The sequence below is a fragment of the Cryptomeria japonica genome, chromosome 1 (genome assembly GCF_030272615.1).
Source record: "Cryptomeria japonica chromosome 1, Sugi_1.0, whole genome shotgun sequence".
Lineage (NCBI taxonomy): Eukaryota > Viridiplantae > Streptophyta > Pinopsida > Cupressales > Cupressaceae > Cryptomeria > Cryptomeria japonica.
Window position 1 is genome coordinate 129,957,302 of NC_081405.1, and position 72,089 is coordinate 130,029,390.

Consider the following 72,089-nt stretch of genomic DNA (forward strand, 5'->3'; position numbering starts at 1 on the left):
GGCTAACCAATCTTAGGTAGATCAATAACAAGCCATGATGGGAATGGGTAAGTTTATTATGGATGAATAGGTTGTGAGTGTGTGCAAAGTGAAGGATGAAAGAGAATCCTGAAGGAGAGAGGAGAAAAGTCTCTACGCATGGCGCTGGTGACCCAGTTTTCACTATGGTACTTGCCCAGGGCGCCACCGAAGTGGTTTTCACCGTTGGACGAAATTATTTCTCTTTACTTTTTTCGATTTTTCATTTTTTTTGTGTCACAAGGCGCCTGTTTGCCAGGTTTTCACTAAGTAACGATTTTTTTGTTTTATAATTTTTTTTGTATTTTTGAAATTAGGATACTCTGATGAGCTATGTGTAGAACCTGCGAAGGTGCATGCTGTTGATAGGATCCTCCAAAGGTTCACCTTCTGTAGTAGAGAGTTGATATGCCCCAGATCCATATACTGCTGTGATGATGTAAGGACCAAGCCAGTTTGGTTCGAACTTGCCCTTCTTATCTCTGTCTTGCTGATTCTTGGGGTTTTCTCTGAGGACTAAGTCACCTACCTCAAATGTGCGAGGCTTGACTTTGTGACTGTAGCTGCGACTCATTCGCTGTTGGTAAGCCTTAAGATGATTAAAAGCAATTTGTCTCCGTTCATCCAACAGTTCTAGTTCTTGTAAGCGAGAGACCCTGTAATCTTCATCGTTGATGATGTTTCGCAAAGAGACCCGTAAAGAAGGTAACTCGACCTCAATAGGCAAGATGGCTTTAGCGCTGTAGACAAGTGAGTAGGGTGTAGCTCCTGTAGGTGTGCGGACACTTGTGCGATAGGCCCAAAGTGCTGGATTGAGTTGGATATGCCAGTTACGGCCAGCGTCGTAGACTGTCTTTTTGAGGATTTTAAGAATTGTTTTATTAGACGCCTCAGCTTGGCCATTACCTTGGGGGTAATATGGTGTGGAGAAATGATGGGAGATATGGAAGCGCTCACAGAGTTCACGAACATCCTGATTTTTGAAGGGACGCTCGTTATCAGTGATAATGGAATTGGGAATACCATATCGGCAAATGATGTAGTTCAGGATGAAGGTAGCAATTTGTTTCCCAGTGACTTGTGTGAGAGGCACGACTTCAATCCATTTTGTGAAATACTCTGTGGCTGTGATAATGAATTTATGACCATTGGAAGAAGGAGGGTGAATCTTGCCTATGAGATCGAGTCCCCACTGACAAAAGGGCCAAGGAGACGCAAGTGGTTGTAGTTCTTGTGTTGGTGCATGTATGAGATCTCCATGAATTTGACATTGCTTACATTTCTTGACAAACTGATATGAGTCTTTTTCCATATTGGGCCAGTAATATCCAGTCCTAATGAGTTTCTTGGCCAAGGTAGGACCACTAGCATGTGGACCACATATCCCTTCATGCACTTCACGTAACGCAATCTGAGCTTCGTCGCTTTCTAAACATCTAAGAAGAGTGCCATCTAGACCTCGTTGGTATAGGATATCAGCTAGAATGACATATCGAGAGGATTGGCGAATGAAAGTGCGGCGTTGGTTGTTTGATAGATTAGGAGGTAAGGTATTGTCGCGAAGATATGTGAATATGGAACCATATAACTGGGATTCGAGACTAACAACGCATATCATCTCAGTAGGAATTATCTCATATGAAGGAACCAGCAGGTTGTCTACCAGGAACTCATAGCAGGTTTCGTTTGGAGGTAAATCAATCAATGAAGCAATTGTAGCCATGGCATCTGCGACGCGATTCTGCTCTCTTGGTATCTGCTCAAAGTCTATCTTTGTAATGTGCTTTTTCAGATCATCCACCATTTGCTTGTAAGGCAATAATTTTTCATCTTTTGTTTGGTAATCATCAGTTGCTTGACGGATGACAACTTGAGAATCCCCAAAAACACGAAGTTCTTGGATCTTCCACTGAACTGCAATTCGTAATCCTGTTGTTAATGCCTCATATTCCGCTATATTGTTAGTGCAAGAAAATGATAAGCGGTATGATTTTGGTATAGAATCGCCTTGAGGAGTTATAAAGAGAATACTAGCTCCTGCCCCATGCTGTGTGTATGAGTTGTCAAAGTATAATTGCCATGGCTTTGCATGTGATATTGTTAGAATGGATTCATCTGGAAATTCTGAATTTAGAGGAGCATCATCTATCATGGGAGCATCTTCTAATTGATCCGCAATTGCTTGTCCTTTTATTGCTTTTCTGTCCACATACTCGATGTCAAACTCACTCAGGCTCATTACCCATTTGGCCAGTCGCCCAGTAAGTGTAGCTTTGTTGAGAAGATATTTTAGTGGATCAATTCTTGCAATCAACTTAGTCTTGTGAGTGAGCATATAATGGCGTAATTTCTGTGAAGCAAAGACCACATCGAGACATGCACGCTCGATTGGTGTGTAGTTTAGCTCATATCCCACCAATGTGTGACTGATATAGTATACTACTTTTTCCTTGCCGTCAGCTATTTGTTGTGCTAGGAGTGCCCCCAGTGTTGTTGGAGTAGCTGATATGTATAGTAACAAAGGCTGATCTGGAATTGGTGGCATCAAAACTGACGGATTCAAAAGATAATCTTTGAGCATCTGAAAGGCTTGTTGACAGTTCTCATCCCATTTGAACTTGATGTTTTTATGTAGCAGGTGCTGGAAAGGATTACACTTATCTGCAAGTTGTGCTATGAATCTTCGTATAGACTGGAGTCTCCCTTGTAAGGATCGAAGTTGACTGATATTTCTGGGTGGCGGCATGTCCAAGATAGCCTTGACTTTTGCTGGATCGGCTTCGATTCCTCTTTTGGACATAATGAATCCTAGGAGCTTCCCGGAGGTTACTCCAAAGACACATTTCTTAGGGTTTAATCTTACTTTGTACTTTTCCAACCGATCAAAGGCAACTGAAAGTATGTCCAAATGTGTATTTCTGTCTATTGATTTGACCAAGAGATCGTCAACATAATCTTCCACCGTTACATGCATGAGATCATGAAAAATAGTGGTCATTGCTCTTTGATATGTAGCACCTGCATTTTTCAGCCCAAAGGGCATGACATTCCAACAGAAAGTTCCCCATGGACAAGTGAATGATGTTTTGTGTTGATCTTCGGGTGCAATCCTGATTTGATTATAACCAGAAAACCCATCCATTAAAGATAACATTTCATGACCTGCTGTGAGATCAACGATCAAGTCGATATTTGGTAATGGGAAGTCATCTTTTGGACAAGCTTTGTTGATGTCTCTGAAATCTGTACATATTCTGATGCTGCGATCTAGTTTACTGACAGGTACTAAATTGGAGATCCATTTGGGGTAATCAATTGGGCGTATGAATCCGACATCCAATAATTTCTCCAGCTCTGCTTTGACTAGTAATGCCACTTGTGGATGCATTTTCCTTAATTTCTGTTTCACTGGCTTTGCCCCCGGTTTGACTGTCAAATGATGCATTACCAAATCCGGATCCAGTCCAGGCATATTAGCGTATGACCATGCAAAGTTGATTTGTCATTCTTTGAAGAAGCTTATGAATTTTGATCTTTCGGACTCTGTTAATGATTGAGCCAGGAATATGTTGTGTGGAACCTCTTCTGTACCAATGTTTGTTTTGATAGTCTCCTCTACCAACATGGATGACTTTTCCTCATATGATGATGGGAGGATGTCGAGCCTTCCATCTTCGGGTGCCTCAGAGAGGTTTTCACCCTCAGATACGTCCTTTCTTTTTACTTTTTTGGGGTCAGATAGCGCCACAGTGTGGTTTTCGCCATAAGACCCTTGATTTGTTCTTATTTTCACATTTTTGCGACTGGAAGGTCCGACACCCTCACCAAAATATGCCATGTTGTTGAGTTCTATGGTGTATCCTGCTTTGTGGTCCCCAGGGGGAAGATCATCTCGTATGCCAAGATAGTCAATAATAGCTTCGTCATTCTGAAATGTGTCAAATTGTGCTGGTCTTTCATAATCCCAGTCAATGAGTTGGTGGTGAACAAGGGGAAGGCCTTTAATGTTTTCGGAGTTTGTGGGGCTAAGAGTGAAGATGTGGTTATATTCGGGTATATCGAGGCAATCGTCGAGGTCATCGATGGCACTCTCCTCGTCATTTTCGATCGCAAGCGAATCCAAATTGTCGTTACTAGTAGCGCCTTCCGGGACAGGTGTCCTCATCCTATGTGATTTCGACCTAGAACCTTGAGACGAAGACTGTGCGGAATCCTTATGGGTTGTTTCTTGACCAACTCTGAACTTTTTATAAAATTCCTCTTCTTCTGTGGGTTCATCTGGCTCTCTGAATGTCTCGGTGAGCTCGTAGTCACTGGAGGATTTGTCTGAACCCCATTCCCATTCGTTGGAATCTGTGGAATAGCAATCTTCTTGTTGAACTTTGGCAACTTTGATTTGTGATGCCTCTTCTGTCCTTTTTGTGTGGATCTTGGAAGTCAGAAAACCAAGTCCCTTTGAGCGTTCTCTTCTTACAGTCAATTCAGGTTGTAGGGGTTCCATGACGCCTTCTTTGCGTAACCCAAGAGGGCTTTTTCCATCATACCCGAATTTTTGTAGAATCTTGAAGCCTTTGCCATATTTCTCACAAGGTATATTGATCTGATCATGTGTGTCATCTTCAATGTCTTTATAGAGCATTTTGTATAAATCTTCCTCTTCCAATTCGCCCCATCTTTGAAAGGTAGTAGGATCCCATTTGAGCGTCATGATGAATGTTTGCTTGTTAGGATGTGGCCTTCCAAATTCTTTTGGAGAGCTCATGACTTGTCGTAAATACATGGTCTGATTTAAAGTGTATTCTCCCATGCCTTTGTCCTGAAATCTGCCTTTGAGTTCACCTTGTTTTGATGTCGATGGTTTTAATGACTCAGGGTCAATGTATGCCGAAGAAGGAATAGCTTCACGATTACTGGGAATGATGGTCTCCGTATGTGATCTCAGGTTATTGCAATATATGAATGGATTAGGATCACCGTTAACTGTTACCTCGACTCCATTATGAGGAAACTTAATGCATTGGTGATATGTCGATGGGACTGCCCTCATTTCATGAATCCAAGGACGTCCTAGCAATATATTATAAGTGAGATCTAAATCCAGGACTTGACAAACCACATCCTTTGTAACTGGCCCAATTCTTAGAGGTAAGGTGACTGTGCCTTTGGACGAGCGCTCTTCATCATCATAGGCCTTGATGGTGATTTGATTTGTAGAATTCATAGCTTTGTCAGAATATCCCAATTGTTTAATGGTGCTCAATGTACAAATGTTTAGACCAGCTCCTCCATCTATCAGGACTCGCTTTATTTGATGCTTGTGTATGAAGGCTTCAATATGTAATGGTGCATTATGTGGCTAACTTATGGAGGCGTCATCAGCTTCTGTGAATGTAAGGGAATGTGGAATGGATAGGTATCCCACCATGGCTTGAAACTGGTCCACGTTCAGATCAGTAGGAACGGCGGTGTCTCTCAAGATTTTGTCAAGAATAGCCTTATGAGCAGGGGATATGCGTAAGAGCTCAAGGATGGAGATGAGCACGGGTGTCTTTCCTAATTGTTCTACAAGGTCATACTCAGGTTTGGTTGATGAAGAAGCGGTGTTTTTAGTGGAGGCACCTGGCAACGTAATCTTGCCTTGACGGGTTGTAACATGACATTCAGAGGTAGACTCGAACGAAGATCCCACACCTCTTAGAAAAATCTTAGGTCTCTGAGGAGGATTCTCAGGATTTTTGTTCTTGATAGTAATAGTAGAGATATGATTGTCCATTGAGATGTGATTGATAGTTGAGTCATAGTTGTAAGGTGCTCTAGTATAGTTGGCCTGATCATCTGTGACTTGGGCTTTTCCTTTGTCATGCTTTGGGAATGGTTCCTTAAACATCTCATGTTCTTGATTAGACGAATGTCCCTCAATCTCAATGTCACCTCTATCAATGAGATCTTGCACGATATTCTTCAGTCGATGGCAATTTCCTGTCTTATGACCCTTGCTCTTATGAAACTCACAATACTCATCATCATTCCACCAATTTGGTTTGACCTTTGGTTCATATGGAGGAAAATCTGGAACTATGATCACTTTGTTTGCCACAAGCTTTTTGAAGACTGATTCAAGTGGTTCTCCCAATGGAGTGTACTTCCTTCGTGGTCTAGAAGTTGTTTGAGTATTCACTTGATTGTTTGTACAACTCGATCCAGAAAAGATGAATTTGGGTCTCACCGTATTGGCATCAACAACACCATCATTAACTGTATTCTTGTTCTTATTCCAAAATCTTGGCTTGTCTTTTCCTTTAAAGTCATCTTTGTTTTCCTTGAATAGCTTGATGATTCCTTGTTCGATTAGGACCTTTTCTGTTGCTAAGCCCTTTTCAATAACATCCTTGAAGGTGGACAAACAAGCTTTCCTTAGATCATAGCCAATATCCTTCTAACGTTTTGAGTGAACATTTCTACCATTTGTTTCTGTGGAATTTCACAAGAGCATCTGCTAGCTAGATTTCTCCATCTTTGTAAAAATGACGCAAAAGATTCTCCCTCCTTTTGCTTAGTATTGCACAAAGTAGTGACTGAGATATCTGTTTCTATGTTGTAGGAGAAATGCTGAATAAATGCCTCTGCTAAGTCACCCCATGACTTAATACCAGGAGGTAATTGAGAGAACCATTCCATAGCTTTATTGCCTAAGCTTTGCGGGAATAACCTCATCAAATATGTTTCTTCTGCCGCTACCTCTATGCAAGCTGTGAAAAATTGTCGTATGTGTGCCTTGGGGTCTCCTTTTCCTCTATACTTGTCAAATTTTGGCATCACAAAGTGTGCCGGAAATGGAGGTATTGGAATGCTCTTATCAAATGGATAAGGACATATGTCTCTCATAGTGTATGTTGGTTTTGGTGTACTCATGTCCTCCATTTTCTTTTGTAAATCTCTGATTTGTTGCTCCAAATTATTCTTAGGTGGCGATCGATTTCTTGTAGCATACCCCATGTTTGGGACACCAATTTGAGGAGGAGCTTGTTGCATGTATGGATGATATTGATCATAGACATGTTCATATGGAGGAGGTCTATATTGATGCGGCATATAGGGAGCACTTGGTATAGCTTCATGTTGAGGAACCCCATATCTATTTTGTGCATATATACCATATTCTATAGGGACGTCGGGTTCTATTGTGTTGCCCCCAAATTTGACATGAGGTTTCCTTGTGTCCAAATTTTGAGCATGCCTTTGGGTGTCCACTTGTTTTGATTGATCCATAGCTTGAGCATGTGATTGAGCATATCTATCTGCATAAGGCTTCCATAATGGTCTTCAAAGGTAAGTATCATATGTTTGACCATGTGTATGTGAGACTTCTGGTTTTTGAAGAAAAGCTGATGGTGATTCAGGTACCATATGTGGTCCTCTATTTCCTCCACTATTAGGTCTCCTTTGATCCATGTTGGAGTGAGTTTGTTGCGAGGGTCGGTTTTCCATAAGTTGAGACATGTCAAAGTCATGAGGTATTTTAGCTCCACTTTGTGCCATCATGTGTAAGAAGTATTGTCTATCCCTCTTCATTATCTCTTCAACCAATCTATTGAAATGAGGATTCATTATGGATTCTTCTATATCTGCTGATTGTATTGAAAAGTTGTCCACATTGTCATTGTGTGTAGCCTTGTTGTTTGTAGTGTCTACATTTTCCACATTTGGAATGTGTCTATAAACATCCATGTCAGGCAGTGTAGTGTGATCAGTATTGAAAAATAAACCATTGTCATACTCATAAGAACTCATGTTTGCGGACTCTTGAGCTTCTTTAGCTTTTCTCCTAGATTTTTGAAGACGGGTTTCAACCATGAACTAGGTGTTTGACCAAGATGTGAGAGACTAGATGAAAAAATGGAAAGAGTATGGAAGACCAAGAGTTGTATGGAGTGCAAATGAATCTGAGGTTTACTTGCAATGTCCAAAGTGTAAGACCAAGTATGCAAGTAGTAGAGTAGGTGTGACTTCCAAAGAGAGGATAGTTTCTCTTGATGAGGTAAGCTGACCTTGACCCTAAGTAAGACCAAATGAGACCCAAAGGTAAGAAACCTTGATGAGGGACCACTTAGCAAAGTGTAGTTGTATGTAGTATGTTGACAAAGTATGATGAGGACAAGCAAGTGACCTTTTGACTCAAGTTTAGACAAGTATGAATGTAAAATGAGATGTGAAGCAATGATGGACTATATGAGACCCAGAGACAGGTTGAATGCTAGATGAAACCTGAAGAAACAACCTAGGAAGCTCAAGTATGCCGAAACTGATTTCTCTTTGTTTGCTGGACTGTAAAATTTTTCAATTCCTGACACAGACGCTTCTGTATACTTCACAGACGCGATTCCTAGACACAGATGCTTCTCTGTTTAACACAGACGTTGTTATAAACACAGACGCTATTCTGCCCTTCACAAACGCGCTTAGACAACACAGACGCGGTTAAAACAGACACAGACGTGTTTCTATAAACTTCGTGCAATTTTTCCAATCTGTGAGGTTGTTTTGTTGTGACTAAATCCGACTGTTTGATTGTTTTTCGTGACAAGAGGACACAATGTTGATGAGGACTCAATGTTTGCAAGTGTTTAGACTCCAAAATGACTCCAAGAAAAGTGTGTTGTTTGATGTAAAATTGTTTTTGCATACACTTGAAGACACAAAAGACACAATGTTTTGCTGTTTGGTCTTGAATGTTTGAATGTTTAACATAAGTCAAGCACAATTCTTATGGCTGGCCAAGACAATAGTTGTTGATCCCACATAGGGTTTTACCCCCGAGGCTACGCTATTCAGAGTGGATACTTAGATGCTTGACCTCACTGGCTCCACCCTCGGCACTCACTTCTCGGGTCAGCCAAGCATCAGTCCCCATGAAAACTCCCCATGGCGAACTTTGTATCTCTACTAAGAACCGTATGTGTGTGGGCCGCTACCAGAGGTCCGACCTCCTGCCCCAACAACTAGAAGGATTTGGGCCTCTAAAACAAAATGGTGCTAGTAAGGGCATTCGCTCGTGTGGCCATACATGCGGCACTTTCAGCTCTGTAAATACAGAAGGCTCCCAGCCGGTAGGGGTTACGCCCTACAAATGATCAAATAAATTTGATCAAACGGGTTTATGGGGAGACATAGTGTCGGTATGAACTAATCAGCACACGTTATCCATAGTTTTCACCATGAATACATTTGATTATAGTGGTTCGGATGAGGTGGGTTTTCCTCGCTACCACTTGGGTCGTCCTCTTCTCACTAGTAGTCCTAATGACCACACGGGAAGACAGGCCCTCTAAAGATTAAACAAAAAGAGCCTATTGCTCAAGACACAAAAGACAATGATTCAATTTTAGTGCACCAATGGAAGTGTTTGCTAATCTATGAAAACAAGGCACACAACAAAATTATAAAACCCTAGCCAAGGCCCTGCAACAAAATTTGTTAGTAGTTTGGGTTGTTTCAAATGATCACCCCTTCCTGCAAGCACACAAGTTAGGTAAATTTTAGAAAAACCCAAAACGACTTTGTGAAAAAAGGGGCCTTCAACAAAAACGTTTTTGCTTCCAAAACAAGCTGCACAAACTTGGTTAGCTAGATCTGCAAGGGTTAGTCCAAAAATAAACCAGATCTGAAACCCTAAGTACGAAATCCGAAAAATTGAATCAAAGAAAAAAAATTGAAAATTTCAAAATAGTAAAACACAGACGCTGCTATACCAGACACAGACGCGTCTGTGTCATACAGACGCGGTTCTGTGATGCACAGACGCGCTCAGAACACACAGACGCCCTTCCAGGACACAGACGCGATCAGATGTAACACAGACGCGTTTCGGAAACGCAGACGCCCCTTTCAGAAACTTGCAAAATAAAATTTGGCAAAAACACAGGCACGATTCCCGATCCCGCAGACGCTTCTGAAACTCAGAGACGCGATCCGAACGCTTGCAGACGCGAAAATACCTAAAATGCCGTCGAAAAATGTCCGATCTGCAACTTCAAAAATGCAAAATCTACAACAAAAAGGTTAAATGCAAAGGGACAAGAGTCCCACCGGGCGTGCCAAAATGTATATGGTGATTTATTTAATTAATTCATTTATCCTCTTCTAGCCTTATTTCTCATTTAAATATCTCTGTACTTTTCAACACATCTTTCCAAGATCCTATATCTCAAAATTAAGCTCTTCCAAAGTTCATAGAAATATTATTTGCACACGCTACCTCAATCATTCAGATTATCTAAATATCTTTCAATTTTCTTTCCTATAGGCAAGTTCTCATCCCAAGCAACATTCTCCTTTAATGGTAGTGATTTTAAAAAGTAGAAAGCTAAGCATACAACCAATGATCTGAAACAAAAGGGATAACCATCATTCTTAGTCAATTCAATATTTCTCAACACTTGCTATCTCGATAACTCACACAAATCATTGTTCATTCCTATCTTAGCCATATGATAAGCAACATATACAACAATAAACAATGTATAACCTTCTCTATTTCAAAAGTAAATCTTACAAGTAATTCCCATAGCAACATTGTTGGGAAAATGGTGTTGTACACCTTGCATAATAATGTTTCATTGTTGTAATATTTTATTATTGTATGAGGTGGACATGAAATTATATCGTAATATCATATTGTATTGTTACACCTAGGACCACCTAGATGGATGTGCAACATGTAGAGACTCTTTTGGAATATTCTTGCAACCACTTTATGAGTTGTATTGACACATTGGTATTATTATATTGTATTTATTTCATATTGGAGAATTTAATTGTGATGAAGTACCCAATATTAAATGTGGGTCAAGGGTAGGTAGGAAAATATTATATTTTATTGTCACATGGTTTTGGGCACATGGTTTTGATGTAATACCATTTGGTGCTTTTGTGGTTGCTTGTCTCTATAAAAACACCACAAGGGTAGTTGTTTGGGTTAGCTATGTTAGCATTTGTAAAGGAGGACGCATGACATGGGATGTGTGGATTCATGCTTGGTCACATGGAGTGCTTGGTTAGGGTTGGGTTTTCGAAGGCTTTCCATAGTTGTATTGTAATAGACGCATTACTGATAATACATGGCGGATGATGCTTTTGGAGGTTGGGTTTTTCCCTCATGAGGGTTTTTCCAGGATATATCTTGTGTCATATTTTCATGGGTATGTTTTCTATTCTTTGCATATGGCTTCTATGTGTTGATTTGATTGAAATCTTAAATGGGTTATGTAGAAATTGTCATAAAAATGGCTACAAGTTTCCTTACAAACATATCTTATCAGAGGGTCTGCAATGGTTTCAATTAGTAGAGCTCTTTTATCTCCAATTACACCTATCAAATCTTCAACCTCTTTGTTTCTTACTGATTTCTTCGCATGTATGGTTCCATCTAAATAAAGACCAGTAACAACCTTCAAAGCTTCCTTTGTAATTTGATATGATCCGTCCAGCCAAATATAGCCATCATAAATTTTGCTTAATACAACCTTGACTAATTCTTCATCAATTATTATCTAAAATTCACTCAAATATCCAAACCCTTGTGCCCTAATTTGGTGATTGACTGTAAATTTTTCCTAAAATTCTTTATTTTCACATTATCATATTCCTCAATTTGTACATCAATAAACTGGTAAATATCTTCAAGACATACCAACCTATCCGGAAGTGACGGAAATACACCAACCAAAGAATCTCTTATCGGTTCTTTCATAAATTTCTTGAATCCAGGTTGAGATTCATCTTCATAACTAACAAACTTGCTAGAAACCATGAGATATAATTTGCAAATACCTAAGCAATGCTAATAGAAATTTCTCTTTAATACTTCTTTCCGCTCCTCAAACTATCAATTCGCTGATAACAAAATGATCAAAAAATAAATTTAAGTACTTTGTCAAAAGACCTAGGGTTTTACCGCCAAAATCATCATATCATCAAAAAGTTACTAGACAACTCTACCTATGTGAACAATCACTTTCCAAACCTTCACATTCTACTGCATAACAATATTTTTTGCTGCAATATTCACCAAGAGTTTAAGTACATCATCTTACTCAACATATCAATTTGATGTGACAACAACATCAACTTCTTTGGTAGGGGAAAATGATCTTCATTATAATCCCCCTAAGACAAAGCTTCTTGACTAATATCGAGAGGAGATTTATGCACTAGAGCCACCAAATATTTTTTATTTCACTCCCCACTTCTTATACATCAATCTTCTTTACTAGTTCATTACTTTTTACTGAATTGTTTCTCTTCATATTTCTGCTTCTACACACTTTAGTGACGTGTCCAACTTTCTTGCAACTAAAACACATGATATTCCTCTATTATGAGTTTCTTGTAGTCATTCTAGATCTGCATTGATTATCCTTGTGCCTAAAACCATTACATAATTGATAATAACCATAACATAATCTATTTCTTTCATCCAAAATTTGATTTTTGTAATTACTAGATTTATGACCAAATTTCTTACATGTAAAACACTTAACATTCTGATTCATTTTGTTTCTACATTCTAAATCCTTATGTCCAAATTTATTATAGGAGAAACAATAAGCATTAAATAAAGAGTACCTTTGAGCATTAGGTTATCTAATCGAAGGTTTCCTTGCAGAGCTTCTTTGATTCTGAGGCTGTCTTTCTTTGTCTACTTCTTTAGTGCACTATTTAGATTCACCCTTCTTCATCTTTCCTTTATCTTCATTTCTTTGATTTGAACATTCACTAGCTTCAAAACCTAATCCACTTTTATCTTTAGGAGAATTCTACATAGCCATCATTTCATCAAGTTTCTTAGTACTTTCCTTGAATTTGTCTTCAGATCTTAGGGTTACAACTTTTTGTTCCAATCTTGCACATTCTTCAATCTTTTGTTTGATTAAGTCACTTAGACATTCCTTAGTTTTCTTACTTTTCTCAACTTGCAACTTTAGATTGACAGTTGTTTCATTTGCTTGTTTCAATTCCTTGTTGAACTCTTTATATCTTTCTTTGAATTTCTTGATATGTTCCCTCAGTTTTTTGATGCACTCATTTGCTTCTTTGATATTTTATTCTGAATATTTGTTTTCACTTTCCATGTTCTCAAGATCTTCAAGAGAAATCTACAATTCTCCATCCATAAGAATTTATTTTGCACTTAACTCAGGAGGCATCTGTTCAACTGACAATATCTCTCTCAAGCTGCTAGGCTAAAAACAAGGGACCAAAGCTCTGATACCAATTGTTGAACAACTAGAATAATTGAGAGGGGGGGAGGGGGGGGATGAATCACTATTCCCTGCATCTTGAAACAATCTTATTATTACTTTGCATATTCACTTCAATTAGAATGCAACATAAAGGAATGAGTGATTAAATGAACAACAAAAGTATAGATACCATCCATATCGACATACACAAGAGAACACCACATTTTTGCATGGAAAACCATTAGGGAAAAACCATGGAGAGGGTTAACTCAATGTAATACAACTAGTTATATAATATTATAAGTGCTCATTGCAAGGCTTACTTCCCAAGGATCGCTACCAAAAATGAAGGCTCACTGCCAAAAGGGCTTACTCCCTAAAGAGAACAATTAAAATGAACTTCTAAAGTTGCATCTTACATATGTATGAAATATAGTTCCAATTAAGCTTAGTAGACATACTTCTCACACTTCATTATCTCTTCAGCTATCTGCTTTAATCACATTTTATCACTATGTCGTACTTCTATCTTTGTGTCTCTATTTCTCATCTCTTATGTATTTTTCCCTATCTCTCTATATTATCAAAGGAATAAATCACAAACACACACACACACACACACATCGATTCATATCTCAAGTCGGCCATACATGCCTTACAAAGAAAATACCTTACACACTGTAGACACCTAAAATTGTCATGTCTAATTAAATAAATATTTTATTTTATTTAATTATCTAATTTTAATTCTTCTATTAATTAAATAAATCCTTATTTATTTATTTAATTCATTTATCCTCTTCTAGCCTTATTTCTCATTTAAATAAATACATTTATTTATTTAAATTATCCTTTTCCTAAATTAAATAAATATTTTATTTATTTAATTGATCCCACTTCTTCTATTAATTAAATAAATCTTTATTTATTTAATTAATTCATTAACCTTTTCTACCCATGACACATGTCATTCATCTCTTAATTCATACATTACCTACCCCTTTCATTATTTTATTATTTCTTTTACCTACCCTCTAATCATAGCCGACCTCCTTTTACACCTCTCAATCTTATCCCTCCATTTCGTATAGTGTCTTCTATATAAGGAGATGCTTCCCTCATTATCAAACCCTAACTAATGAATCAATTTATGCTATTGACTACACTACGATCCTACTTGCAACCACATTCCGTTCTTTGTTGAGCTCTTGTGCACATAAAATCTGAGAGCAAATATATCAAGCAAGATCAATGGAGATAGGAAGAATGGAGATTCAAAACCCTATTGGACATGTGATGGTATGATCTTTGTGATTTCGTTTGATTTGCATTGTCTTAGGTAATCTTCATATGTTATGGTGGATCTTTGTTGTTGTTAGGCTAGGGTTTTTGTGGTTGAATCTATTTAGCCTTTCAATGTCGTTATTATTGTTATCCATTTTCACCATATACACACACTATTACAATATGCTTCATACATTTCATTTACATAATCCAGCCAAGGATATAACAAAATTTAATGCTAAATAGAATACACATGTTATTCATAATGCTTAACCATGTCCGAAAACTGCAAGATAAAAAACAATCAATTAAAGAAATGCAGATGTCTAGAAAAATTGTTCTATTCTAGAGGAATAGAGAAACTAAGAGATTGAACTGCCAAACCATGTATCTCACCTTCTCAAGATCCAAAACACATACAATCTAGTATATAGGTACGCCTGATATTCACAAGTGTACTACCCAAACTGTAAACCCATATCTGCAACTGCGGAGCAACATGAAGCAAAACATGATGGGCAAAATCACCAAAATATTGGAGCAACAACACTTTAAGTCAACAAAAGTATGTTGGCATCAATGACAACTGATACTCAACACAATATTCTCCTTCATCAATGACAAAATTCCAACACTAAACTGTAACACAATTTGCAACATCTTTGGAGGGTACCAAAGGCTTCTGGGACCATTATGATAAACACACTTCCTACCAGAGAACATAGATAACTATCCAAAACAAATTTTCATAGTCAAAACCAAAAATATTAAACTCAATCTCCAACACAAAGCACAACTGCAACAACAAAGAGCATATCTAGAGCAACATCCATCTAGATATCTAGGTTTGACATCAATGACAACCATACATGCTCATGCTTCCAACATCTCATTTGCCTCCAAAACATTTTAATTAAAAGATTATCCCAGACATTTCTTTCAATTTAAAAAAATATTTTAATTTTCACTCACACAAGGGTTATTATTCTCATTTTGTATTTTTATAGTTTCAAAATTCCGATTAATCTCAATATTGGAATAACTATCTTCTTTGAAATAACTAATATTAATATCATCAAAATGTGGGTTTGTAGATGTGCAAGGATTTGTTTCTATAGTCACATATTCCATATTGTTGAACTCTTCCATATTCACTATTTCTACATTTGCATCATCTTCATTCAACCCATCAATTATGGTCTCTTAAATGTTGTTTTCTTCAATAGTAATCAAACTATATGTATCAATATTCTTTGTTTCTCAAATATTTTCTCTTTTATCTCTTTTAAAATTTTCCTCCTTTCAATTTTCTTCAATTTATTCAGGTGTCATGAGCTTCCTTTGTTTTCTTTTTTGATGTTGATATAATCACATGATTACCAAACTCTCTTAATAAAAATAACAACTGATATTTAATCTATTTTTAAATTGATACATCTTTATAATTTTTGAAGTACAAACAAATGTAGATGTTTTTTTTCAAGTTGATGTAAATAACAAAAACCCTCTTGATTTCTCTTGAAAATATCCCGTGTAGATTATATCAAACATCCTAATTTTGTTGTGGGAGTGGGAATGACACAAGGGTTGAAACACAAGGGGATGTTGCAGACGATGAAGGAGATTCAGAGGATATAGAGGATGATGGGGAGGCAATTCACATGTCTGCTACAGTGGCCATTGTTGGCCTCTTCCCTTTCCTTTTTCGACATGAATCTTGCAAGCTTTGGCAGGGGTTTTTTTTGTTTGGCTTCTTCCCGTGTTCGTAGTCTCTATTCTTTCCATGATGTTTGTTGTTTGTGGTGGATCTCCTTTAGTGGAGTAGGCCATGGTGTGGAGGGTCTGCCTTTTGCTAGTTCTGTGGACCTTGTGCTTCTTTGTTCCCATTCTTTTCATGTGGGTTTTTGTTCTTGCTCTGGCTCTCATCTTTTTTTTCATTTTTTTGTTTGAGAGCCTACTAATGGGCTTGGTTAGAGTTTGGTTCTCCTTCCCTCTTTTCTCCTTCTCTGCTAGTTCTATTGAGGTGATGGGCTCTTCTATTGAGGTGCAAAGTGGTTGGATGGAGTCTTTTGGGGCTTTTGTTGCCTTATTTCTTAAGGTTCTAGGAGCCTTTCTAAAACCCAATATTCTAGTAAACTGGTGTTGTTTTGATCTTTTGTTGCTGAATCTAATGGGGTTGAATGATGTTTGGCTTATATAGATGAGGGGTTGTTTCTCTTTAGTTCCTATTGTGGTGGTGAGGAGCTGTGTTGGTAGGGAGTTGACTTTCAGATGGATTGTCTTTGCTAGTTTCAACTTGATGGTTGTGGGAGCTAATTCAAAATCCAATATGAAGGTTTGGGGAGCCTTTCCAAACCCTCTGGTTTAGGTTTGGGGATCCTTTCAAAACCCATGGTTCAGTTGGTGGTCTGTTTCTCTTTAGTTCCTATTGAGGTGGGTCTTCTTCCTATTAAGGTGGATATGAGTTGTGTTGGAAGGGAGCTAACTTTCAGATGGATTGTCTTTGCTAGTTTCAACTTGATGGTTTTGGGAGCCAAGTCAAAACCCATTTTGAAGCTTGAGGATAATTTCAAAACCCTCTGGTTCCAGATTGTTCCTTTATGCTTCTCTTCAAGACTCTAGCTCTTATGGTTTTGGGATCCTTGCTAAAACCCAATGTTCAGGTTATGGTTGCCTGGAAAAACTCTTGGCACTTGGTGCAGGTTAAGGGAGCCTTGATAAAACCCTTGGTTTTTCTTGTATTAACATCTTTTAGTGTTGTCTAAGTTTTCTAGTGGATGGCTTCAACCTCCTTTTTCCAGCTAGTTCTTCAATGATTATTCTGTAATGTTAGGTTGAGGTTGGGTTGTTGGTAGTCTATGTTGTATCTTTGGCAACATTCTTCTTTGGGTTTCGAATTTGTGCAAAATATGAGGGTTTCAAGTCCCTTCAAAACTTGTTGTATGGGGTTTTGGGTCCCCTCAAAACTTATTTGATCCCTAATCAAAAACATTATAATTATGTACAAGGACTATTTTGAAGAGAAATCAAGTACAAGGGCTATTTTCATCCCTACTAAATCAATTAAGATGGTTTTTGTTATTCACATCTATAGGTACATACATATTAAATATGGAGTTGCAGAGATGTGGTCGATAGTATGTTTTACTAAAAAAATAAAAATAAAAATAAAAGATATATATGAAACAAGTACACCTATTCTATTTTTAGAATGGGTGCTCTCTTTATAATGAGCACTCATCCATGTTTTTTAGAAGGGGTGCCCATTTAAAAACAATGAAATGGTGACATGTCTTTTAAGTTTGGTTTTAGGTTCAGTAAAGGAATAAGAACTCAACCCTTAGCCTTGGACCTACAAGTATGCCATGTCAATACCAAGAGAGAAAACTGACTTTGGCAGTATGACTAACAACTTTTTTTTCAACTTTTTTAAGAATCAAAACCCATTATAATGTTGCATATGTTTTCATTAATGTCAATTGCATGGTGATGTGCAATGATGGTGGAAGAATACTTGAGTAAGTATCACTTCTACACCTTATCTTTTGAAGTTCACATTTGCAAGTAGTTTGAATTGTTTCAGTTAAGGTCAAATCAGGAAAGGTGTCATAAGCTCTTGAGAATGTACTACATTTATCCACATTTGAAGATATGGCTTCAATATTTGGAAATATGATAAAGGATGATGTGAAGTATTTATGTTTCTCACTTCAACTCACAAACAACTAATATATAAGTTTCTAGGATTTGCAGAGTGAAATTGGTATCATTTCCTATCAAGATTGGTCAGAGGAATGCTCCACATCTCTCCACATTTCTTTACTTGTTCCCGTGGATTATAGGAATTGTTCACATTGTCTATATACTTTCTTATCACATGTTTTAGGTGTTGAGATGTACCACACACATGTTTTTAATGTTCTATCTCAAGACTATTTTTTTTGGTTTTCCTATGATAGTAGGTTCAGTATCTGTTTGCTGCAACTCAAATTTATGTGATAGTGTAAAAGGGGTGTATGGGAATTTTGTTAAATTTCATATAATAATGGTAAATACTCCACATATTAATTCCTTATCTCTTTGGTAATGTTCGTGGTCTAGAGTAAATGCATAAAAGGTTGTGTTTTCTAGGCCAACATTAGATATTTGTGCCAATTATTTGATGTATACGCTCATGTGAATATGAGTGCTAAGGATAATTTGGTCTTATTTATCTCCTTATTTGGATTATAGTTATTTCCCTTCCTTTGGGTAAGTTTTTGGACTAAACATTTTGGACAATGCACGATTCATATCTACATGTTTCATCTTGGCCAACTAGGAGAATGGTTGTTGATGTTTGGGGAAGACATAAATGAAAGATAAGATTTGTTACAAGATGTGTAGAGATGAGAATATGTGAAGAAATATGTTAAAATGCATCAAAGACAACGAGTCGAAGGTAGCATTATTCATATGAGTGAGGAAGTGTTGGAAGCAGTGAGACAAAGGTAGTTGATATTGTTATGTAGAGGAGTTACGGAGGAAGTGAATCAACAATTCATATTATTCTAAGGTTGTAGATTTCTTTTGTAAGTGTTGTAACTTGTAGAGAGTAGTGAACCTCCTTTGGTTGTAGCCATAAAATTGTGTTTCAAGGAGTTGCATCTTCCTTTGGGTTGTAGCTCGTAAAATCTAATGTAATCTTGTTTTACTTGTGACACTGGATTTGGATAGTAGCTCCAACCAACTTCCTCACCATGATTTTCCCCTTGTTGGATTTTCCACATAAATTTGGTGTCTACTTGTGTAATTGTGATGAATGTTTTGATTCATTATTGTTGATCTATTTTGAGTAGGGTTTGGATTAACATTTGTGCTGAAGGGTTTGAGTTTTACTTAAATACTGAGTCACTCGTCCTCCTCTCAGTATTCTGGTGTGTATGACATATAGATGATGATGTCTAGTTCTCAAATATATATTTTTTATGTTTATTTGTTTTTTCTATTTTTTAGTTAATTTTAAAAGAAATTGTCCCATAAACTTAAAATGTTAGGTGTTTATTTTTTTTAAAATTTAATTTAAAAAAAATTATGTCATAAATCTACACAATTCTTTTGTACTGTGCTTATTGGACACAAGGGGTTTTTAGAAATAGCAATTATGGCTAGTAAAAAATCAATAAAAATATTTGGCAAAAAATTATACAAAATATCCTCATCAATCTTCAGTGTAATAAACATCTTTCTCCAAAAGGAACTATAACTAGAAATTTCATCTTGGTGTGCAATGGGTATGTTGAAGAGGTATGACAGGTCAATTAGGGAATATTTTGGCCTATTTTTTTCAATAATAAGGAGAGAGGGAGAGATAGTGGAGGTAAGGAGATGAAGATAAAAAGGAAGATAGAAATAAAAATGGAGAAGAAGGAGAGATATATGGTGAGGAGAGAGAGATAAATAGATAGGAGAGAGGGATAGATAGAGATGAAGGAGATAAATATATAGAGTGAGAGAGAGGGAGAGAATAATGGATGAAGAGATATATAGAGAGATGTGGAGAGAGGAATACATATATGGGTAGAGAGACATGGAGAGATAACAAGATAGAGATAGAGGGATAGATGGAGAGGAAAAGAGAGGTCTATAAAGAGGTATGAGATAGAGGGAGACTTGTCTAAATATTGGAGGGGTAGAGAAGAAACTAGAGGTATAGAGTAGGATAGAGTAAGAGAGGAAGAGGAAGATAAATAAATGGGGTGATAGAGACAGAGGGATAGATAGAGATAGGGAGATAGGGAGGAAGAGATAGAGAGACATAGAGGAAAAGAGAGATGGAGAGATAGAGATATAAGAAGATATAGAAAGAAGGGGGAGGGAGGTAGAGATAGAAAGATGGATAAACATAGAGAAGTAGAGATAGACAAATAGAGAGGGAGTGAGACAAAGAGAAAGAGGGAAGATGGAGAGAGGGAAATATTGAGATATATGAGAAGAGAAAAAGAGAGATAGAGATATATGGGAAGAGAAAGACAAAGATAGAGATATATGGCAAGAGAAATGGAGAGAGATGGAGAGAAAGGGAGAGATAGGAAGAGAAGGTAGGCACAACTCCACAAGTACACTGTTATCTATGGATTGTTTGCTTGAATCAACTAATAAAAAATTAGTTTCACTTTCTTTCTCTTTTTCATGTTTCAACTTTTAATTTAGATTTTAAGTTTGGAATTTACTTTATTATATAAATAAAAATAAAAATAAAAATTCAAAATAAAATTATTCAGCAATGATTAATATTTTAATAAAATAGATATTTATAAACTAAATTAATTCTTGTAACCTTCAATTATTATATGTAATTTCATAAAAATACATAAATAATCAAAATAAATTTTAAATTTAAATCTAAGCTATTAAAAATTAAAATAAGAAAACCAAATACAAAAATAAAAATCTATCAAAATCCAAATATTAATAAAAACTAATAATTAAAAATAAAATAATTTATTTATTAAGTTAATAAATAATTAAAAGAAAAAAACTATTTTTCTAAAGCTAATAATAATATTGACATATAGAACAAACTTAATATAAATGCACAAAAAATATAAAGTTAATGAAAAATGTATTTAAAACATATAGTTATAAACAATGAGAATTTAAATATATATGAGTTGTTAAACAAATAGTAACATTATCTTGTGTCCAAAACCTTAGCTATCACGACAAAAACATCTACAGTGAAATTAGCATGAAATGAGTAGTCCAAAGAAGCCATCAAAATGACTTGAACATAACCTTTTAAAATGTTTTTGTTGTTGTGAAAACCGCCACGGGACGATTAAAGAACGGAAAAATGGAAATAAAATCGTTAACTAAAAAGAGAAAAATAGTGAAAAAAACAAACAGAAACGATCTGATAGATACAGACGTTGTAATCGTCTTGCATGTCTGTTTGTGGATGTGGACAGTCGATTGTGAAAGTCAGCTACTAGTGTGTTTTACATAATGGAACACTTTTGACATAAAAAATACTTTTATTTAGGTCAAATTTTTCTTGTTGAACACGTGCATGGTATGGTCATAAAAAAAGGACTTTTAAAAAGTGGTTTTTGTACAAGCCTATACGAAATTAATTTGTGTCATCTGGGTATTAAAATAATTTTCATATTTAAAAATTAGACTCAAAATCCTATATTTCATATTACTAAACATTTTAAAGATTATTTATGCAAGTGCTTCAAATTTTTAGTCCAATTATGACAACCTTTGATTTTTAGGAAAAAAAATTCCCAAAAAGTGGACCCAACTTCTTGCACCTATCCTATGTGTTATTATATAAGCTTTATATCAATTAGAGACACTGCATAGGTCCATGTGTATTAATCGTTGTAATTTTTTGGGAGACCCTAAAGGTCTATGCCTATATAAATATTAATATATTGTGTAAGACCATATAAGGTCTTTATTCTTTGAGCACAACTAGATGCTAATCTTGTGGGACTAATGCTAAGCATTTAAAATGACTATTTTTTTTCATTATTCTAGGAAATAAATCATTTTAATTTTTATTGACCATTCTCTTAAATGAGATTAGTACTGATATTCTTGATAAATGACCTATCTAGGTCTGTGTTCATTGAGCTTTCTAGTAAGTTTGTGTAGAGATCTATTTAGGTCTAAGCTCTTTAAAGAACCTTTCAAACAATATCAAACATCATAATTTTGTGTAGTGATCCTTGTTCAAAATATCGAGGATAATACCGCTTACCCAATCTTAGGAAGTTAGTTACCGAGGACACATAGATCCTCTTAAACATTCTATAAAAATTGACTATGGTTATGTATTTGGAAAGGTTTATGTCTATATCTGGACCCTTATTGAGTTATTGACAATGATTTTGTTCTAAATTATCTACATGTTTAAAACCTTAACCATCAACTATTGTAATGACAATGGCTATATCTTGTAATGACAATGGCTATATCTTGAAATGTCTATGTTATATAATAAGCAAAAATGCATTGATTGTGGATGTTTTTATAAATTTGTATAATATAATGATACTATCATAAGAATACTATAATGTTAAAATCAAATGACCTAGAAGTGGGTTGTATTCATTAAGAATAATGATAGTCTTGATTGTCCTTTTGTCATATTGAATGTCTTTAGTTATTAGTTATTAGACCATGATCAGGTCTATATTATTTTGAGAAATTATGAAAAATGTTAATGATAAAAACACATCAAAGACTAGAGGTCTATTTTAGTTACTATTAATTAATAAAGAAATGATTCGAGTCTATAATGTGCCTTATCTTTTATATTTATATTTATATGTAAACATATTATAAGAAGTAATATATGTACTTACATATGTACAAATGCATGTAGAATGCATACATATGTACAAATGCAATTATATATATAGATATTATAGTATGGTGACATGAATGTATAAATATATGTTTATATGTGTATAAATATATATCTATATATGTGTTTTGTAAACACACACACACACACACACACACACACACACACACACACACCTACCTACACACATACACACATACACACATACACACATACACACACACACATACATACATACATACATACATACATACATACATACATACACACACACACATACATACATACATACATACATACATACACACACACACACACATACACACACATACATACATACATACATACATACATACATACATACATACATACATACATACATACACACAAATGTATATAAGTATATATGTTGTATATGTTGGTTCTTTTCTTGCTACCCTTATTTATACTTTAGAAGATACAATGCCTAAACTAAGGCATGAAAAGGTTAAGACACATATTTTCTCTATAATCAAAATGAAGACAAGAAAATCCAATGAACAAGGCTATAACTAGCCTTATACACTTTGATCTCCATAAGGACTAGGAGGGTACTCCAATCAATAGGTCTCAAAAGATGATAAATCATTTTCTAAACAATACTATAGATCCTTAAAATATGAATAAATAACATGTTCTCAGATGTATGGATGAAGGGTGTTTTATATTTCATCAAATTCACGCATGATCCCTTCCATTTTGAAGAATATTGAGAACTAATAATTTACACAACATGTCTTCATCCCAAGAAGATGAAGGATTGATAAATGAACAATTTAAATGCATATACCTTATATTATTTAGATTCCACGAAGACATACAAACCCTAATAAGTTAAACATAAAAAGGATACATTATTTAGATTTATAGATTTTAAAACCATTTTGAAAGAAGTTGAACAAGACTAATTGGTGCTAAAGTATGGGCTACAAAGTCATGCATCCTACATCTTATGCCACAATGTTAAACATGTTTTGAGGATATTTTACTAAATTAAAACCTTATGATAATAAGATCTCTAAAGCATCATACATAGCCATTCTTGAGATCTACCAGATATCATAATATTCTTACTATTTTCAAAAAATATTTAATTTATTCCTTATACTTGAAATAGTCATAAAAATAGTTCGTTTCAACAAATGTCTAAGAAGAAGGCAACAACCCTTAATTTTTTTCAATCAAAGAACATTACATTTATGCTCGGAGACAACTAAATAACAATATGATATTTATATAACCCCATTCCAAAACATAGGAACATCATGAACTGATGACTAATAATTATAGATCTTCACCTAGCTAAGACCACCCTACATTCCTATACAAAGATTCTATTCTTCTTGAAAACTTGTAGAATTTAGAACCCCTACAAAATGAAGAAGAAAATACATTATTTTATGGAGAAGAGATTCCCTAGATTAAAACAAAACATGACACCTAACACTCGTTGAACCCTCAGATTTGCAACAATTTTATACGAAGAAATATACCGTTATCTGATCTCTTATACACCCTTTTATTGTAACTTAAATTATCTTCTCACTTTATTTGTAAATATCGTGCAACTTTATCATTTGGGTGTAAAATCCCATTTACCGAATTATTTTTACCTTTGTAGGCAACAAAAAATCACCTGAAGGTAAAACCTCACTTAACTAGCACTTAAAATTTCCCTTTAACCCTACTTTTTAATCCTCCAAGCATCTCTATTTTCTTATGCAACTAATTTTAGCACTTTACCAAGTTTCATTCTTCACAAAACCCTCATCATCCTTCTTTGTAGTTAGTTTGACACTTTATCATACTTTAACTAGGGTCATTTTTCTTTATATCAACAATTTTAATATGGGTCCTTCTTTTTCTTGTTAAGTTAATCACGCTTGCAAACATATGTCCTCCCATCATTGGATATTTTGAGTTGTTCTCATTGTCCACAAAAATTGTACATGTCTGATGTAGTGTTGTAGGATTATTGTTTTTAAATAGATAACTCATTTTCTTATTGAATGCACCAATATAAACAATCAAACACATTGCATCATTTGGTCTTATGCTTTATGGGATATCTCTAATTGCTTTTGTAAATCCCAAATTGAAAGATGAAACTAATTCATCTTTCTCTTTCTAAGTATCCATGAACTTGTTGATCAATGAAGAACTACATCAACCTTCTCACCAAATTGATGCATGAATGCAACTTGGAATCCATACCATGAAGAAATGGACCATATTAGTAAATATAAGAGCCAATCTCTAGTATCACTTCTCAAATAATGAAGAAATACATTTATTACCACATCCTTAGAATTAACCCTGTAATCTCCAACTAGATAATTGAAATCTTGCAAATGTTTGCTTGTTGACTTGAAGCTAACATCAAATACTCCCTAATCTCATCAGGAACAAGGTTTAGAGATCCTTGAATAGCACTAAAATTCAATGGTTTGTATCTTCCCATAAAATTCAATGGTTAATATCGTCCCATAAAATTCAATGGTTTACATACCATATGAATTTGTATTAGCACACACATATCATTGTCATATGAAAATTAGTGCTATTTACATAGGCTCCATTTCATCCATTATAAACACATATGCATCAAATGAATAATATACTTCACAGTAAAAATTATGATTGACCTCCATATAAAAAAATATTATCCTTCATGAAGTTTCAAAATATGAAATACTTGGAAATCTATAGCAACCTTGTCCAATATTCTTCTCATGATTGAAAATTTTATAGGTTTACGTAATTTTCTTGTATAAACAGGTGTAATTTTTCACTAAAAGATCAATTTCTTTTGTAGAGTCATCACCTCTCTTTGGAGGATAGGATTTTCAAGTAGTTGGAACTTCTTCATAAGACAAATTTCTTTCTGATCTCTCCTCACCAATAGAGCACCATCATTTGATGAAACTTTCAAATGAGTTGCAACAATTTCTTTCTCTAGGCATGAAGGCTTTCAATATTCTGAACCAAATGTTTATATTATTTAAGTTTTGTGACGCTTTCCCATACAAATAACTCTAAATTATTCCATAACAAAGTCTCTAATCTATTGGTTATTTTTTAATCCAACTAATTTCCTAAAATTTCTTAAAGAGTAGCCATGTCCTATAATTGAAGACTTTAGGTCAGTGGCCACTAAATAGGTGACAATTACACAACTACCCTTCTTTGCACTGTAGGTTATGCAAGACCTTGGGGGTATCCCTTTGATAATATCAATTTATTTTACCAAGCATTAATTAGGATATTATTTGATAGAGATGTTCTCATAAAATACATCAAGAAGATATTTAATCTACTTAGAATTGGCTTAATTATTTGAAATTATTCATTTAGCAATCCTCTATCTATTTGGGATGAAGAGATGGTGTGTAATTTATTAGTTCTCGTAGCATCCTAAATTGTACTCCCTTATAATTTTGTCCTCATTTGGGTCCCCACCTTGGCATTCCTATCTCGAGGCCTAATTAGAGCCCTGATTTTGCTCACACCATGCAATAAGTTCATCTTTTTCAACATGCACACTTTAAAGCCCCCATTTCTTGGTCCCTGATTGGTCTGGACCAGGGCGATAGCGCTCTAGTTCTCCCAATCAGGGCCCATTTTGGGGCCCCTTAACGGTAACATCATTTTGCCAGGGACCTAGATCATGTATTGGCTAATATTGTAAAATTAAATTATTTTTCAACAAGCATGTGTAAAATGAGGTCTCCCCCTCTCATTTTGATAACCATCTAAGATATTCATGCAATCAACTCAAGCAATCAAGCATTGAAATTCAAGTGAGAAATAATTAGTCTTCTTTCAAGCACTGGAGTAGAAGTAAGGTCAAGATTCAAGCATTGGAGTTGACATTTGTGTTCTACGTTTATGAAGACTTCATGAAACCCTAATTCCTTGTGGAGACAAACACAACTCTATTAAAAGGTATTTCATTAGTGTTTCAGACATTACTCAACATTTCCATTACAACAATTGAACAATTACATTTCATTTCTATTTCATGGTTAATTCGAAAATCGGGGTTTGATCCAAGGCAAACCCCTAATCCTAACCATTTCCCCTTATCTACTGTGCGTAGGAACAAGTATGAAGCTACGATATTTAGAATTGGCTTTATTTATATAGACGAACATGTTCCCCTTTAGACAACAAAAAATGCGGAGGACTAGAGCGACGGGCATTCTGGTTCTGACTTTTTAGGAGCTCATTCTGGGAACAAATCTGAACATTCTTACATTGTTTAGGTTTGAGGCTTGATCCAACGACTGTAGCTCACTTTTTATGTGTTTTTACTTCAATTCAAGCACATTTACCCTAATTTCAACATTTTTTATAATTTAAATTAAAAGAGGGTATCAATTTCCAATCTAGTGAATCCAATAGAATTCTCAACCCTATTCTTGTTGATTTGTGTCTAGATCTATTAGGTTAATCCCTCTTTAATGTGGTGGTCTCTAAGGAAAATATTAGCAATTTTACATCATTAGGTGAAACCCTAATAATTTCACCATAACAATTCTTAGTATTGTTCAAAATACAAGGGATCATGCTTGAATTTGATGAAGTGTAAAATACCCTTCATCTATATATTTGAGAACATGTTATCCATAATTTAAGGGTCTATAGTATTGTTTACAAAATGATTTATCATCTTTTAAGACCCGTTTATAAGATTACCCTCTTGATTCTTGTGGAGCTCAAAGTGTAGAAGGTTGGTTATAGCCTTATTCATTGGCTTTTCTTGTCCTCATTTTGATTATAATAAAAATTTGTGTATTAAATTATTGATTCCTTAATTTAGGCATTATATCTTTTCTTACAACCAAGGGTGGCAAGAAAAAGAACCAATAGATTGGCGACTTTGCTAGGTAGGAAATTTTAGGAAAATCTTGCTATTGGAAACATTCAAGGAAGAAGGCCTATGCAATTAGAAAGGTGCAAACAATTGAATTTCAATGGAATACCAGGATATCCTAGTATTATAACTAAATTTTCTAGTAATGATGCATTATTTGGAGAAGACCACTTAAAAACCTTCATGAACCCAAATGATGATTTTGAGATTAAAGGAGATGATGCAGTCATAAAATTGTTTATTCAATCACTAACGAATGAGGCTAGCAATTGGTACAAAAATCTTCCTAATGCAAGCGTTAGTTCATGGAAAGAATTTAAGAGGATGTTCAAAAAGCAGTATGGGGATACAATTGGCCCTAGATTTGTTATAAATGAATTTACTAGCATTCATAAAGGTATTAACAAATCAATTTCATATGTCAATGCTAGATTCAATAGGGACCATACATGAGGCCAAATGAGTCCACATGCTTGGTACTATACAATGCCTACGATGCAAAAATGGGCAATCAATTGAGACATAAAAATTCACATTCTCTCAAAGACACTTTCAAACTTACATTGCATATAGAGAATGATAAGGAGGCATTAGCTAAAATAAATAAGAGGGATGGTGTCAACATCATGCAAAACCCTAGAGGATATCGACCCAAGCCCTATAGCAGAGGATAAGATTGATAAGGTCATGAATGCACTAAAGGACCTTAGCTGCAAGGTAGATAAGAATGAAAAAAGCCTATCCTGTGATAGGTCTAATTACTCAAAGCCAGAAAGAATGCCAAAGATCATGGTAGTATCATTAGTACACATGCAATTATGTATATAGATATTATAGTATACACATATAAATGTATATTTTTACATTCATGTCATGTCATACTATAATATCTATATGTGTGTGTGTGTGTGTAAACATACATACATATACACACACATGTACACAAATGTATATAAGTATAGATGTTGTGTTCACATAAAAGAGATGGATAGATTATTACTTGAAATCAAAAGCAATGAAATTATTAATGATTTTTGAAAAGATGATAAGATATTTATCTTTAATCTGAATATGTTCTTTTGTTTATCTATAATTTTGTTTATCCATACCATTATATGAAATTGAATATAAAATTAAATTGATGATAAATAGTTTGAGAAAGAGGTGTGTGAAGATACGACATACATTACAATTATGGAGCATGATTAGTTTATTATTGATTTTTTGTTAAAGTAATGCAAAATCGCTACTTGCATTATTGGTTCACGATATTTATTTATTATAAATTAGATAAATAATTCATACTTAGCTATAGAGTATCTAGAGTTGTACAATAGATTGTTTGAATTTAGAACACAACACTAGCTCTTGGATTACAGGGTGATCATGGTGATTCACTTGATTTGCTACCATCGTGAAGGGTAGGACCACTTCTTGATGGAAGGTATGCAAGATAGCATTGGTCATTGGTTGAAGGTAAAGTACTCAAGGGATGCTCCCCCTCTTGCAATTGAGAAATGTTGAAGACTTGGTTCATTAGAGACAATGTCTTCATTTCACGTATTAAAATGTATTATTGTTGGTTGTACATGATGTTATTCCCTATTTCCTAACGTACATTAATTGTCCGTATAACCAAAACTTGCATAATTGGCCGTACATTATTAGAGACAATGTCTTCATTTCACGTATTAAAATGTAGACACCTAAAAATGGTCAACGCTTGTGGGATCATACTTTAACATTTGCGCATTGCCTCATTTTAGGTTTTTGCGTCGCATTAACATTTCTTCCATGTTTCGCATTTGGTCTTTATCATTTGCGAGCATCGAGTCATTCTTCTACATTCTTCATTTGTCTCACTTTCTAATTTGGTCTTGTCGACAACAATCTTCAGTCATGATTTTGGTCGATCTTTGTCCTTGTCAATCTTGTCATATTGCAATCGATTCGTCATCGATCGTTGTCCTTTTCAATCATGTCAATTTGGTCAATTTGTCATTGATTTTTGTCAACCAATCTCAATCAAATCATTTATCAACACTGGTCATTTATCAATTCGAAATCATGATCGAATCGATATCAATTATCTTTTGTCAAGACCTAATTGTCATCCTTGCATTGCTAATTCATCTTCTAGGGTTTCGTGATTTAATCATTTAACCTTGTTTGTCATTTCTCCCTTTGGGATTAATAAATTATTTATTTATCCTAAGTCTTCTCATCACAATTAAATGTTCATTTAATTGGCTAATTATTCCTCTTTTTGTGAATTAATTGATAAATGACAAATTATTAATTAATTCACCTAATTTATCTTAATTTCCTAATTTCCTCTTTTTCACTAATTTTCCTATTTTCCTAATTTTCTATTTTTCTAATTTCTAATTTCAATTTCCTCCTATTTCTCTCCTAAATTCATGGAAATGACATAGAAATTTGTCATAAATTTGTCATAATTGACAATCAATCAATTTTGACATAGAAATTGTCATAATTTGTCATAAATCATCAATCAATCAAATTTTGCATAGAAGGTGCATAATTTGTCATAATTGTCATAATTGACATAATTGATTTGCAATTTCCATTCGAATCACTATCATGCTAATTTGATCTTTTTCTCCAATTTGTCTATAAATTGGATGAATTTCTTCAATCAACCCCTTAATTCTTAATCCTTAATCAGACTATCGAATTTACGCTTCTAGTACTCTTGTGCCAATATCAATCTTGCTTTCACATTAGGTTTATGCACTTGAAGGTGAGATCCACAAACAAAGGCTATTTGGAGAAGAAAGAAGAACAATGGAGCTGCATGAAGGAGCATTCAAATCACATCTTTGGTTTGCATAATCTTTGCTTTTGAATGTTTTTATTCCATGTCTCTATTGAATGTGTGTAGGATAGATCATTGCATTTAAGTTTTTGTGATTGAGCTAATGATTAGTACGTTTATCTTGTTTGTGATGATTCCCGAATTCCTATCTACATTAATTGGTGAACCCGACGTGAACACTAACCTTCTAACCTCTTTATGGTGTTTTGAGTGCTCTCAAGTTGATTTGCAGGCCAAAAAAAAACCCAAAAACAGGGTCGTGCAGGGTTTTCTGGAGACTTCTGCGCCTGTGTCCTGCATCCTGCCCCTGTGTTGAGCATTCTGCGCCTGTGTAGAAGACATTCTGTGCTTGTGTCCTGCATTCTGTGCCTGTGTCATGGGTTCTGCGCCTGTGTAAAGTCCAGAACAGAGGTAAAAAATGCAGTGTTTACTTGAAATTTGTTGTGTTTTTGCATTCTGTTTTCTGTGCTTTGGATTTTGGTACTAATTATCTATGCAGAATCTTGGCATACGCATGGCAAAGACAATAAACCAAACTACTAACACGCTTTGTGCAGATTCGAAAGTCAAAGAACAAGCGTATCAAACTTCTAACTTGGGTTTTTGCAGGTTACCTTGGAGAAACAATCAAACTTTGTGTTTGTATTTAATTTTTAGGCACCTAGTGATTTCTAAATAGGTTGGAATGAACATTTGTTTGCTTTGATTATTGAGTATTACATTGGATTAGGAGAGTATGCTCTCATCCTTCTTAGGGTGATCAAAAATCCAGATCTTCGATACCATGCTTGTGTTGTTGATTGTTTGTCTCCTTTAGAGGGCCTGCCTTCCTGACCACTTTGCTTTTGCAAGCAAGTGATAATCGTGAGAAGGGAACGACCCAAAGTGAGTACGGCTAGAATTCCTTGGCATTCTAACTCACTATAAAAAAATACCCGATGAGCGAAAGCTTTGAAGGAAGTATTATGTGGGAATTGCAGTTACTTGGGAAGTGATGACCCTTGAACTCTTTCTCATATCAACATCTAAGTAGGGCCTCTTGGTCTAAATCGTGCTTGAGCGACTACATTTGTTTGGTATCTTGATGGGCTTAATGTCTCAATCACGCTTGCGTGACATCAAGGAGTAATGCTTAACAGAAATCCTTACTAAACACCTTGGTTTTAGAGGCCAAAAACCCTTCTAGTTGCTTGAGAAGGACAAATTCAGATACTTGGAAGAGATACTAAGTTCGCCATGGGGAGATTTCCATGGGGACTAATGCTTGGCTGCCCTGAGAAGTGAGTGCCGTGGAGGGGAGCCCATGGGGTCAAGAATCTATGTATTCTCCTTGAATCTCATAATGAGTCTACCTCTCAAGTACCTAATGTCTTTGCCTACCATAAGAAATGTGGAAATGAGCATGATTGTCTTGAGTCTAAGTTGCAATATCTTGTATTCTTTGCTTGTCAAAAGTTGAATTGCATCCCATTTCAAAAGCAAAAAAAAACAAATTGATTCAAAACATAAGATTAAACACAAGAGACATTCATCCAACAAAGGTCCAACAAATCTTCAAAACACTTTCAAACATGGTTGTCAAATATAGTTCAAGATCTTGTCTCAACAAGCATGTTACTTACATTTAGGTTCATCCTAGGTTGCATTTTGCAAAAGTCATTGTCAAGTACCAAGGTTAGGTTTCACCTAAGTCATATTCCTTTGCATATCAATAAGAGTCATCCATTTGCATATGTCCTCTTGCATTAAAGTCATACATTCATACTTTGCATACCCTAGGTTTCTTCATTAAGCTTAGGTCATTATCATATCATATTAGGGTTATTTGCATAGTAATTGTCCCTTAGCATATAGTGTCAAAACTAGGTTTTGTCATACTTGGGTAATCCAAATATTTGATGCAACCCTAAGTCATTGTTAAGAAGTCTAGACCTTGTCAACCTTTTGTCCTTTTGTCATCAATATCATTTGGTCAAACCTAGCTTAGTATCCAAGCATATAGGGGAGACTTTGTCATTTGTCCTTTTGTCACTTAAGTCCTTTTGTCCTTTGAGGTCTAGACATCATTCCAATTTCCTAAGGGTCTCTTTTCAGATTTGCATTTCAAAAGTTTGTCAAAATCTTCAAAACAACCAAAAACATAGATTGCATGCTCGTCTATCTAGTTTGCATTTAGTTGCATATCATACATTATCCTTGAAAATTCCAAAAACATTGCATTGGCATAAGTGACATGCCTGTTGAGACAAGATCTAAATCTAAAAAGATGGGCGAACCAATGTATCAACCCATGGACAACACAACAAATTCGCAGTTTCAAACCAGTCAAACAGTACAAATTGAAGGTTCATTAAACACATCCCTACCACCATATGGAACGGTTCAACTTGGACCACCTCCATTATATGAACCATTGTTTGTACCTATGAAACCAGGACATGGGAGTGTTCCACCAACTCCAAGAGGAAGTGCGCCTTTCAATTGGAACCAACCAAACTTGCAACATGACATTCAAACTCAAACATTATATGAAGAACAAACCCTCTCACAAGGATTTGGTTCAGATCAAGGCATTCAACAAGAAACGAATCCAAATGTCCAACCAGATTCTTCATCTGATTCCGATGCTTCGGATGATGTTGACATATTCCTTCAAGATCCAAAGGTAACAAAAAAGATGGATAAGTTCTTGAACAAGGTCTTTAAGATGTTTCCACAAAAGTATCTTAACATGATGAGTAATGTGACCTCTTCAAGTGACCAAATCAATGTGCAAGAACAACAAAGCGGTGAGTTGTTAAGTTTTTCCCCGCATCCAAATGAAGAAAATACACATCAAGCAAATCAACCTACATTGATGAGCAAACGTGCTTCAAAGGCATTGATAGTGACTATTCATCAAAAGTCACCATTTGAGACAATAAATAATCCACTATTCAATACAACACCTGTAACACAAGATCAAATGAAGAATACGCAAGTATTCACAGCTGTCCCTCAACAAGAAGTGGTTCCTTACTTGCATAAAATTGGATCAAAATCTAAGATGCAGGAAAGCTTCACAACTGGAATGCCTAATGTCGCCAATGTCCAAAATAATTCCACGAGGCAACAAAGTTCTTATGTCCCGTTAAGTTCCATATCTTTGCCAAACACTATTGCGACAAATCCTTCGATAATGGCGACACAAAGAGCTACGGATAGTGGTTTGCACCAACAACAATTGTTGCAACAATTTAGTAATATACAAAAGGTACAATCGAATGTGCAAACAAGTAATGTGCAACAACAACAAGTTCGCATTCAACAACAAATTGCAGCGCCTTCGGCACCATTACAAGTTAATGCAAACTTGCAACCATCACAATGGATTGGACAAAAAACATAGCAAGTTAATGCAAGTGCTATACCCCATCCTAAGGAGAAGCAATGAAAAGCACCTAAACAAATTTTTTTACAAATGATGGGATATACACCGCGACAACAATTGGCACAAAGTCAACAAATTCCGATTCGTCAACATCAACAACATGTGCCTCAGTATGTGCCAAGGCAAGAAAGCTATCCTACTTCACAACCGCAATTGGCGCCTGTGCAATATCAACAACCTACTCAATTGCAATCTCAATCTAGGCTCCAAGAAGCACAACAACAAGGTCGATATCAAGGCATAGTGCAACCACAACAACAAGCGATGTACCAAGAAGTTTATGTGCCGGAGACACCAAAAACGGCCATTTCAGAGTATCAACAACCGATCAGAAATGCGATGTATCGACAAAGAATACCAACCGGGATTAATGATGGACCTCTACAATCTGATACAATTGCACAACAACTTGAGCAGTTACAACGAAAAGTTGATGCATTAGAAACTAAAGGAACAAAGAAGTTGTATACAGACCAAGATTTATGTCCTAATCCATTTGACAAGAGTGTATACATGCCTCCATTCCCTAAGCATTTTGAAGCACCTAATTTTGAGAAATATAAAGGGAATGGCAACCCAAAAGATCACATTCGTGCATTTTTCGCGGCATGTACTGAAATGAGCTATGAGGATACATATTTAATGCGATTATTTGCACGAAGTCTCACGGGACAAGCCATGGATTGGTATTGGCATTTGCCAGGAAATATAAAGACTTGGTCTGAATTGGCTCAAAAGTTTATATCTCACTTTGCATTTAACATCGACAGTGATGTGACTATGTCAGATCTATGCAACACCAAGCAAAAGCAAGGTGAACCATTAGTGACTTTTTTGCAACGATGGCGAAGCTTGTATAGTCGTTCTTCCCTCGATATACCTGAAGAACAACAAGTGAATTTGTTTATCCAAAATTTGGTCCCAGAAATGATGTATGAGCTAAAATTGAAAAGTCCCAGTACTATTGAGAAACTCATTAAGAAAGGGATGAATATTGAAACTGCTCTTGTAGCTAAGGGAATTATTAAGCTCAATAAAGACAGTGATAACACCAATTATTCGGGAGATAGAAACAGATTTTGGTATAAGAACAAGAATGTCACTAATGATGGAGTTGTTGATGCAAGAGCAGTGAATGCAAATCAACCCCCAATTCACGATCAAGAAATTGAGTGTTCCTAATATGTCAACTATGGAACAAAATCAAGCACCAATGAGCAATGTTACTCAATAGCCTGCTCAACAACAACACACTCAACAGTACAATCAACAACAAGGTCAACAACAAAACCAGCAGCGCAAACCCTTCCGATCGCGGGATGGGCCTCCTCAACAATTTACACCATTGGGAGAGCCTATTGAATCAGTAATGAGACAATTGATACAAGCAAAATTTATTAAGCTACCAGATATCAAGGCAGAACCAGCGGTAAAACCGCATTGGTGGAATGATAAGGCGTACTGTGAATATCATCGGTCCAAAGGACACAAAACTGCATCCTGTTTTCAATTGAAACACATGATTCAAGATTTATTAGAGCAAGGAGTAATTGAGGTAGATCCACCCCATCTGACCTCTAACACTGATCATACTATTTTTAAAACTCCTTTGCTTGATCATGACAAGGGTAAAGCGTCTTCTTCCAACTCTGCCCAAACGGCCAATTATGCAAGTTCTGGTTATAATAATGTCATTAATTGTTTTCGCGCTTCAACTGAGTATGTTTCTACCCTGAGAATAAAGGGACAAGATCCTTCTTGTGCAGTCACCACTCGTCGATCCAAGATAGTCCTGAAAGGCGCTCCTGCAGCTCCTCCCAAGCCAACTCCTGCAAGTCAGTATAATCTTTTGGATCATCTAGGAAAGACACCTGCACAAATATCAATCCTTGAGTTACTGAAAATGTCTCCCATGCATTGTGCAGTCCTGGATAAGGCTTTAATTGAGTCCACTATTCCGACAGATATTGATGTTGACCAGTTTCAAGCCTGGATTGGACATTTAGCCATTTCCCAAAATGTCGCATTTTCTGACAATGATATCTCACCTGATAAACTCCCTCACAATGATCCTTTACACCTTGAAGTCTTTGTTCATAACTGCAAAATCCGACGAGTCTTGATAGATAGCGGAGCAGGTCTTAATATTTGTACTTTGAGAGTGGTTATTGGCCTTGGGTATACAGAGAATGACATTGATGCTTCTAAAAGAATAACAATTAAAGCCTATGATGATGCTGAGCGCCCATCCAAAGGGATAATTACATTGCCTATCAGAGTTGGTCCAGTGACAGAAAACACTTTCCTGCAAGTCCTAGACCTTGATCTCCCTTATAATATGATCCTTGGCCGTCCATGGATTCATGCAATGAAAGCGGTTCCATCCACCTATCATCAATGTTTAAAATATCCTTATAATGGAACTGAGATAACCATTCCGGGAGATCCTAATCCATTCCAATTTTGTGCTATGCTAAAGGATACCCCTCAGCAGCAAGTCCCAGTCAACGGAGAGGCCAAATCACATAACTATGTGGATCCTAATCAATTATTAGATGCTGTCAAAGGAAAATTGAAGATACAAGACCAAGGATGTGGAGAATACTCAATGGATCAGACATTCCTCATTGGGAATTTGCCAATATCTCCAAAATCATATGGCAAACCACATTTATTGCAAAAGGAACCTAAGGTCATTATCCAATATCAGCCTCCTACTACATTTACCAAATGGGGAGAACTTGACAAGGAAACTGTAGATGACGATGTCATAGATTGGATTTATAAAGATCCAATTGAGACCCCACTTGTCAGATTGCTAGTGGAACAATATGGCAAAGGATTTACCATGCTGCAAAAGAAAGGATATGATGGTTGCAGTGGCTTAGGCCTGAACAACAATGGAAGGCTAGAACCTGTCATACCCAAAAGGTGACCTCCAACTTTAGGGTTAGGTTTTGTACCGTTGCGAATTGGATCCACATCTACCAAAGTGCCCACATGTCGAAAAGGGCGTGATTCTGACGATGAAATAACACCTGAGGATACCCGACCCGAAACTGATTCTAATGATTGGGAGTGGAGTTCTTTTTCTTCTAGCTCCTATGCCCTCGACAATATTTTCATTGACCCTGATAACTTGCCTATGGAAGACAAACATGAAATAACTCCTCTTCCTAAAACCTGTCCCCATGCTTGGATAGAGACATTTTGGGATCCAAGCTCTGAATCCGATACAAGCAGTTCGGATAGTGACACTACAGATGTTCATATCTTTACCATATTAGCCCTCTCTCTCCTTACAACTGATGATGACATGCCCCTCATCTATCCCCAGCTTATCCAATATGACCAACAAGAACCGCTCACATTGGACTGTTTTCAAAATGATGAAGCAATTGCAGAATTCCTTGGATTACGGGAAGGCATACCACAAGGTGATCACAAGGCAGGATTTGCTATTGACCTGGATTCCATGGCATATTTTGGGGAGTCAACTCCCTCTTCCAGTCATCAAAATGAAAAAAGAAAAGAAATAGTAAAAAATCAAAAGAATAGATCTTTGGGTGAAAACCGTAAGGCACTCTCTGATCATACAAAAGTAAAAAGAAAAGACGTACCTGCGAGTGAAAACCTCTCTGAGGCGCCCAAAGGTGGAAGAGTGGACATACCCCTATCAAGTCAGGACAAATCAACATTACTTGTGGAAATGACCGAGGAAATCAATTTGGGTACACCTGACAACCCTAAGGTCATTCATTTTGCCGCTTCTCTCTCACAACAGGAAAAAGTAGATTTTGTCAATTTCTTTCTTGAGAAGAAGATCAGCTTCGCATGGTCCTACGCAAATATGCCTGGCCTTGATCCAGAATTGGTTCTTCATCATTTGCCACTAAAAGCTGATGCCAAGCCTGTCAAATAGAAACTTAGAAAGATGCATCCTCAAGTGGCTCTTTTGGTCAAAGTGGAATTAAAAAAATTGCTAGATGTGGGCTTCATCAGACCCATTGATTATGCAGACTAGATTTCAAATTTAGTGCCAGTTAGTAAAGTAACTGGGGGCATCAGAATCTGCACAGATTTTAGGGCTCTCAATAAAGCATGCCCTAAAGATGATTTTCCATTGCCAAACATAGACATCATAGTGGACATGACGGCTGGATATGAGATGCTTTCATTAATGGATGGTTTCTCCGGCTATAACCAAATTCGCATTGCTCCTGAAGATCAGCATAAGACAACATTCACCTATGCTTGGGTACCTACTGTTGGAACGTGATGCCCTTCGGTCTTAAAAATGCAGGCGCAACATATCAAAGAGCAATGACGACCATTTTTCATGATTTCATGCACACTTTGATGGAGGACTATGTTGATGATTTGTTATGCAAATCTGTCACCCGAGATAGTCATCTAGCCATCCTGGGCCCGATCTTTGACCGAATGGAGACCTACAAACTCAGGCTCAATCCAAAGAAGTGTGTATTTGGTGTCACAGCTGAAGTTATTAGGATACATTGTTTCTCACCGAGGCATTGAGGTCAACCCTGCCAAAGTCAAAGCAATAATGGATATGCCCCCACCTTCAAATCTCCGGCAATTAAGAAGTCTGCAAGGAAAGCTCGAGTCAATCCGCCGCTTCATAGCTCAGTTGGCCGACAAATGTCATCCATTCCAGCATCTATTGCATAAAGGTGTCGCTTTCAAATGGACTGAGCAATGTCAAGCAGCTTTTCAAGCCCTTAAAGAATATTTGTTGTCGCCACCTATTCTAATGCCTCCAATAGATGGAAAGCCATTTTCATTATATATTTCTGCCACTGAAATGGCATTAGGAGTTCTCTTGGCCCAACAAGATGAGAACGGCAAAGAGCGAGCTATTTACTATATCAGTCGGACACTGGTAGGCTATGAGCTCAATTATTCAACTATTGAAAGGGCATGCTTAGCAGTGGTATTTGCAACGCAGAAACTTCGACATTATATGCTGAGCCACCGAACATTGTTGGTTGCAAAAATTGACCCCTTAAAATATTTGCTTAGCCGAGCAGCTTTGACGGGTCGCCTAGCAAAATGGGTCATGATTCTCAGTGAATTTGACATTGAGTATATGGAGCGAAAGGCCATCAAAGGACAAGTCATAGCAGATCAACTTGCAGAGGCTCCTATTTATGATGATCATCCCATGTTGACCGATTTTCCAGATGAATCAGTCTTTGCTTTCACATCCTCTAATGAATGGAAGTTATACTTTGATGGGTCCCATACTAAGTTCGGGTCCGGAGCTGGCATCTTGTTTGTCACCCCTCAAGGTGACGCTATTCCAAAGTCTTACAGAAATACTTTCCATTGTACTAATAACATTGCAGAGTATGAAGCACTGGTTACAGGACTCCGAGTAGCAGTCCACTGGAACATCAAGCATTTGCAAGTCTATGGAGATTCTCAATTAGTCATCCGACAAGTGAATGATGACTACGAAACAAAAGATGAAAAGCTTATTCCCTATAAGCATATGGTAGATTTCTTCAAGACCAAATTCACGGCTATCCGTTTCAATCAAGTTCCCAGAATGCAAAACAAGTCGGCAGATGCAATGGCTACGATTGCCTCCATGTTAAATATGCCAAACAATATGGACAAATGTGAATTTTTAGTTGAACAATTGCTGGTTCCTTCTTTTGACATTCCAACAGCGGATGTGATGTGCGTTCTTGTTGGTCCCAACTCCCCATGGTACAATGACATCTATCAATATTTGAAATCCCAAATCTTACCACCCAACCTTTCCGCTAACCAACGCCGAGCCTTTATCCGACAGACAGCCAAATATGTCATCATCGCCGACACCCTTTACCGCCGTTCCTTTGACCATACCCTCCTTAGGTGTTTGGATTCTGACGAAGCACAAACGGCTTTACACGAGGTTCACGATGGTATATGTGGAGGCCATTTCAATGGTCTAAGCTTAGCTAAAAAGTTGATTCATGCTGGGTATTATTGGCCCACTCTGGAAAAAGATGTTCATGATTTTGTTAAGAAGTGCTACAAATGCCAGATTCATGGAAACTACATTCATGCACCAGCCCAAGAGCTTCATTCTGTCATATCTCCATGGCCTTTTTCTCAATGGGGATTGGATCTTATTGGCAAGATTCACCCGACCTCTGCAAATGGACACAAGTTCATCATTACAGCCATAGAGTATTTTACAAAATGGATCGAGGCTATTCCCATGACCTATATCACGGGTGTCCAAATTTCAAAATTCTTGCTGAATTATATCATATGCCGGTATGGGGTTCCCCTTGCCATAGTCACAGATAATGGTCGTCCTTTCAAGAATAAAGATGTTAAAGAGCTTTGTGCAAAGTTTCATATCCAACACCGTTTCTCCAGTCCATACTATCCACAGGGGAATGGTCAAGCCGAGGCATCTAATAAAACCATTATCAAGATCCTGAAAAAGGTTGTCAATGATGCTAGTCGCGATTGGCATGTTCAGTTGAATCCAACACTATGGGCCTATCGCACTTCTATCCGCACACCTACTAGCGCAACACCTTATTCTTTGGTATATGGTGCGGAAGCTATTTTACCCTTGGAAGTGGAGATTCCTTCCTTGCGTGTCTCCTTGCAACATTTGATTGATGATGAGACACACAGAGTCTCTCGACTACATCAGCTTGAGATGTTAGATGAGAAACGTCAGACAGCTCTGACACATTTGCAAGCATATCAAAACCATCTCCGTTGCTCTTATAATAAGAAAGTCAAAGGGTGACACTTCGAAGTGGGAGACCTGGTTTTAAAGGCAAACCCTAAGAATGCACAGTCTACTGACATCATCAAAGGTAAATTTGAACCTAATTGGGTTGGTCCTTTCATAGTAACTGCAGCATATGGCTCGGGGGCATATCAGCTTGCTACCCCGGAAGGTGAACCTCTGTCCGATCCTATAAACAACATGCATCTTCGCAAGTACTGGGCATAATTTTCTATCAGTACTTCTTCAAATATGATCCTGAAAAAATACAAAAAAATGAAAAAAATGAAAAATACAAAAAAAAAAAAAGAGAAAAAAGAAAAGAGCAAAAAAAAAAAAAAAGAGAGCAAAGAAAAATGATTCGCCCTCTAGTGAAAACCTGGCAAACAGGCGCTTGGGGTAAGTACCTTGGTGAAAACCTGGCAAACAGGCGCCATGTGTAAAATGAGATCGTTGCTCCGTCATCTGTCATGACCTTTAAGCTATGCTTTTTCTCAACCGGTTTCTCATGTCTATCTTTGTCTTGACCCGATGTCCTATTTCAGGCTCGTTATTGGTCAACATCATTGTCTTACATACCCCGGTTCTTTTGTCCATATGTTTTGGTCCCGGTCTATGTATGTCTTTCCGATGCACATTGGGTGCGTTCCCTTGTCATGATCGATCACTGGAACTTTAACATTCCAACATGTCCTGAAAAAAAATCTCTTAAAAATTCAAAAATGTCCTGAAAAAAGATCATAAAAATTCAAAAATGTCCTGAAAAAAGATCATAAAAATTCAAAAATGTCCTAAAAAAAAATCATAAAAAATTGAAAAAAGTCCTGAAATAATCCGAAAAAATTGAAAAATGTCCTGAAATAATCCAAAACAATTGAAAAATGTCCTAAAAAAAATCCTAAAAAGTCACATAAAGTCCTGAAAAAAACAAACAAAAACATTTCAAAAACATTAAAATCCAAAAACACGCATTTTGTCAATAAAGGATCTCTTTTTGTGCATAGACAAATCACTAAGCATACATCCAACGACACGCAATCCAAAATTGTGCTTTAATGCAATCATGCGTTAACAGATGAACTTTTCACTCAAACCAGACATTCAAACTGATCAACATTGTCATATCAATCAACCTCAAAATCATTTGTCCTTGTCTCTAATATCATGGGTCTTATACAGGGTGTGGTATACTCGAAACCAGACTGTGTCCTGTCTTAGACGGGGTACCGCATGTCCTAAAATCAGACAGCATGATCGTCCTATCAGCACTTTCAACTTTTGACAATGAAGATCAAGGTGTTTTTTTGATTTGTTGGAATTTGTGCATCTTATCTTTTTATTGATTTATCTTTGGCTTCGATCATGTTCCTATGTTGCTCGATGATGTCACTGAGTGATTTAGAGTGACCGGGATGGTTCATGTTCCTTTCGTTTTTGTTGTGATTGCTGTTTGTCTGCAATGTGTCTATCTTTTGCAAAAAGGGTTGCATTTCAGCTCTGGCCTTCAATGCCATGATACTACACATCCATTTTGCTACATTAAATAAAGGTTCTCACCTACAAAGTGCATTACTGAAAGCAAGTTTTTCTTCGTCTCTAACTGTCCTCTGTCTAATTTCTTCTTACTAACATTTCTTCCGTCAGTCTTGGTAGTCCGTTTGATCCTATCATGTTCTATCATTCTTATCGATCAATTGGCCTCTTTTCTGGATGTTTCCGGCCAATTCCTCGAGGGGGCATGCATATGTCATTGTTATTGTCTGGGGCATTTTCATTATCGTTCTTTGAAACAACGCTTAAAATCGCATTGTCTCAAAGAGGGGCAAAATGTAGACACCTAAAAATGGTCAACGCTTGTGGGATCATACTTTAACATTTGCGCATTGCCTCATTTTAGGTTTTTGCGTCGCATTAACATTTCTTCCATGTTTCGCATTTGGTCTTTATCATTTGCGAGCATCGAGTCATTCTTCTACATTCTTCATTTGTCTCACTTTCTAATTTGGTCTTGTCGACAACAATCTTCAGTCATGATTTTGGTCGATCTTTGTCCTTGTCAATCTTGTCATATTGCAATCGATTCGTCATCGATCGTTGTCCTTTTCAATCATGTCAATTTGGTCAATTTGTCATTGATTTTTGTCAACCAATCTCAATCAAATCATTTATCAACACTGGTCATTTATCAATTCGAAATCATGATCGAATCGATATCAATTATCTTTTGTCAAGACCTAATTGTCATCCTTGCATTGCTAATTCATCTTCTAGGGTTTCGTGATTTAATCATTTAACCTTGTTTGTCATTTCTCCCTTTGGGATTAATAAATTATTTATTTATCCTAAGTCTTCTCATCACAATTAAATGTTCATTTAATTGGCTAATTATTCCTCTTTTTGTGAATTAATTGATAAATGACAAATTATTAATTAATTCACCTAATTTATCTTAATTTCCTAATTTCCTCTTTTTCACTAATTTTCCTATTTTCCTAATTTTCTATTTTTCTAATTTCTAATTTCAATTTCCTCCTATTTCTCTCCTAAATTCATGGAAATGACATAGAAATTTGTCATAAATTTGTCATAATTGACAATCAATCAATTTTGACATAGAAATTGTCATAATTTGTCATAAATCATCAATCAATCAAATTTTGCATAGAAGGTGCATAATTTGTCATAATTGTCATAATTGACATAATTGATTTGCAATTTCCATTCGAATCACTATCATGCTAATTTGATCTTTTTCTCCAATTTGTCTATAAATTGGATGAATTTCTTCAATCAACCCCTTAATTCTTAATCCTTAATCAGACTATCGAATTTACGCTTCTAGTACTCTTGTGCCAATATCAATCTTGCTTTCACATTAGGTTTATGCACTTGAAGGTGAGATCCACAAACAAAGGCTATTTGGAGAAGAAAGAAGAACAATGGAGCCGCATGAAGGAGCATTCAAATCACATCTTTGGTTTGCATAATCTTTGCTTTTGAATGTTTTTATTCCATGTCTCTATTGAATGTGTGTAGGATAGATCATTGCATTTAAGTTTTTGTGATTGAGCTAATGATTAGTACGTTTATCTTGTTTGTGATGATTCCTGAATTCCTATCTACAGAGAAATGTTGAAGACTTGGTTCATTAGAGACAATGTCTTCATTTCACGTATTAAAATGTATTATTGTTGGTTGTACATGATGTTATTAATAGATATGAACTTATTTTACATGTCATTGTGTTATTGATGATTTGTGCTTCACCTAATTTCTATGATGCTTGTAATATGTTCCAATATTCAAAATTGTCAAACAATGCTTTAATTGATGAAATAATTATGTCTAGATGATGTAATGAAATGTTGGTTATATTTTGTATTCAATTTAGAAGTAAAAATGTAACATTTACATTTATTTCACTTGTTTTATAGGTATTTGTGTTGTTTAGCATTAACAAACAGATGTTCATTTCATTTTGAGTGACATTAGATTTTAAGGATTGATTGTCATGTTGCACATTGCATGACTTACAATATGATTTCCATAAGGTATTTGTGATGATTTCCTTAGATTCACTTATATAGTTTCACATCATTCTTAAAAAATGAATTTTGATAATCATGAATGAACCCATTTCAATATTGCTCTAGCTCGTCAATGGGCCCTTGGTCCGCTAGTGAAGTTGAATGGCTCCAAATAAGCCCACTAAGGATCAAGTCTTGCTGAATGCAAGGCTCCAATATCACAAGAGATGAGGCCAAGATCATGCCCCTGACAAATTTGGTGGAATGGACACCCCTCAGTCCTTGTCTCTTATCCAAAGAGGTTTTAGCCTATAGGCTCATGCTCCTGTATCGAGTGGCTAAAACTACTTTGTGAAGGCCCTTGTCGGGTTAGTATGCTTGTGGGTTTCATGCCCCTGTTGGGCTACCATGCTTGCGGTGAACCTCCATAAAAAAAAAAATTGCTCTAGCCCAAGCACATGCTTACAAATAAAGCCCACTTAGCTTGTAACCATATTTATAAATCTTTGTGCCTCATGAATCTTTCATATAGAACCCCCTAGCTAGCTCATTTCATGTAATTGATGTTTTCTCAACATATTAAACTATATGCCGTTTATTGAGATTCAACTGCATAGTTTTGAACCAATATAAATCAACCCATATTTAATAACACACCACTTTGAGTTATAAACTCGATTTTAATAATTATGTTCGTGAGTGTACATATACATTTAGATATTTTTTAAATTTTCATCCACTTTAACCATAAGACTTAAAAAATTGGTCAAAGTCAAAATTTTCTAAATATTATAGAGATACATATATTGCAAAGAAAACAGTGCAGTCAAAATTTGTGAATATTTTACAGTTAATAATAGAGAGTATTGGATTTTAAAGAGTGGAGTGTAAATGTCACCGTTAGAGTTATAATGAGCATTCCCACTATTTAAAAAAAATGTGAGGCAGAGTAAGCATTATGACAGATTTGGTATGATTGTTTTAATCAGAAACCCATGTGCAAGTTAGGCTTCCACAATAGTCAGCGATTTTTGCATCTTTTGATGAAAAGGTATATTGGTTGACAAAGTTAAGAGAAAAAGTGTAATAATAAAAAGTTCACACACATTCTCTTTCTCTTTTTCCTATTATATTCACAAAAGGCTACATCTTATGATTATGGGGCATTGACTTGTCAACAGCATAAATGTTTATGGCAGGTTTATAATTTTAAAAAATTGAACACATCAAGTACATTTTTCAATTTTTTATAGTAAAATTTATATTAAAAATTTAAATCTATTATGAAGTTTTTGGTTTATTTGAAAAGTTGAATAGTTTAGAGAATGAAATTTTGATTATTGTAAATGTTTTATGTATTTAAAGGACGAGACCAACACCACCATAAAATTTTCGATCTACATGGGACAAACCTAAAGCCTTAGCACGACCATGCCAACAATTTGAGCTAGCGGACGAACCCCCATTTCTATATTTTTAATATTTGATAGGAGTATTGTGTGTTTATGCAATTTGATACTCGATTCTTTATTTTCAAGAGCTTTCAACATTGTTAAAATTTTGGATTCCCTTTTCATCATTTTCTCCTTGGCTCTCCCACCTCTGGTTTTCAAGAATTAAGTTCTACAATTCACTTATGGTCTATAAATTTAAGGGACGAGATCAATATCAAGGATAAATTTGGTTGAATAGATATTTGTTAAGTCTTGATACTAAAAAGAAGGAAGTCGATTATTGGTACACCTAAAACATATAATATCGATTATTGGTACACCTTAAACATCCAATATCCATTGATGTTTTTTATTCCAAAATATAAAATAGTATATTAAAAACCCCAAAGGAGCTTGAAATTTGATTAGGTTTTGAATTCTTTTTTTATTGGTGTCTCCTCCTCTCTCATTTCATCATATTTTTTTTACTTTTATTATTTTTAATACTTGATAGGATTATTGCGTGCTTATGCAATCTGATAGTAGTTTTTCAATTTCAAGAGTTTTCAATATTGTTAGGTTTTGAATTCTTTTTTCATCATTTTCTCCTTCTCTCTTATTTCATCATATTTTTTTACTTTTATTATTTTTAATATATTTTCACCTTCTCTCTCATTTCATCATAATTTTTTACTTTTATTGTTTTTAATATTTGGTAGGATTAAGCTTAGTGTGTATGGTTTAAGCCATTCCATTATTGTGTGCTTATGCTATTTGATAGCTATACTTTATTCCAGAGAGTTTTCAACATTTTTAGGTTTTGAATTTTTTTTCATTGTTTTCTCTTTCTCTTTTTTCATCATACATTTTTAACTTCTATTACTTTTAATATTTGTAAGATTATTATACATGCTTATGCAATTTGATAGCCCTTCTTTCGTCTTAAGAGTTTTCAACATTATTAGGTTTTGAATTCTTTTTTCATCGTTTTCTCTTTTTCTCTTAATTCATCATATTTTTTTCACTTTTATTACTTTTAATATTTGATAAGATTATTATATGCTTATGCAATTTGATAGCAGTTCTTTATTTTCATGAATTTTCAACATTGTTAGGTTTCGAATTCCCTTTTCATTGTTTTCTCTCTCTCATTTCATCATATTTTTGGACTTTTATCAGTTTCCCTTATCCAATTTGATAGCGGTTCTTTATTTTCATGAATTTTCAACATTGTTTTGATAGCAGTTCTTTATTTTCATGAATTTTCAACATTGTTAGGTTTCGAATTCCCTTTTCATCGTTTTCTCCTTCTCTCTCCTAAATCTCTTATTCAAGAAGTAAATTATTTACCTTAATTTTTACTCTTCCCAATAAAGAGATGAAATATAATTCTAAACGTTGTTTCTTATTGACAAGACTTGAAAAAAAATACACTCTAAAAATATTCTCTCCATCTGCTATTATATATGTATAGGATGCTAAGAGCTTCCTTATAGGGTATGCTCCAGAGAGGCCATAGCTTTCATTCAAAGTTGACCTTGGCCAATCTGCTCTATGAGTGTGTATACGGAAATAATGAAATCTCTGTGTTCTACATAAAGAAATATAAGATTCGAGGCCCGAAATGTTTTTGCCCATAAAAGGCACAGTTGCAGAGAAAATCATAATGGCTATGAGTTTATCCAATGACCAGAACTATAGTAGTATCTGGTAGCTTCACTTGTATTTGGCTTAAATGCATATAATGAGGCCTCTAAAGAAATTAAACACTTGGGTTAGGCTTGTAACTGAAGTTTACAGAGAGTTTTATTTGCAAATCCCGGTTTCAGTGGAATCCAAGGTTCCACAAAGGCAGAGAGAATGGTTATATATACACAGTTAATGTGTATGTCTGCCATGGGTGTATATTAAATGAGTATCTCCTGCTCTGTTGCCCCTGGCATGGGATTAATGGGTGGAGTTATTTTTCTTCAGCTTGGGATCGTCATCAAGAACCCTTGGAAGCTTTTAAGTTTGGGCAAGTGGTGAAAGCAGTTATGGAATGATCCAGATGCTGTTGCCATAAAACTTCTTGCAGAGTGTGCTGGCATTCTGTCCACCTCCATTAATGGCGGAACAGAAAAAAGTTTGCTTTTATGGAGGTGGGCAGTGTGCCAAGTAAGCTCTGCCAGGCGTTTTCAGGCAACCCCATCTGGTTGAGACGATCAAAGGGCATTATGTTTATCAGTTTTTTACAATTTATCCTGATTCTTTTGTTGTTTTTAGATTCTATTGTGTATTTTTATATAAGATCCATCATCAGAATGTTAGAAAGCTCAAGATCACATTTTTTATCCGTTGTTTGAACTGTAAGACTGGTAGATATATATTTTTGTTTGTGAATTTTTGTTTTCTGCCATTTTTGACAGATCTGATCACCTGGTTTTGTGGGTGTGATTTTGGATTGAAAGTGGGCACGAATCTTTTCACAGTGATGGGAATTTTTTTATTGGAGTCAATGGGTTGATGATAGTTTGGATAGAACAGTTGATCCAGCGAATGGCCGTACATTGCAAAAGTCTTGTCCTTGCATTCTTGAATGACCACTTCCATTATGTTTTGAAGTAGTGGATGGATTGTTTTCTGCCAGATCTTTTGGAATATTGGGTTTTTAAACTGTGTTTCAACGTGCAAATGGGAAGCCATTACAGAAAATTCGGCACAGAAACACAACTGTTTTCCTTTTTCTCCGATGAAGACAGTTTTGGGAGAATCGGAGCTAAAAAGGAAAGATTTGTTGATAAAAAAAATTGTAGCTTTTCCATGATTAATCAAAGTGGGTGGTAGAATATTAAATATCAGTTTTGCAGACGAATTCAAAGCTGCGATTTTTTTGTTTTCATATGGGGCAACATTCCCTGTGTTTAATGAAAACGTGCAGGAATTGGCTAGGTCCCTTATAAATTGTATTATGTGAACTGAGAGAAGACTGGATCTGCAATTTTGTGCTTATTATAGGAAGTTCTTTGAGAACCAATCCCAGGTCTAATATAAAATTATATATTATTATATCTTTTTAACTTATTATTTTATAAAATTAATTATAATACATTAATTAAATGAAATTTACTCTAATTAATTAATTATTGCATATTTAGAGTGAAACTATCTTTAGATTTCAACATATTTGTTAGTTACTATAAATGACATCATTTTGAATCGAGCAATAAAAATATTGATATTTTCTTTTTTTTGGACATTTGTATAGCAAATTAACAAATTTGATGTGTGGTCGAGGCTAGCAAGGAGGAAGAGAATGAGGATGTGAGAGGCTCAAATCCTTAGAGGTCTAATAGGCTTGTGGGCGGGGCTATAGACAAAGGCAAAGAGAAGGTGGATGTGGACGAGAATGAAAAGGATTCTCTGAAGGAGGAGTATGAGGTTTCTAAGAATGAGGATAGCTCAAAAAAGACGACTAGCAGCCAGTCCAAGAACTCTCACCACTTGGATAACACCAAAGCAATGCCTTTGGACTTGATTGGAGAGGCATACATGTATGAAGATGCTCATTTGACTGGAAAGACCTAGCAAGCTGTGAAGGCTCATACTTACACTAAATGTGATTCCACTGTGGCAAAACTTTTAGCCCTAAAGGTGAAGGTTTTAAACCTTGAAAAGAAGATAGTGAATCTTTCGAGGTTCAGTTCGAAAGTGATGCGCATATTAGCTATAATGCTCCACCTGTTGTAGAAGAAGGTGCTCGAGAAGGATGGTGATGATGATGGAAACTACGAGGACTTGTTTAAATTCCCCATTGAGGATTGGGGTGTCCTATTTGCTTAGCCACCTATTAGCTAAATTTTGGTTTTTTGGTTGTTTAGTTTCTAAAACTCTAAGACTTTATTATTGTTGGTTTTATTACTCTAGACTATTTTCTGATATTAAGGACCAAACTATTGTTATTGTGTTGTTAATAGCTTGTTGAAGCTACCTACTGGTTGTTTTGTCTAAAAGATCAGTACCTTGGTTTTGTTGCTTTTTAATATAAAAAACAAATATGATTTATAAATATTCCAACGACATGTTTTTATTGGGAAATTTATTGGTATTGGATCGTTGTTGATAAACTGAGTGAATAGATAATAAAATCAAATTATGAAGGGGATACTAACATAGCTACCATCCAAAGAAAGTAATTGTCTAGTTTACATGGAAATTGATCTTCTCAATGGACTTCTATCATTCTATCTTTTTGAAATATTTTTACACCCAAAATATTGACTATACATAAATATCATTCATATGCAATTCTTGCCATGAGTATGGGCGTTTTCAAATATATTTTACTAAAAAATGAAATCTAGTGAATCTCAAAAAGAAGAATTTTGAGAGGATACTAGAAAAAATAATTGGCAAAAAAAAATCTAAATGCTTCTATTAAAGAGCCCTCTCCTTTCAATACCCTTATGTGTCATGTCCCCCAAATGTGTATCTAATGAAAAAGTAAGGTGTTATAATGTATTTAATGTTTGAAGAGGTGAAAATTTTCGAATAAGAGACACTACTTAAGATAAGACATTACTAGTTAAAGGTATTGTTGAAGTTGGAGGTTTAGGACCTATTCCAAAAGACAATAAAATAATAGAAGATGATGCTCTCTTTGTTTCTAATATCACTAGCCAAAAGCTAAGGGAAGAAAGATTAATGCAAAAATTAGATTCAAAGAGACTTTTAAAAGTATATTTGCAAGAAAACAATCAACCTAGTACCAACATCAAAAAAAAAAAAACCTAGTAAATGTTGAGGCTTAAATTGAGAGGGTTGGTGAGCCTACTTGTTGATCTAACTTAATATTAGTGCACTTGTCGTTTTGTACTCCTCGATTCTTTAAGGTTGTTTCTTATGTAATTTCAATTTTTTATACTACTAAAACACTTAAAAAAGATAAACATAAAAACAAAATAAATTTGAGTAATTTTTTTAATAATCTAAAGAAATAAGAAATCTTAATTAAGGTGTGTATTCTAGTATTTGAAGGTTAGGTTTTAAATGTTACTTTATGAATCTAATATTATTTAGATAGGTTTTTTTTTGTGATTCTATATTTAGAAATAAGAAATCTAATAATTCAAAAATTATTTACATGTGAAAATTTCAATTTAAGTATTCTTTATTCAATCAATATTAGTAGATTTCTACAATCCATTTGTATGTCTATATAAGCTTATGGATTTGATTGTGTGAACTTTTTTGCATCATGTTAAAACATCTTCTAAATAAGAATTCTAAGCATCTTTCATTCTTTACTAAGTGAAGATCCTAACAATTCATGAAAATCTCTTAAAATACATTAATATTATCCATAAATCTTATAATTTAAATAGAACATCTTAATATAAAATATTTTTCACTTTTTAGTTCAAACAAACGCAATTGATACAAACATTAGGGGAGATGATTTGATGGCCACTCACACATAGACAACCATTATGATGTTGTACAATAGGCCTTTATTTTTTCACTTTTATTCTATTCTTTTAATTTAGGGTGACTTTAAAATCCATTTTATTTCTATTGGCATTGTTTTACCTAATAGTTAATTTAATAAAAATAAAATAAAATTTATTAAAAAAAAAATTGTAATGTATCAATTAGATAAGATTTATTTTAACGAATAATACTTAACACTAATTTTATTGATTTTAATTATAATTTTTTTAATTTTTATTGAATTTAAATGTAATTCTTTTTTATGTTCATACTAATAGTTTAATGTAAAGATGTTGTTGGAGTGGGCATTAGGGTGAAACTATCTTTAGATTTCAATATATTTGTTGTTTTTGTAGGTAACATCATTTTGAGTAATGCATCTTGATATTTCTTTTATGGATATCATGTATATCAAATTAACAAATCTCATCTATATATTTGTTGTTTTTGTAGATAACATCATTTTGAGTAGACCATCTTGATATTTATTTTATGGATATCATGTATATCAAATTAACAAATCTAATCTATAAATTTTTTGAGCATAATTTTGTAGGTAAATTTATTGGTATTGGGTCATCTATATTGACATTGCATTCTATCACTTTTATAAAGATGAGAAAGATTTGGTTTTTTGGAATGGCGATTGATTTTTAGGCTCCCACTTAGATGATTGGATGTCTATGTTTAATCCAATGGAAGAGACTCTCACTTGTAAGACTCTTATTACTTCTTTTATTTTAATGGAATGAAGAAGCTTTGGAGACAAAATGAAATGCTATCGGAAAATTTAAGACATGGGCACCACTGAAAGAAAGGAATGATCTAGTTGCCCATATCTAAGTAGACATTGAAATTCTCAATAGGCTTCTCAAATTCATCATTCCAACTCTAAAATATTTTTATATTCAATCTAAATATATACCATCATATACAATTCTTGCCACGAAAAATGGACATTTTGAAAAAAAATGCACTAAAAATCTTAAATCTAATTAAGCTCAAAAAGTAGAATCTCAAATGAATACTAGAAAAAGTAAAAATATGTCTTCTTTTATTAAATACCCTCTTTTTCCAACCCCTTAGTGTCATGCCCCCAAATATATATCTTATAAAATAGTTAAGTGTTCCAATGGACTTGGTGTTTGAAGAGGTGAAAGTTTCAAAAGATGAGACACTGTCTAAATATTGGACATTGATTAATTGAAGAGAATATTAAATTTGAATTTTTACCATCTACTCCAAAAGATAATAAAATAATAGAAGATAGTGCTCCCTTTGCTTCTCCTATCATTGGCCAAAAGCTAAGGGAAGAAAGAATAATGCAAAGATTAGATCCAAAGAGTCTTCTAAAAGCATATTTGCAAGAAAATGATCCACCATAGAATCAACAATAAATGCAAAAATAAAATATAGTAAACAATGAGGTTCTGTTAGCGCAACTTAACATGCAATCTTCCCTGTGATTTACGGTGATTGTGATTTGCATTGTTGCTTATGTTTAAGCTAACCAAGGAGTTCTTGTTTTTAACTCCCTCTTCATCTTCCAGTTCTGTTTCATGCAAACAGTTGTTGATCTCCAGAAATTTCATGCATCTCATGCATAATTTCTGCTCCTGTGATCTATATATCATTTGTACAATTCATACAGATTTGTAATAATGTAAATAAAGATGATTGTGCATTCATTCAGTTTTGATTTTCTTCTCTATTTTGCTTGCAAGTTTTGCTTCTTTCGTTTTTGCTAGATCTATTTTATTTTGCAGGGATAGCTGCAAAATTCTACATGGTATCAAAGCTGGATTGCTAGAAAGAAGAAGCATCATACAACTTTCTGTGAAGATTGTCATCATCATGGATGAAGATGTAAATCTATTTTTTTAGATACACGCACTCTTCCTGAATAAATAGAAGATTAAAGTTGCTATTAACTACTAAGGTCTGCACTCTTTTTCTATTGGGAGCCAAAAGTGTTCTTTTGTTCTAAATTCCTGTCTACATGAGATTCCAATGTTGCAACTTTGTTTGCTCCTAGAGATTCTTTCTAGCAGGGTTCCTGACTACATGAGATTTTAGAGTCGCATCCTTGAGTGCTTCCAGAGTTTCTTTCTAGTAGGACACTATTGAGCATTGGATAAACAATGGCATCATGCCAACTGGAGGACATCCTTGCAGTTCTTCAGCTTGGAGCACATTTCTGCAAATTCATATCTTCATGTCTTCAGATGATCAGTTTCTATATTCAGAGATCATGTACATGTTTGTTCATCCATTTGAACAATGCAAAATATGTACAACTAATTTTTTAAAGTATCCTAAAGGTAGTCATGCAATGGTTTCTATGACTCTGATACAATCCTGTTGTAGTGTGGATTCATTTGCAGTTCTTCTTCGACAATTGCAACTTTCTTCTATAGTTCGAATAATGGTTAGGAGTTTTTCTCAATTGGGTTTTCTCCTTTCTTCTTTGTAATTGGGTTCTTAATCAGGCTTTGTTGCCAAGACCCATATCTCTCCTTAGTTAGGCTTAAGGGGGTGTGTTACCGCAACTTAACATGCAGTCTTCCTCGTGATTTATGGTGATTGTGATTTGCATTGTTGCTGATCTTTAATCTAGCCAAGGAGTTCTTGTTTTTAACTCCCTCTTCATCTTCCAGTTCTGTTTCATGCAAACAGTTGTTGATCTCCAGAAATTTCATGCATCTCATGCATAATTTTTGCTCCTGTGATCTATATATCATTTGTAATTCATAGAGATTTGTAATAATGTGAATGAAGATGATTGCATTCATTCAGTTTTGATTTTCTTCTCTATTTTGCTTGCAAGTTTTGCTTCTTTCTTTTTTTCTAGATATATTTTATTTTGTAGGGATAGCTACAAAATTCTATAAGTTCAAATCGAGAGGTTTATTGGTGGGTGTGCTTGTTAGAAGTGAGAATCTAATAGTTTAAGAATTATTTAAAAGTCAAAACTTCATTTTGAGTATTCTTTTATTTAAGTTAAAATAATAAAAAAAGTAAGCATCTTTAATTCGAAGTGACGATCCTAATAATTCATGAAAATCTCTAAAAAAGTACACCATCATGGTTCATGAATCTCATAATAAATAGAACATCTTACCTAATACAAAACATTCTTCACTTTTAGTTCAAACAAACACAATTTACATAAACAATAGGGGAGATGATTTAATAGCCCCTCATACATAGATTGTCATTATGATGTTATGCAACATGGGTTTTTATTTATTATTTAACTTTTACTCATTACACCAAAAGTTAAGGACTAATAGTTGTTATGTTTGCAATTGAAAAGTGGACAAAATATATTCATATCACGAGTCAGATAAAAAAAATCAATTATATAGTGAGATATAACATATCAATAATATATACCTTAATATACATGATTTGGGCCATCTTTTTCAAAACATTTTCGAACAACTCAACAAAAGCATAACCGATATAACTTCATATTAATACTTAATCACAAACCTTTTGCTTAGGTATTTTCTTACTTAAAAAAGTTAACTTGTTTGTAATTAAAAAATAGACAAAAAGTATTCATTTCATGAGTCACATCAATGAAACAACCAATCATATGATGACACATACTGGACACAAATAATACATGCCTTAACACACATAATTCAATTTACCTTTTCCTACACATTTTCAAACAACTCAATATAAACATAAATCGAATATAACTCCATAATAATACCCAAATCAAATTATTACTTAAACATAGACCTTTTGAATGGTTGGTCACAATTTGAAATCTCACTATTTTAAGACTAGGATATATATCTTAAAGTTAATCTATATAAAAGACGTCGAGATATATCGAGATATACACATGTTTGATGATCAAATTATTACTTAAACATAGACGTTTTGATTGGTTGGTCACAATTTGAAATCTCACTATTTTAAGACTAGGATATATATCTTAAAGTTAATCTATATAAAAGGCGTCGAGATATATCGAGATATACACATGTTTGATGATCAAATTATTACTTAAACATAGACGTTTTGATTGGTTGGTCACAATTTGAAATCTCACCATTTTAAGACTAGGATATATATCTTAAAGTTAATCTATATAAAATGCGTCGAGATATATCGAGATATACAATACGTTGGGATACACTTCAACATGCCAACAATTTCTTTTTGTTTACACAAATGTAGTGAGACTAGACTATATAAGAACGCCTCTTGATAATCATTGCTAAGCATGATGGCATTATATGATTTGAACATGAATTATTAAAATACATATTCATTAGTGATTTGAACCAGAATTAATAAAATACAATTTTCATTAGATTCCCTTCTAATACAGCACAAAATCCATGAAAAAAGGTCAGAAAAAGTTGGGTTTTGATTCTTTTGATGATCTGGTTAGTGGGTGATATTATCATTGACAAAAGATAGTATAATCGATCTGTTGAAAAGCCCTAGACATCATCATTGTCTTTGCCTCTATCTTGTAATATCACCATTCATCATTCTCTCCGTACACAAAAAGCTACCATCCTTTTCCAAATTCCATTGATAAATCCAAATCATATTCGAGTGATCCATTGACCCACATCATAAAAATCTAAAACCAGATTGTAAAAGTATTCTGTCGTAAAAACCAGAATTTGCCGGTCTTGTGGGTAAACAAACATTAGACAGACAGATTTTGCAGTACAAAATTTGTAAGCCCGGGTCGAGGAATAAAGACCAGAACGATGTGATATATATATATATATATATTTATTGCGCTTTGAGATTTTAATGGAAGTTGCAGAGCATCTTGGCATTTAGAGTTAATGTGGCGGCACCGAATGAGTGTGACACGTGAAAACTCTGAGCAAACTCTGTGAAAACTCTTGGAGGATATTAAATGATAGAATCAATGCATTTGATGCCACTGAAAGTTGGTATACTATAACTGCAACAAATCAAATATCTTCTGAAATGGCGCTTTTACTCATTGGGTAGATTAGGTTTACCTGAGGTTTTTAATTATGGAATTCTGGCAGATCTGTGGCAATGGCATCGAACATGGATGGGCCTTTTATCTCATGGGTTTACTGTTACAAACTTGTGATTGGAACAATGGAGTCATAAATGTGAGTTGTTTGCGGTCACAGAATAAAATGAAGGGCTTTTAATGTGGTGTACCAGAGCTAACGACCACCGGCTCGTGGGATCTGAGCAGTTTTTAGGATGGAGATTATTATTTTTAATTGAAAATCAAAGGGTATATGGAATTTTGACAATGATGGAGAATTGTATATGATCTTGAGTTTTGAAACAAATGATTATGGTGACACTTCATTGACTAAAAAGTAAGAAATATGATAAGAAATCCTCAAAATCATATAATAATATGATGGAATGGTGTTAGATTATAATACTACCTAGTATAGATATCTTAGATACATCTATCTAAAAATCAGAGAAAGATATTAGTATCTAGGGGAAGAGCACCATTTCCTACCCACCCAACCTTTCAATTACTAACTTTAAAGAAACCCCCTCAAAAAGCTAAAAGCTCATTAATAAATTTCTCATGTACCAATACCCGTCTATTTTTTAGCGTTTTTGGACCATATTGGCCCATCGTGCATATTTATTGGTACCCACATTGCATGACTAATGAGACATTTGTGCATAAGTATTGATAATTTTAAGAGAATGGTTATTGGGGCATCTTTAGGCAGGTATTGGACAACACTTTGAAATGTGTTCTTTTTGACTCTTGTGTGGACAACGGATCCCATAGTGTGCATCATTACTACCTAGAAGCCATAACAATAGCTATAAGCAGTTAAGTTGCACGAGACAACAAAAAATATCATCAAAATCAGATGTACCATTTACAATTTGTGGGTTCACGAATTTAGCTATAATGACTACTCGTGCGTCTCCCCTATGATGATACTTCTTTGACTAAAGATCAAGAAATATGATAAGAAATCCTTTAAATCAATATAATAATATGATAGAATGTGCTAGATTACAATACCCGTATAGGTATCTTAAATACATATATCTAAAACTCAGAGAAATATATTAGCATCTAATTATTATTATATTTATATATTAGTTATTTCATTTACTTAAAAAAGTTAATTTATTTACATAAGAGTTCTTTTTCTTAGAACTATTTAAGAATTATTTTAGTTCATTTATATTGTTTGGACTTTTTTTTTTTTTGATAAAAGTGGGCATGCCACTAAACTATATTTTTTTAATTTTGAAAAATCGTTTTAATTACAACGGGTTCAAAGGGCATACCAACAGGAAAGAACCCGCAAGAAAACCTCCGCTTGTGGCCCAAAAATGCAAAAAAAGTAAATACCTGATAATCCCAATTACATAATCAGATTACATTCCACCCCTTCTTGCTATAGCTCAACATAATAATGAGTGAATATACATCAAAATTAAATGATTTCTTTGGTTAAGTTGTTACAAATAAGATAATCCAGTTCAAAAAATTGAACTTAAATTATATGTTAAATTTGGTGGTCAAAATCGCATTATAATAATATAACATGATGGAATATATTACATTATAATAATAATATAGATATCTTAAATGCATCTATCTAAAAACAAAAAGATATTAGTATTGAGTTATTAGATTTACTTAAGAGTTATTGTATTTTATTTTAGAATTATCTATAAATTATCTAATTTTATTTACATTGTACGAACTATTTTTGTTTGCTCAAAAGAGTTATTGTATATATGTGTATGTGTGTGTATGCATATGTAAATACATATATGTAATTGGTAAGTACTGCCAAAGGAGCAACTCCCTTATATTAAATAAAATTGAAATTACAAAGCTACAACTAGGTCCAAATCTATGGATACCTCAGTTGCATGAAATACACAGTTACCTCAATGAATTCATAAATTTGTCAATTTGTATAGGGAAAATGAGTCCCCATACTAGCTAATGTAGCTACCAAAAGTGCCCATAAATTTTGTCTCAAAGTCCTCACAATACAAGAGAAGAGCTTGGGAGAAGATTGAATTCCTCCTAACAACAGAATTGCCACAGATACCAACAATAATTGTTAAATAAATAAGAGTAGATAAATGAATTTAAAATAGAAATTAGAGATTCAAAAATCAGACATAAACATGAATTATAGTGGTTCTCCGAAATTGGCTACATCTTCTTTCAAACAGGGAAATATATCATTCAATTTTTAGATACATTGCATACAACAATAATATACCTTTTATAATTAATTATATTAAGAATATCCAAAATGGGAAGGGCCAAGCAATTTGGAGGAAAAATCATAAGATTGTTGGGTTTCATATCCAACAATATCTCACTTGAAACCCAACCATATTGCTACAAACAATGATATCCCTTGCATCTCCTATCTTAACCTCCCATTGTAATCAACCTTAGAGAAAATATGCAAGATTTTAACTTCTCAAAATTTTGTTCATGAACACTTCGGATGAATCATCTCCAAAGCTATGTTGGAATCAATGAAACTGAGCAATTGAACATCTTCTACTTCAAAATCAAAATAATTAGTGTCCTCATTTTTAGTTGCATCCTGAAACTATTGATACTTTGACACCAAATCATTCATGTTACCCTCTGCGTCTATTAAATCCATCTCATCCATACCCTCACTAGTGTACCAATGCAAGAAAGTCTTTCTTTTGAACATGGTAGTGAACTACTGACTCACACGCCCAAGGGTGAACTCACAATACTGGTTCCCACTTTTTGACCAACTTTGACACTTAGATGAACATTTTGTAAAAAATCTTCACTTTCTGACACCTATAACTTTTAAACCGTTAATAATTTGAAGATGATGTAAACTAGTGATTTGTAACATCTTTTTTGTATATTCTAAATATAGTTTTTTCAAATTTTTTTGAATAAAATTTTATTGATTTTTCCATCTACCTCAAACATAGTTTTTTACAACAAAAAATAATTTTTAAGAGTGATGGGCATCCCGTAACGTATAACTTTTTTTCTATAAATGATAAAAACTTATCTCTTTTAAATTTTGGTTTGTAACATCAATACCCAGGGCATGCAGTTGGTTTGATAGTGATATGTTGAATATTTTTTATTTTATTAAGTTTTGAAGTCCGACTAATTATAATTTAGATATAGGTGTACGTTTGAACACATAACTTGTTCTATATATATCAAAATTCAGTTTTATTTTTTTTGTTAGAAAGAAGACATCAATACCTAGTGCATAAATATTTTTCAGATTTTTTTTGAATTATTTTACTATTTTTCCCAATGCATTAAACAAAGAAGTTCATGTTCGGTGAAAAACCTACATTCATAAAAAATAAAATAAAAATATATTAATGAAATTAAATATACTAAAAATTATACTGTTTGGAAAGCTTATAATAAGGACTAAATCCTTAAGAAAACAAAACTTCTAAGTGAATTCATTTGAACCCTCAAAAGCTAATGTAAAATTAATTTTTTATCAGCATTTGATAGATGCAAAGGAGACTCCATTGCAAGTATGATTTAGAAGTAGAGAGGTTCTATCCAAGAAATTTTGATCTAAGAGCCTTTGATCTAACTCTCTTCAATTAATTACTTCAAATGGGACCTCTTAAAGCTTAAATCATTATATTTAAAAAAAAAATATGATTTTAGCAAAAATCAGGATGTACCAAAACATGGGAACCAGCTTTGTGAGTTCACCCCCAAACATATCTTGAATGGAGATTGAGTTCCCAAAAGAGGTTGAATACATAGAAGGCCCCTGGGAGGAATGTCATAGACACTAGATTTGACATTATTCAGGATCCACTCCACAGAGTATGATGAATTATTGTTCTGCACATTGATCATCTAGGATCATCGACTTCCTTGGTGCTCATTTTGCCTCCTGTCACCTTGATCCTTGCTATTTCATCCTCTCTATCAGGTTTATGATCCATAGAAAGTGTAATGGTTCTTCTTGCATGAGATAAAACAACTCTTGAATCACTACAATTAGAAACAATAATCTGATAGGGCCCCACTACAACAACTATAATTTTGGTCCCAATAGTTTCAGGGACAATAGGATCTCTAATGCATTCTTCAGTCACTACTTGACATGGATCACTATCTCTTCTATAAAGCTCTTCTTACAACATCAACATAAACTTTGTGGAAACAATTACCAAAAGCCTTGTCCCACTTCCCTTGCTAGTTTTTCTCTATTTTAATGCTCCCACCATTCATCACCACTTGCCACGGTGCTTGAAGATCTGAGGATAGCCTTACAAACTTGGGTTTCTTCTTCTTCTTTTATGCAAAGACTATTAAAAAGAAAGCAACAAATACAACACAAACAACAACAATCACAATAATGACACTGGAATTCAACTTATACTGAGATATGTTCTTCTTTGTGGGAATATTTTTTATGAAATACCTAATCAAAATTTTCCACACCTCTATTAGGTGATTGCAATCTAGGTAGAATGAAACAATTGTTTGACTTATCGCTTGGTGCTTGTGTGCTACTAGAACTATTAAGCTGCCCAAAATCACCAAACTCTATATTAGTAGTTGTAACATGGTAAATTATATCCGCATACAATTTCATCCTCACTTAGACCTCACCTTGGCTTTTTTTCTTTTGATGCTCGATGATTGCTTTGATTCTATTGACACCTCCCATAAACATGCATTTTCACTTTCTCTTCTATCTCTTCCCCAAGATGAGTCTCGATTGTCAAGACTAGGGCGCTAGGGTGCCTTGGTCATAACCAGGGATAACTTTAAGAAACCACCCCCTCGAGAAAAAGTGTGAAATCTTGGCGAATCAGACAATATTTTTTGGGGGAAAATTTCATATTGATGGTGAATTTTTTTTCAAATTTGGAAAAAAAATTAATTTGTATTGGCGATTTTTTTTTAGGGTATGGAAATTCCATAAAATCCTGGTGAATAATTCATTATTGTGTGGGGAAAATATATAATGTAGGAGGTGAATGTTTTTTCATTTAAAGGAAAAAATATATGTGTATGGGCGAAAAGTTATACTCCGAAGGAAAAATTATTTAAGTGTATTGGCGATTTTATCAACCATTTAAAAATTATTTAATTTTATTGGCTAATATTTCGTTATTTATGGAAAAATAAATATTTTATTGGCGATTTCATAAATTCATTGCCATTTTCATTATCTATTAATAGCCATTTTTGTTATCTAATTAATGCAACATCACGTCAAGTTTGGACTCTGCACAATGTATCGATAAGCACAACCTCATCGACAAATCACACGCACCTAAAATCCATCAATGATTTAAAATCATTTGATGATCGTAGATCAATGGGTGAAGTTTTATTTCGACCCAAATTTATGAAGAGAACATAGTTCTGCAGAAAGTTCCTAGAATGGAATTGGAGACACTAGACACGTATCAAATCTTATCCTAATCGAGTATCGACATTTATCAATGTCTTGTCACTGGCATTCTCTAACTGCGATCCACTCAGCACGCACAACTTCCAATTTGGTAATTGGTAGTGGTTTACAGTTGTTTCCAATTTCGCACACTCATGCATTTATCCATTTCACAGTTGTTTACAGTTGTTCCTACCCTTCTTCCTGTTTGACATCTCCAACAAAATAAAGGCTGCAAAAAAATATCAAGTTGTTGAAGAAGTAATAACAGACTAGACTATATGATTCATTGGCCCTACAACCTACAATCTAGATGTTCGAGGTCTCCCGGGTGATCACAGACAGGTCCCCACTGAATAAGAATGAACTCAACAGTGCAAACATATAGAGATGAATTCATAATAATATTATAACACTTCAAAAATATGATCACCCACCTTTAGGTCACTAGCAGTCGCCAATGCAATCAACAACAATGGTTGTTCCTGGTTTGAAACTCCGCTATTGATCCGAATTGAGACCCAGAACTGACCAAATTGTGTAGAGATAGATCTGATCTTTTAATGTATTTATACCAATCCTTATTTGGCAAATTCGACGGAAATTTTATATGGTATATAAATATTTTGTGAATTCCACTTAACTATAACATGTCTTATGTAATTTTCGAGGTGATTATGGGTCATCCAATTAATTGGCAAATATAATAAAGTTGGTGAAAATTGGGGTGAATTGAGACACACGTCCACAAAATGTTAGGCGAATTGGGTCCTATTGGCAAATCAATCTTAATATGGCTATTGGCGAATTATGGCCATCTATTAAGGCAACCTCGGAGAGTGTAGGCAAAAAAATTGAATTTACCGTGTGGAAAGTGTGGATTCTATTGGCGAAATATTCACATAGATACAATTAATTACATAAAACAATGGGCAATTGGGTTGTGCATTTGATGAATATTTATAAATTCCTGGCGATATGGCCACCCCCGGTTGGTATAGTATATTCTCCATTTTCTATGTTGTCGACGTGAAATATTTGCCACTAAAGTAAACTCTGGTCCTAGCTCAGGTTCATGGTACCAAAGCACCCTAGTCCTCTTAATTAGGACCCAAATTTGGTCCTCATAACAATCACTTCAAGTGAGCGGGAGTTTAGGTCCTGTGTTAGCTTGCTCTGAAAATTTAAATAGTTTTTAGGTCTAGTTAAGTATTGTTTGCAACAACAATGAAGGAAAACTGAGAGGGGGTGAATCAGTTTTCACCAGATCAAATAGTTTAAGCACAAATTCAAATCTGATCAATTGCAATAAGAACAAAGATAAGCACAATAACACCAAGATTTTGACATGGAAAACCCGGTTAAGGGAAAAACCATGGTGGGAACCTACCTACAATAAGATGATACTTTGTAATAGTATATGAAAATATTACAATGGGGAATGCACATGCATTCAGGCACACTACCGAGAGCTCACTGCTCAAAATACAATAACTCAAAAGGATACAATCCTTAGGGAAGGTTCACTACCTTATAGTAACATTTAGACAATAATCTGATTTAGATGAACTGAAAGAATAACATCTCCAAATGCCCGATGACAGTTCTGGTTAAGCACAATTGTCTGATCTACAACACACTTTTCTCTACACTTCACACCGAAAGATAAATTTTCTTGTTCGCACATACACCACTCTCTGATAATGCACACAACACCTATCCACCAATTACATGAATATAACACCTATTTATAAAAATCATCAACCTTGACTACAAGTTCAGCTCAACCCTTAACACCTGATTACAAAATTACATCACACGATACACAAATCAACCATTGGACCAGTACAATTATGTGACAACATAGAATGGACCCAAATCAAATCCTCGAACATGCAACACAACCAAAAATTACTCCAAGATCAACCACAACACGCTACACCATCGAAAATATCGCATAACACGAAGAATATCACCAGACCCATAATATATTCAATAATGTGCACAATGATCAATGCAGACCAACCAAACAAATAGGACATGATTAGGAAGCACCAACAAGCACGTTAGAACCATCCACAATAGCTGCACCAACACCACTTAATCAAATCTTCATCGATCAACACGCTGATACTCAAGAACACTTCAACACCAACAATTGGGACTAGAAAAATAACTTCCAGAGCACCAAATCACAAACCATCTGAATTGAAGATACACATGAACATCGCAAACACTCTCCCAAATCCGCAACTCAAGATATAATCATTCTAGAGCACACCGGATCAAATACCAGAACACTGCAACACTAACATTAAAAAACTAATCCTCATACCAAAATTTATAATGATCAAATCACCACATATCATCATTAAATCAACACTGAAACAAGTATCTCTAGTTGATTTGACATATCAAATAGATAAACCAACTAGATCAACTCTCTGCAATCACCAGATTACCAAAACACAAGAATATGTTGACATCAATGACAACAACATATCCTAGTAGCAACAATATCCAACAAGTATAAAATGAGGCCTACCCCTCTTATTTGAAACCTAACTAAGTTGTCTAATCTAAGTTAAATTACACTCTAGCGAATTCCATTCAAGTGAGAAAGGAATCAAGCATCCATCAAGCATTGAAGGAGAAGTGCAGTTAAGTTCAAGCATTCAAGATGACATCCATAATAAAACTTCTATGAAGATATTCCACATGACATCCTAAACCCTTGTGTGAGGATTCAAGAAAGCTTCATCAAGGCATACATTTCCTTGACAAGCATTCAATTTCAGATCTAGCCTTTCCCTCAAAAGGAAAGCATCTTGCTGCAGTTCAATTCTATTTTTATTACAATTATCATTTCAATCTTCAGGTTAATTCCTAAATCAGGATTTGACCCAAGGCAAGCCCCTCTCCACAACCCTTTTCCTCTCCTTTTGTGTACAGGGAATTGATTCAAGAGCCGCAATTGAAGATTCTGATGAATTGAAGATGGTGAATAGGTTCAAATTTCAAAGGAGTGAAAAATGGAGGACTAGGGAAACCTACCACCACAGTCCTAAGAATTTTTCCCGAGCTTCTACTAGTGGATCTAGTGTATTTCCCTGGTTCGAAAAAGATCCCACTTGCCTGTCAAAGAGTTACAAGACCAGGACAACATACCACTGTGCAGTCCTGACAATTCAAGCTGAATTTCCAACAATAGGTTTTGATCATCTTCTTCTACTTTCATCCCTCTTTGTGTCTCTGCCTAATGTTTGTAGCATTCTATTATTTTTGATGCACTTCATTTATTCATTGCTTTTCCCTAGACCTTACAATACAAATCCAATTTCAACTAAAAGGGGGTAGAAAATAAATAAGTAAATCTAATAAGTATTTCAACCCTTTTCCTAATTGAGTTGTGGCTAGATCTATTGGGTTTACCCCTCTTTTAATGTAATGATTAATTAGGTAAGATTAGTGGTTTTACTATCTTAATTGGTGGAACCCTAATTTTACACCATTACATTTTGGTGAGCTCGACTTGCTTCATGCTTATTTCTAATTTATTGTGTCAGTTTTGATTTGTATGCACTTAAATATTAATATTTGTACTCATAAATCATATATGCAATTGAATTACATAAATTTAGAGGTTAATTTCATAAAAAACCTAAATTATTCTTCTAAATTTGACTTGTGGGTTGCATAATTTCTCAATTGTATTTTGGATACAGATTGCTATGACATGTTATGTTCATATTTAGATGCATCTAATATTCAATATCATAGTTCACATTGTTTAATTCATTGGTTAATCAATCATTTTACAAAGGAATTGCATTGCTTAATCAAAGTTATAGACTTAAGGCTTCCCAAGGTTTAAACACTAAGGATATGGAGCCTCAGTTTACTAACATTTTTCATGTGAATGTTGGTGCTTCCTCTAATTCATGAAATGACATCACATATCCCCATTTACCTCATACCTCTCATGATGAAGATGAATCACTAACTAGGGTTACTATTGACCAATTGGAGAAGATTGATAATGATTTTGAAAATATTCAACAATGTATGGGTCAGTAATACCTAGATAGTGAGGCAATCCCCTTGATTGAAGGATTGAAAAGAATGGTGGAAAGTGATAGGTGTGGATTTTTTATGTGGCCTTGCTCATATTTTTGATACTAATGTTATGCTAATCAAAAGTTGTGCTGATTCTCAACCTGCTAGCCAAGTTAACCATTCCATTCCCATGCCTACACCCTTGCCTAGTTTGCTTATATTTACTTCTTATATCATGACTACTTCCACACAAAATGTTAATCCTACAGACGTTAGTCATGGGGGCAATCCTATTAATCAATATTCTTACATACCCACTTCTGTGAGTCTTCCATTTGTTTTACAACCATTCCCATACCAACATACCATAATGTTCCCCCTCCTTATTCCCAACCTCCACTTACAACAATATTGCTCCTCCATCACAATCCAATATGTCTAATTCCAATCCATACACTGAAGAAACTATTAATAACCTAGCTCAAACAATTTCATCCTTATAATACCAATTGGATTCTTTAACTCAATCCAAGTTCAATGTTCCCACATTTTATTTAGCAAGCCTATTATCTGATGAGATTGTCCATCCAATTCCTCCTAAACATATGGAAATTTCCCAATTGGAGTTATACGATGGAAAAGGTGACCCCTTGACTCGTGAAGACATTTCAAACATTGTGTAGTGATTTCTCTCATGTTCAAAGGCTCATGGCAAGATTATTTACTCAAAAATTTAGGGATAAATCCTTGCAATGGTATTGTTATTTTTCTCCTTATTCTATTACTCATTTTCAACAATTGGATAATGCTTTCATTCCACAATTTCAATATTACATTGGTCCTAAGATAATTTTGACTAATTTGATTCATTGTAAGAGAGGAGTTAAAGAAAAAGTGATTTATTTTATTGGTAGATATAAACATTTGCATTCACAAATTTCTTATCTTGTCCCTGATCATGATGTTCAATGAATTTTTATTGCTAATTTACAAAAGGATATTAGAGATAAGCTTCTATTTTTTGAGTTTACTTCTTCTACACAATTGTGTGTTGTACACCATAATTATCATCTTCAAGTAAGTCAATTTGAATCATTGTCTTCAATGGCTTCGATTGATAAGAATAAGAGTGCTCAACAATAATTTATGAAGTTTAAACCCAACAAAGGTTTCATCAAGATAAATGATATCATCAACACTCAAGTGACAGCCACAAAACCAAGTGTGGCCCCTTTATCCAAATACTTTAGAAAATAATTTACTCCTCTTTCTAAGTCTTTGCATAGTACAATGTTGAGGTTGATGAATGCTAATGTTTTGCAACTTCCTCCCATCAAACCAATTGACCATTCTAAACCATTGCCAACTTCCCATGATCCTAAATATTTTTATCAATTCATCAACAACCAGGTCATGACACTAAGAAATGCTACGAGTTGAGGAATAATATTAAAGACTTTATTGGTAACAATATTATATCTGTAGCTGGTGTGAAGGACAAAGGGAATAAAAATCGTAGTTCCTCCTAACCAAAACCTCCAAATCTTTAGTTTAATCCATTTCCCTCTCATTCTACCAATGTTGGTGAGTCTAAGCCACTTGCTTTCTCCCCTATCAACCTTGGTGTAGAATCTAATAATGTTGTGAACCTTATTGACAAACCTAAAAAATATATATGCATTACCTTCGATCCTAGTGAGACTATTGTTGCACTTGATGGCCCATTATATATTACTACAAAGATCAAATATATTCTCTCACAAGGAGTGATCATTGATCCAATATGCATGGTGAATGTGATTACTGAAGAACATATTTTTACTCAAAAATTGCATCAAGTAACATATGATAAATTTGATGTTATGGTTAAGGTGCATGATTGTTATTTTGGTCCTACTATTGGTTCTATTACTCTTCCTGTTGAGGTTGCTACTATGTGCTTAGATGTCACCTTTTCTATTATTCTTTCATCTTATCAATTTCATGTGAAGTTGGGACATCCTTGGATCTCTTCCATCAAATCATTATTCTATTTATTTGTGGAGTCCACAGGCCACCTAATTGACCCTAGCCAACATGGTTGATGAAATTTCCTCTTTTGACGTGAAGATTAAGAGCTAGATCATAGGACTACCTACATTGTGATACTACTCAATAAGATCGAGCGAATACACTTCCTAGCATACTGCATGATACTAGATCCCTAGGATAACCACAAACAAGTGAGTAGGGACAAGTAGGTGGTTCTACCCACTTCCATCAATCCAACGGGTGGGAAGCTATTGTTCCTGTAGGGTGGGAGGAAGTTTTTAGCAGGCTCTAGGCTGTAGTTATACTTAAGTATGGGTAGGGTAAATTAGCTTTGGGTATCAACTTGCTAGAATAATCAAAACTCAAAAGTTGTGAATAATAGTTGGGGGTAGGGCAAGATGTGAATTAATAAACCTACTAGCCCCCTATTCTAGCTTATTCACTTATTATAGCAACTATAGTTGAGAGGGGTTGAGAATAGTAGGCAGAGGAGAAGGAGACTCTCTATAGTCAGGGCGACTATCTCTAGTTCTAGTTGGCATTCCCCTATCCCTTCTACAATTCATAAATGATTGAAATTCCCTCATAATGGCACTATTATAACAATTAATCATATCCTTTACCAACCCACAATGAATTGTGGAATTTAATTCTTGATTACTTTTGGCATAAACAACTTGAACCTTTAAAGCCTCAAAATGAAATCTTTTTCTTATCTTATCAAAATAAAAATAAAAATGAGATGATAATGGCCATTAGTAAACCTAGAGACCATACACCCATGGATATTCCTCCTCCTCATAATGCACCTGGTCTTCTTCCTACTCCTATTCCTCCTATATATGCCAAAGTCCCACCTCCTACGTCCTATAAAGGAAAGTGCTTGGAATCATGTATCTCTCAACCTATTGGGGTTTCTTTCATCCCCCCCCCTATAAGGGATGAAAAGAAGCCCATGTCAATTGATCCTCAACCTTCACAAGTCTCAACTAAAAATAAAATGAATCATTGTACAAGAGAACATCGACAAAGGTGTCACGCTAAGGCACACAAGATTGCTTCCTAGACCATTTCCTCCCCAAAGACACCAAATTTTGACTTGGTCCCATTTGTCCAACCTTTTCCTAACCCTAAGGAGGAAGTTCAACTCAAATCACCTAAGTTAAAAATGCTCAAGAAAAATGATGGTTCAAATTCTTTTTGTGTTGAGGATCCTATTTTTATTAATTTAGATGATGATAATAATGTTGTTCACGCTAACATTGTTGATCCTAATGATTCTAATGATATGTATAAGCTTGTTGAGATTAATCATGAGTTATCTTCACATTTTTCAAAAGCATTAACCCTAGATCCTTGTGACAAACATAGTGATTCATCATTAGAGCATGGTCCTTGTTTGGAACTTGCAATAGCTCCATCTACCATGCTTGATGTGGCCCCTATTGCATCTTGTCCACCATACATAAATGATGTTAAGCAAGATTGGGAGGTAGATGATTTGCTTGATTATCTTTATTCATGTCATGGATTCTCTTTTCTGTGTTTGCTTGTTCGTAATGTGCTTCCCCTGTGATGCATTGCTTGATTTTTTTTTGTGTGTGTTATGTTAGGTTCTCTTTGGATGACCCTGTTACTTTGTTGGTGCAAGGTAATAAAGAGGCTAAATTTTTTGCAACATTCCTCTATTTGTATCTATTACCCACCTTTTAGTTTTTGAGTTCAACACATCTTAATTCAAATTTATAATCTACAAACCTTTGGTTGCTCAATCGATCCTTTTTACCACATTAGAGCGACATCCACAACCTTGTTAGTTCTTAAGACATGCAATCAACCTATCCCTTTGAAGTATTTAGATATTAGCTGTGTCCAAATTTGTTTTAAGGCCCTAGCCCTTCCATAGTCGACAAATCATAGTCTTTCAGAACACAGTCACTCATAGTCTTTGTGATTCCCAAGTTCTATCTTTCCCCGATCGCCTAACATACCAATGTGGGTGAGCCATGGTAGTTAGTAAAGGACCTTCACTTGTCTTTGTTATCGGCTGATCGCACCATTTAGGAACTTTTGCACACACTTTAAATTGTTCCAGATTGCAATCTTTGTCGATGGCCAAACAATGAGCAATTCCTATTTCCAAGGCACTTTTCTAGCCATGACATCAACAAACATAAAACATTAATGAGAAAAACACAAAAATCAAATCAAAATGTGGGAAAAGCATTGGTGCTTTTCATTAAGAGAATGCCAACTCATTTTTGTGAGATAGACAATATGATACATTGCCCCAAGTAGACAAGTTTTAAATGCTCCAGGCATGTTATATAGAGCTACCACTTTTTGGTTAAAATTTTGTTGCATGTTCTGGGTGGTGAACAAGAGACATTTTGAAAGATCATGTTAATGGTGAATTCATGGACATGTAAAAACTAGGTTTGAGCCAAGATTTCTCCTTCTCCCCCATTACTTTTTCAAATAATTAGGGCTTTGTGGGTGAAATTAGGAAGGGGTCTATGTGGCCATGCTCATGAATTCATCTCTACCTCTTTATGCATATTCCACCAATTAATTCAGTCCCCATTATAGTTACCAAATCCCTAGCCTTATTTTCCTATGTAGGATGAAACCCAAAATGTCTCCTACTATAAACATTGCCTTAAATGATGCGAGTGACACAATCATGAGGGATACTCACCTCTGTGAGGTCTTGGGAAGATTACAACACCGTGATAGGTTTCACATTGCACAAAAATACCTGAATAGTGGGCACTTACAAGCCAAAGGTTTCTCGTCAGCTATTGCATGTCCAAATTTAGTCCTTGTATGCACTCATAATTATCACCTAGATTCTTGAGAAATCAAAAATTCAAATTAGTTAGTAATTTTGAGAATTGATATTGAAGCGGTAGCCTCAACGTTATGAATTCTAGGAAGGGAGCAATACCTAGACATATTTGTACAGTTTGGGTGGGAATTCTTTTAGAATCAAATAGATTAGTGTTTTAGTTGTATTGCTTGGAGCTGTTTAAAAGTAGAAAGGAGGGGCAAGTCCAAGCTTTCCACCAAGATAAAAAGAGACTTATTTAGGGAGGAGATCTTAGACATGATTGTACTTCTACACTGAGTATTTGGAAGCCCTAATTTAAAATAATTTGAAGAATGGATGTGCCAGTTTGTGTTAACTTTTTGTGATGAGAACAAGTATGTGGACTGGGCAAGATTGATAAGTGTACACTTGCATGAGCAACTAGTATGTTGTTAGAAGAATTCACAATTCTATTTGTGTTCCCTATTGTTCTATATACTTACTGGTAGTGAGCCAGTTTGGCCAAGCCTGAAAGTTGAAGGATCTCTTCCAGTGGGCTCACCTGTGTACGATTGTTTCCCTTAATTGAAAAAGAATGTGGGTACGAGAAACTTCTCACACATCCATGATGCATTCTTCATGACCCTAGTGAAAAGGATTAAAGAGTCACTAGAGAGAAGAATTTCTGTAGAAGCTACGACCTTGGTCGTGCAATTCATTAGCTATTACATCTAGTTCCACACATTCTCTTATTTGAGAATCAGGGGTTATGAAAAAGCCCCATTAAAATTTCCAAGGTATGCATCAGACTATCTTGTTTTCTTAGAGTTATGTCATCAGATGGCCTTTGTCAATATAAAATATATGAATTCAACAAAGAAGGTGTATTCTTTTCCCCTAGCTCTGTCTAGTTATTATTGTAAGAACAATGAGTCCACCAAGAGTACTAATACATTGTTGGCCATATTTGGTTTTCGCTCCTTGTTGCTAGGATTCAATTTTGATAGCAAGGGTTTCGTTAGATATAATCTCTATGGAGAAATAGTATCTTCTGTTGGCAATTTACATTCATCCGGTGGTTTCTGATGGTTCATTATTGGTTTAGGGTTGTCATTGATGGCAACTCTTCAAGAGATTCAATTCGGTAGCCATAATACTTCTTAACTGGAAGCAGATGTCAACTAGTAGCCAGTTAAACAACATTTCATAATGAATAGAGAATTTTCAGGTTCGAAAGCTTTCCGGTGATTGTGGTGTATTGAATCTTGTTTGGGTTGTTTGGGCCGACATAGAAACATCATTTTATTATTGTTTTGGTGATCCACATTTATCTTTTATGATCTAGTCAAGCCAACATGTGACTACACGTTACACTAGCAGGACGACATGGTAAATGACCTATTTTGTGATTGCAGATATATAATACCAATATAGATAATCTTTTTGGTGAATGGTATGATTGCATGTGAGCGAGTGGTGATC